This window comes from Taudactylus pleione, unplaced genomic scaffold (assembly GCF_031769625.1).
Source record: "Taudactylus pleione unplaced genomic scaffold, aTauple2 ptg000054l, whole genome shotgun sequence".
NCBI classification, from domain to species: Eukaryota; Metazoa; Chordata; class Amphibia; order Anura; family Myobatrachidae; genus Taudactylus; species Taudactylus pleione.
In genome coordinates this window covers 2,062,117-2,134,205 of record NW_028284456.1, presented here as the reverse complement: position 1 = coordinate 2,134,205, position 72,089 = coordinate 2,062,117, and positions in this window count along the sequence as shown.

The window sequence follows — 72,089 nt, the reverse complement described above, 5'->3', positions numbered from 1 at the left end:
CCTGCTTAGGATAACGTTTGGCTAATACTAATAGTTAAACTGTGTGGAAACAAATAAACAACAAGAATACGTGAATGACATTACTAAGCAATATAAAAAGATCCAGCAGGTTGTTTGTAGGTTTTTACTGTGGGTCAAGTCCTCCTTCTCCCCCCTTTCCCTCCCCCACCAACATCACCTCCCTCTGCAATATGTCCTAGTCACCGTACTCATGTATATTTCATGTGTTGCACGTGGTTTCCAGGATTATATCTCATTCTGTTTATCGGACGCTCGTTTATATGTTGGGCGGGTCAATCTCGCTTTGCTAGTATAGGAGGCATTAGTGCCCTGTATACGGATGTCAGCGGAGGACTTTGGTTCTCTTTTGGTCTTAGTAATTCACCTGGGAGGAAATGATTTGTGCCGGCAGATGTCGCTTGACTTGCGGCACACTATAGTTCATGATTTTGGGTGGGTTGCTTGGCTTTGGCCGGATCTTGTGATCAATTTGTCCGATATTGTGCTAGTCTTTCCTGGTGATGTAGGTGCATTCATTCTGTTTATCGGACGCTCGTTTATATGTTGGGCGGGTCAATCTCGCTTTGGGGGGGTAGTTTTGTGGTGCATCACCCTTTAATGGGGGTACAAGATGCCTAGCTGGGACAAATTTCATTTATAGAGTGTGTTTTGTTCAGTTTGGGGAGGTTTGGTAATTAGGTTGTATGGTGGCGGGAACGTTCCATCATTGGGAACATGCGTGGTGGGAAAGAACGGCAGTATCTATAAAGCGTCCACATTGCTGCAGTATGAGCGGTGCGCCCCCTTCAATGCACTGGTTAGGCTGATTTTACCCTATTAGGGTCAGAGGCACCTCTCGTCGGAGAGGGCTAAAATAGTGCATTGGGATGGGGCTGGATACCCTCTCACTTCCCAGAGAGGGATATCGGCCCCTGCAAGTTTTATATCACTATTACGCGATATGTTTAAGATGCAGGTGGTCGCAATCCCGACCGCCGTCATCTAGAATCCTTAATCCTGGCTAGAGTTAAATGACAGGCATCTATAATCCAGACGCATGTCATTTTCCTGACGCCGGCACATAGGCACCCGGCATCCCGATCGAAGGGATGCCGGGTGCTGCAAGCGGATAGCCGTGGGGGGGGAGGGTTAGGATTAGGCCACCCAGGGGGCACTTAGGGTTAGGCACCCCCCCGGGAGGGTTAGGCTACAGGGAGGGAGGGCTAGGGTTAGGCACCCCCCCTGGGTCTTAGGGTTAGGCACCCCCCTGGGATTTAGGTTAAGGCAGTGGGGGAAGGGGAGTTAGGGTTAGGCACTTGGGGGGGAGGTTAGGGTTAGGCACCCCTAAGGAGGGTTAGGGTTAGGGGGTTAGAATAGAATAGTTTATACTTACCTTTAGACGATCGGGATTTCCAGTGCTGTTGGTCTTCCGCTGCCGGACTCTGCTGTTTTGTCGGGCTGCCGCAGCCGGGATTCGAACTGCCGGTCATGCGGCAGCCGGCATTCCATACCAAGTACCACTATTACTCTTGAATTGGGATAGTGGCCCGTTCAGTGAGTGTTTTACATCCTTGCATAAGTCAAGTGTGGGGCGTCAGATTACTGGCCGTTCTTTCTTATGCCACCATACTCTGATTGTAAAAAATAAAGCTGACAATAAATTTTTGATCACATATATACTTGGTCTGTCTCTTTATTTTAGTTAAGTCAGTTAAATAACTTTATGGTTGCACGCATTTTCTGCAGATGGGGAGTTTATAAACAAAGTCAGAAATCCACAGCACTTGCCACTCCCAGATTTGGGGTGCAAACCTGCACTCGCCATTCCCAGGACTGCGGTGCAAGTGGCTTGTGACCACATTGCCTAAATAAATAAATAAAAACAGAAAACTCAGCACACCCCATTGTTTATGTATTATTGTGAGTGATTTAACATGGTGAGTGAGTTTTCTGTTTCTATTTTATATATATATATATATATATATATATATATATATTTGGGGTGACCGGGTTCGAATTTCTGAAATCCGAACCCCCCCCGAGCCCCCCCGATCCGAGGCAGATCCGAGTCAGGCTCGACTTTTCCCGCCTGACTCGGATCTGAAATCGAGGCAAAACGTCATCATCCCGCCTTCCGGGTCTCGCGTGTTTTGGATTCTATATAAGGTACCCGCGTCGGCACCATTTTCTCACTCGGCTGTGGACAGTGAAGAGGGAGGGTGGGAGTTAGGGCTGGCTGGGCTGTGTAGTGTAGTGTAGAGTAGTGTTGTGCTGTGCTGTGCTGCGCTGTGCTGCTGTTGTCCATAGGGGCTGTGTCCACTACTTCAAAGTCCATAGGGGCTGGCTGTGTTGTGCTGTGCTGCTGTTGTTAATAGGGGCTGTGTCGACTACTTCAAAGTCCATAGGGGCTGGCTGGACTGTGTTGTGCAGTCAGTTCTCCATAGGGGCTGTGTCCACTCCAAAGTCCTGTGCAGTGTCCCAGTCCTAAAGGGGTGCTGTAGTGTTGTCCAGGGGGTGCTCTGTCCATCAGGGGTGCTCCCCCCAAGTGCTAAAAAAATAATATTTTTTCTGTGTTTGTGAATTGTGTGCGCAGTAGCCGCACATGCATCAACAAAGTAGTGCCAAGCGTGCGCCTGTGTCATAAGTAAAGGGCCAGCTGGCTTGACCGTTAAAGGGTGCTGTAACCCCCAAAGTACACTCCAAACCAAATAACAAAATATTTTCTGTTTGTGAATTGTGTGTGCAGTAGCCGCACATGCATCAACAAAGTAGTGCCAAGCGTGCGCCTGTGTCATAAGTAAAGGGCCGGCTGGCTTGACCGTTAAAGGGTGCTGTAACCCCCAAAGTACACTCCAGTCCAAACCAAATAACAAAATATTTTCTGTGTTTGTGAATTGTGTGCACTGTGGCTGCACGTGCATCAACAAAGGAGCAGCGCCAAGCATGCGCCTGTGTCCCATAAGTAAAGAGCCGGCTGGCTCATTTCTTAAAGGGTGGTGTAACCCACAAAGTGCACTACTCTCCAGCAAAAATAAAAAAATATTTTCTGTGTTTGTGTGCGCTTTAGCCGCACGTATATATCAATATAACATAAATGGAGGACCAAACTTTCTCCGATAAAAATAAAATAGGGAAAGATCAAGAACCACTTCCTCCTAGTGCTGTTGCTGCTGCTGTGAGTTGTTCATCATCCCAGAGAGGAAGTAGGAACACCACTACTTTTACTAAACAATTGACCCTCCAACAGTCCCTAGCGATGAGGATGAAGTACGACAGCAGTCATCCTGAAGCAAAACGTATAACTGAGGCCTTGACTGCTATGTTGGTGTTAGACGTGGGTCTGGTATCCGCCATTAGTGCAGTGGGATTTAGACAATTGATGGAGGTAGTGTGTCCCCGGTTCCAAATCCCATCTAGATTCCACCTGCATCCTTAAAGCAGCAGCGACAAGCGTGCGTCTGTCTGTTAAAGGGTGGTGTAACCCTCAAAGTGCGCTACACAAACAATAAAAAAATTCGTATTTTTTTTTCTGTCTTTGTGAAATGTGTGGGCTGTAGCTACACCTGCATCCTTAAAGCAGCAGCAACAAGCGTGCGTCTGTCTGTTAAAGGGTGGTGTAACCCTCAAAGTGCGCTCCACAAACAATAAAAAAATTCTTATTTTTTTTTCTGTCTTTGTGAAATGTGTGGGCTGTAGCCGCACCTGCATCCTTAAAGCAGCAGCGACAAGCGTGCGTCTGTCTGTTAAAGGGTGGTGTAACCCTCAAAGTGCGCTCCACAAACAATAAAAATATTCTTCTTTTTTTCTGTCTTTGTGAATTGTGTGGGCTGTAGCCGCACCTGCATCCTCAAAGCAGCAGCGACAAGCGTGCATCTGTCTGTTAAAGGGTGGTGTAACCCTCAAAGTGCGCTCCACAAGCAAAAAAAATATTATTTTTTTTTCTGTCTTTGTGAATTGTGTGGGCTGTAGCCGCACTTGCATCCTCAAAGCAGCAGCGACAAGCGTGCGTCTGTCTGTTAAAGGGTGGTGTAACCCTCAAAATGCACTCCACAAACAATAAAAATATTCTTCTTTTTTTTTCTGTCTTTGTGAATTGTGTGGGCTGTAGCCGCACTTGCATCCTCAAAGCAGCAGCGACAAGCGTGCGTCTGTCTGTTAAAGGGTGGTGTAACCCTCAAAATGCACTCCACAAACAATAAAAATATTCTTCTTTTTTTTTCTGTCTTTGTGAATTGTGTGGGCTGTAGCTGCACTTGAATCCTCAAACAGCAGCGACAAGCATGCGTCTGTCTGTTAAAGGGTGGTGTAACCCTCAAAGTGCTCCAAAAAATAAAAAACTATTTTTTTATGTGTTTGTGACTTGTGTGCGATGTAGCAGCACGTGCATCAACACAGTAGCAGCGCCAAGCGTGCGCCTGTGTCATAAGTCAAGGGCCGGTTTGGACATCTGGTCCGGGCTGAAGGACGTGCCAACAATTTCTGACAAGTCTACTGTCACTGCATATGATACTGTCCTCAAAGCAGCAGCGACAAGCGTGCGTCTGTCTGTTAAAGGGTGGTGTAACCCTCAAAGTGCGCTCCACAAACAATAAAAATCTTCTTCTTTTTTTTCTGTCTTTGTGAAATGTGTGGGCTGTAGCCGCACCTGCATCCTTAAAGCAGCAGCGACAAGCGTGCGTCTGTCTGTTAAAGGATTACATCGGTGACAACATCCAAGTTGGCATGTCAGACAGTCCGTACCTGTACTGGCAGGAAAAAGAAGCAATTTGGAGGTCCCTGTACAAACTGGCTCTATTTTACCTGAGTTGCCCCCCCTCCAGTGTGTACTCCGAAAGAGTGTTTAGTGCAGCCGGGAACCTTGTCAGCGAAAGGCGTAGGAGGTTGCTTCCATAAAATGTGGAGAAGATGATGTTCATAAAATGAATTATCAACTCTTCCAGGGAGACCAGCCTCCTGAACGTACAGAGGGACCTGTGGTTGTGGATTACAGCGGGGTCGAATTAATACTCTGTGAGGATGAGGATGTACACAACACTGAAGGGGGTGAGGAATCGGTGGATGAGGAGGATGAGGATGACATCTTGTCTCCGTAGAGCCAGTTTGTGCAGGGACAGATTAATTGCCAGCTTGTTTTGTGGGGGCCCAAACGAACCAATCATTTCAGCCACAGTCATGTGGCAGACCCTGGCGCTGAAATGATTGGTTTGTTAAAGTGTGCATTTCCTATTTATACAACATAAGGGTGGGTGGGAGGGCCCAAGGACAATTCCATCTTGCACCTCTTTTTTTTCTTTGCAGTATGTACTGTTTGGGGCCTAGTTTTTCAAACTGCCATCCTGTCTGCCACTGCAGTGTCAGTCCTAGATGGGCCACGTGTTTGTGCCGCCCACTCATGTCGCTTACCATAGTCATCCAGCTACCACGGTGCAACCTTTTGGACATAAAAACACTATTGTGAGGTGTGAGGTGTTCAGAATAGACTGGAAATGAGTGGAAATTAAGGTTATTGAGGTTAATAATAGCATAGGAGCAGAAAAACCTACACATTCTGTGATTTTAGCTGTTTTTAAGCTTTTTTTAAAAAAAATACAGATCCAAAACACAAAACCCAGAACCCAAAACACGGAAGGGTGGTTTTGGCAAAACCAATCCGGATCCAAAACACAAAGAAAGATCCAGATCCAAAACCAAAACACAAAACACGAAAAGTGGCCGGTGCACACCCCTAATATATATATATATGTATATATATATATATATATATATATATATACAGGGCTCACATGCCCTCTTTATATTCCATACCTACACATAATACCACAGGTGGGGTAAATCTTCCCTGTGTTCCTTAACCAATCATACTATCTCACAAAATATAAATCAATATATGTTACATTTCAAAGTAGTGAACCAATTGCTTCCATTCTAATATCTCCCACCCAAAACCAGTTGCTTCTGATATAGTATACAGTATAACTGTCTCTTAAAATGTAAATATGACATTTCACAGGAAATGGTAATTTACATTCATCCTTCCAAACACGTGTATCTATGCATCTATCAGTTTGGATTTCACAGCCTTAACAGCTTCAGTTCTTAAGAAGTTCTACAATAAGGAAATTCTTATAAACAAATAAATTGTTTTTCCCCAAAGCTGCTGAATAGTTTACACAGAGATACACAGGAGCCTCCTGAGCCTGCATGTCAAAGAAAAGGTTTGTCTCAGTCAACACCAACCCTCCACTGCCCGGCTAGGGCAATTACCATATCAATCCCTATGTGAGGATGTCTAAAGAGCAGTTTGTCTCCAAATGTTAATACCTTTTACATTTCTAGAAGTGCATAGCCTGTACATTCAAACATGTCTCCTAAATTTCAACCCTGCACACATCGCTTTAAATACAAGATGATAAAATATCACCCATAAATCTACAGTACAGGGCGCCCTGCACCTACATTGTCCCTTTAAAAATGATGCCGTGGCAAGAGTGTTAATCCCTTCAGTGCCACAGAGGCCATTTTACACACGTGTGGCTGGTCCCCGGCCGCAGTAACAATGTTATATTAAATGTTGTTAATTTATTTACTGATATATTTTGTGGATAAAAGTGCTACTCCCAATTCATGTCAAATTTATCTTTAATTGTAAAAATCTCAGTTTCTAAACGTTTATGTAACATAACACCTTCATCCCCTCGCTTCTTCAGTTATATTTCTATGGTTCTCTTATAATTCGTCTTGCACATTATAAACCACGGCCTGCTCTAAAAAGTATTTGAAGACGTGGGATTGAAGGATGGAACTATAAGCAGTGTACCTGCACTAACGCTTATTGTAATTGAACTATGCACCTATTGCACCTGAATAAGTAGAGCTTTGTCATTGAAATTCACTAAATGTTTTTTTACTATAAAGGTATACATACTGCATAGAATATTTTATCCCCGGCTGTAAATTCTAAGGATGTTACCACTGTTGTGTTCCTTGATTTATATATAAAAGAAAAAACTTACAGTATTAGCAAAAATATATATGTTAAAATTTCTTTATTGCACAATTTAGTTATGAGTGGCGGTGTGTTTGTCTTCTGGGCGGCCTAGGCACCTTCCCCATCCCACCATTCTCATCTAGAACGGGATTCATGACGCAAAATGTGATGCATCCTGCCACTCATCGCAAGCCTAACGGCGTTTACCAACAACATATGCTTTAGGAAAATCAGAAAGGACAGCTCCCCCGGTAAAAGCTGTCCTTTGCAATCGAATAACTTCTGGGTTTAGGACCTGGCAGTCCTTCTGCTCATGCGACAAGTGATGCACACACCACAGGGGGTGCTGGGAGGATTCAATTGGATGAAATAGAATATATCAGGAACGTACTGCAGATTAAACTTCCAACCGGAAAATCACGGCATCTTCTTAATAAGGTGGTAATGTAGTATGGGGGAGAAGAAGAAAACTCTCTTGTTGGGGACACTCGAATGTAAAGGTTATAATAAGAATAATATATAAAAAATAACTTTTATTAGATATATTTTAAAATACCAAAAACAAGTCTGAGCCTGTTACTTATTGGCATTACTGTTGGAATAACAGCTATAAATTATCACAAGCAGAACACGAACATACATAGAACATAAGACAACATATAATACAATACTTATCACAATTATGTGAAGCTAAGTGAAATATTACAAATAGGTCTATAATTCTCTGTCTCATACAATATTGAGACCTATATAAAACATATACTAGTTCAATGACCTCATAATGTCGTCATAGCACAATGGCTAATCAGAATTACGGCAGAAGCATACAAGGAAATCTTCTAGAAAAGAATGTGATAATAACCATACAATATTCAATATAGGTTACGTGAGATATCACAGGACAATAACACTGAACAGTAATCAGAGAAATACAATGATAAGGGGGTCAGATGAAATAATAGCTGACCCTGCAAATATCAAAATGAATATAAGTAAATCACAGGTTGTAATGAGAGGCAGATCACACGTAGGTCGCCTGTGATGCCACCCAGGTACTTGTAGACAGTAAGGTTATAGGAAAAAGTAAAGCTACTCCTTTATGTGGAGTTTACAAAATAGCAGCTGCTGCATGCCATTGTATAACCATTGAATGGCATGTGAGCGTACTATAAAGGTACTCCCAGGGTAGGGAATAAGTACAATGAGTATCTGCTGTTGGACTGCGTTAAAAAGAAGGTCCTGGTGTAAACATTGCAGGAACCTCTAATAGGCGCACCCCAATGAGAGTACTCATAGAGACAATAGTTATCGTAATGAAATAACACAGCATAGGTTTGCGATCTGTGCTGCTGCCAGTCATATACCAAAGGTAGTGGTGAGTGGTGGGAAACCCAGATCGCATATGCAGTGATAGGAAGAAAGAGTATGAGTGTAGCTGCACTATGGCTAGTACAGGACAAGTGGAGCTCTGTTGCCCTAAAGGTATTGCAGGGTCACAAACTTGTCTCTGTTAAATAAAGCCACTCAGTGCGCTAAAGAAAGTGTAGTATGAAAAGTACCTGAGCGCTCACCTCCAGGGAGCCGGTGTGTAGTATAGAAAATCTGCCACTAGAAGAGCCTGTCAGTATGCTGCCATGACGAATCCCGCCTGTACACAGCCGGATTCGCGGGTCTGAGACGCGCGTTTCACTGTCGCTTCCTCAGTCAGATGCATGTGGACTGTGATACACAGGTGATCTTTAACCTGCGTTATGACCAATGGGAGAGCAGCTGCTGTGTGTTGCAGATGCAATACCCTTGTCAATAGGTCCAAGTGTTAACTCCCTCTATTGGTCCACAGCAACAGGAGGGAGTGAGTCATAGGAGGGGGGAGTGTTTGGGTTAGATGAAGCTCATAATGATCAGGCTAACAGGCTAAGGTGGAAAACCTGACTAGTAGCTGAAGTGTCTGTCTTGCAGCAAAAATAGTTATGCAAAAATGCTAATACCAAACATACAGATATATAAATAGTAGATATAAATAAGTGTGTATAAAGTGATTAGAATAAAGAAAATGTCACTTCCTCAGTCAGATGCATGTGGACTGTGATACACAGGTGATCTTTAACCTGCGTTATAACCAATGGGAGAGCAGCTGCTGTGTGTTGTAGATGCAATACCCTTGTCAATAGGTCCAAGTGTTAACTCCCTCTATTCGTCCACAGCAACAGGAGGGAGTGAGTCATAGGAGGGGGGAGTGTTTGGGTTAGATGAAGCTCATAACGATCAGGCTAACAGGCTAAGGTGGAAAACCTGACTAGTAGCTGAAGTGTCTGTCTTGCAGCAAAAATAGTTATGCAAAAATGCTAATACCAAACATACAGATATATAAATAGTAGATTTAAATAAGTGTGTATAAAGTGATTAGAATAAAGAGAATGATACCAAAATAAAAATAAAAATAAATAAAAATTAAAAATATTAAAGATAAAAATAAATATAAATAAAAATAAAAATAAATATAAAGATAATAAAAAATAAAAATAAAAATAATAATAATAATAACAACAATAATAATAATAATAATAATAATAATAATGAGTAGATAATAAATAATTAATAAATATATGAATATGAATGGTGATGTGATGACAGTGATATATTCTAGAAAAGTGTATACAAATGTGATTACAGATTGTGTGCAGAAATACCTTGACATAAGTTGACATGAAGTATAAGGTAAATACCAAAAGGATATGTTGGATGTATAGAGTGATCAGGAATTAAGGTTATAAAATTGATGAAACATCAAAGTGATGAGAACATGGCTAAGATAAACAAATGAGAAGACAAATGAAAACAGTGTGGGGTAATGAGTATTCAATAATAATGCTGAGATATGTATTTATACATAGAGAATAAGTGTATGTGGAGATGGTGGGAGAGAAAAAAAAAAAGTGTAAAAAAATTTAAAAAAATATATATTAAGAAATATGTGAAATATCAAGTTTTAAGAATTGGTCACTAAAATACTAAAATGATGTCTGTGTTGGAGTTAAGCTTCCAATGATCGTCCATTGCTGCTTGCATATAAAAATTAGTCAGACATGACATAAGTTTTAATGAAAAAAGACCTCTCAGAGAAAGATACTGTAGTTGATCATTTCATTGAGTCCATTAGGGCTCACAGTATTGAGTCTAAAGGTCCAGTTGCTTTCCCTCTGTAGTAATATTTTTGTCAGGTTGCCACCTCTTATGCCCAATCTAATATGTTCTAGCCCAAAGGCTTTCAGATCTTGTGTTGTTCCATTGTGTGTTGTTCCAGTTTCTTCATTTTAGTGAGGTCGCTTCTTGCTTGAATGGTGATGTGATGACAGTGATATATTCTATTATTATTATTGTTGTTATTATTATTATTATTATTATTTTTTTTTATTATTATTATTATTATTATTATTATTATCTTTATATTTATTTTTATTTATATTTATTTTTATCTTTAATATTTTTAATTTTTATTTTTATTTATTTTTATTTTTATTTTGATTTTGGTATCATTCTCTTTATTCTAATCACTTTATACACACTTATTTATATCTACTATTTATATATCTGTATGTTTGGTATTAGCATTTTTGCATAACTATTGTTGCTGCAAGACAGACACTTCAGCTACTAGTCAGGTTTTCCACCTTAGCCTGTTAGCCTGATCATTATGAGCTTCATCTAACCCAAACACTCCCCCCTCCTATGACTCACTCCCTCCTGTTGCTGTGGACCAATAGAGGGAGTTAACACTTGGACCTATTGACCAGGGTATTGCATCTGCAACACACAGCAGCTGCTCTCCCATTGGTTATAACGCAGGTTAAAGATCACCTGTGTATCACAGTCCACATGCATCTGACTGAGGAAGTGACATTTTCTTTATTCTAATCACTTTATACACACTTATTTATATCTACTATTTATATATCTGTATGTTTGGTATTAGCATTTTTGCATAACTATTTTTGCTGCAAGACAGACACTTCAGCTACTAGTCAGGTTTTCCACCTTAGCCTGTTAGCCTGATCGTTATGAGCTTCATCTAACCCAAACACTCCCCCCTCCTATGACTCACTCCCTCCTGTTGCTGTGGACCAATAGAGGGAGTTAACACTTGGACCTATTGACCAGGGTATTGCATCTGCAACACACAGCAGCTGCTCTCCCATTGGTCATAACGCAGGTTAAAGATCACCTGTGTATCACAGTCCACATGCATCTGACTGAGGAAGTGACATTTTCTTTATTGTAATCACTTTATACACACTTATTTATATCTACTATTTATATATCTGTATGTTTGGTATTAGCATTTTTGCATAACTATTTTTGCTGCAAGACAGACACTTTAGCTACTAGTCAGGTTTTCCACCTTAGCCTGTTAGCCTGATCGTTATGAGCTTCATCTAACCCAAACACTCCCCCCTCCTATGACTCATTCCCTCCTGTTGCTGTGGACCAATAGAGGGAGCTACACTCATACTCTTTCTTCCTATCACTGCATATGCGATCTGGGTTTCCCACCACTCACCACTACCTTTGGTATATGACTGGCAGCAGCACAGATCGCAAACCTATGCTGTGTTATTTCATTACGATAACTATTGTCTCTATGAGTACTCTCATTGGGGTGCGCCTATTAGAGGTTCCTGCAATGTTTACACCAGGACCTTCTTTTTAACGCAGTCCAACAGCAGATACTCATTGTACTTATTCCCTACCCTGGGAGTACCTTTATAGTACGCTCACATGCCATTCAATGGTTATACAATGGCATGCAGCAGCTGCTATTTTGTAAACTCCACATAAAGGAGTAGCTTTACTTTTTCCTATAACCTTACTGTCTACAAGTACCTGGGTGGCATCACAGGCGACCTACGTGTGATCTGCCTCTCATTACAACCTGTGATTTACTTATATTCATTTTGATATTTGCAGGGTCAGCTATTATTTCATCTGACCCCCTTATCATTGTATTTCTCTGATTACTGTTCAGTGTTATTGTGCTGTGATATCTCACGTAACCTATATTGAATATTGTATGGTTATTATCACATTCTTTTCTAGAAGATTTCCTTGTATGCTTCTGCCGTAATTCTGATTAGCCATTGTGCTATGACGACATTATGAGGTCATTGAACTAGTATATGTTTTATATAGGTCTCAATATTGTATGAGACAGAGAATTATAGACCTATTTGTAATATTTCACTTAGCTTCACATAATTGTGATAAGTATTGTATTATATGTTGTCTTATGTTCTATGTATGTTCGTGTTCTGCTTGTGATAATTTATAGCTGTTATTCCAACAGTAATGCCAATAAGTAACAGGCTCAGACTTGTTTTTGGTATTTTAAAATATATCTAATAAAAGTTATTTTTTATATATTATTCTTATTATAACCTTTACGTTCGAGTGCCCCCAACAAGAGAGTTTTCTTCTTCTCCCCCATACTACATTTATCTATACTCTCATGGGGAGCACCTCCACACTTTACAATATTTTTGCTTGACACCTATACTAGGGTTTGATATTTATAATTGTGGATTTTCATTATTCTTTTGACTAATTATATCCAATATATTATATCCTGTGCTCAAACTATATCCCCCTATTCCCCCCTTCCCTGGTCATTTATGTTTAAGGTGGTAATGTACCAGATGATACCAGATCTGACTGCATCAACACTCTGTACAATGGACAAGTGAAGATGTCATCTCCTGGGTCACATTTTGGCTAATGCTTTTATGGAACATTTTTATAAAGACATAAGCCAAAACGCGTTAATGGTGGACCGAGGGACTGTTCTCTTGCATATGAAACATCAGCCTTCAAGTGGTCCTGAGAGATAACATCTTCTCTTGTATAAAGCTGCCTTTGCTCACTATCCTGTTAATGGAGGATACAGTACATTGTCTCTATGATGAAAGCTTGTCTCAGCAGGAGCTAAGATTGTATCTCTAGGCAGCGGCTGACGTCAGAAACTCTCTTCCATCCTGCCAACAAAATCTTTTCTCACCACTGATTTGAGCTGTAAATTGAAGTAACGCAGATCCAGTCTCACAAAAGAGGTCTTCAATTGGAGTTGAGTAAAAAGCTAGTAATTTACTTGTCTATTGTAACCCTCGCCTATTGCATGCAAAGTTTAATATTAAAATAAACATTTTAAAGGTATGAAAAAATTATATTTGGCTTACTGTTAGCTGTAATTCCAGGTACTTTTCCAGTAATCTGTGTCATTTACTGAAGGCAATGACATCTGGCATTGCCTTATGTTAACATTAGAATATGGTTATATCTTGGGGCAAAATAATAACGAGAACATACTGGAATTTAAAAACAGATGCTGCCTTTAAGTAAGCCTTCCAAATATCCTATGAAACGACACATACAACCAATATAGTCTGAAGTTAAAATATATAAATTTGACACCCCAAAATTCTGCTTTATCATTATAATGTAATTTATGTTTCATTTTGTTCAAGGACTTAACGCATAAGAAGGAGACCATAACCTGCACACCTTGGGGGTGATTCAGCAGAGGATAGAATTGCAAAGCTGCACAGAAGTAGCTCTGCAATTCTGTCCTTGCTAAAATGCAAATGCAGTGCTGCGACCAAGGTTGCAGCCTGGGATCAACGGCACATGTTGGACAGCATCAGTCAGCTGAGTTAACCTCAGCTTACGTAGGCTGGCCGGCATGCAAGGCCAGGAATTGGTGTCCGTGGACGCTGGGCTGCACAGGAATTTGTTTTACACATGTACAAAGTTGCAGACCAGCGACTCTAGTACACTGTTAGCGTATTTTCACTGCGGCTGTGAATAAAACATAAAATTTAAAGAAAAATACGGTATGCTACACCTCCCAGAGTGGCTTTGTCTTGTGCCATATGGCGTATCGACGCCCAGTAATTGGGAACACATCTATACCATGGGTGAAAATGCTCAGAGATCATACAGTATCTGTGTTCTGTGCATAATGTAATTAATGAACAACAGCATATACTGTAGAGTCAAAAAAGCTATTTTTATATATTTGTTTTTAATTTTACAGACATTTACTCTACATAAATATAGGATTGTTGTAGGAGTTAATAATAAATATAATTTTGTGGAGATAAAAAAAATAAAAACAAATTTTCAAGGCATGGCATACTGAAATAAGGAATTAGTGGATTTTGAATATACTCTAAATTATACTACCAATATTTTGCCAACTCTTAAATTAGCCTCCCTTCAGGAGACTCACTTGAGAGTTTTGAATAGAACTTTTATCTCCCCTGCGCGTAGTTCATACTTTGTGGACTCGGAGTCCCGGGATTGCCTCAAATGTCAGCGCCCCCATGCTATGATATCTCACAACTTTTGGCATTGTCAAAAGATCAGCAGGTTCTGGGATAAACTTCTTGATTATCTGAGGGCCACTGTCAGACTCAGACTTCCTAAAATTGTGGAACACCTTCTATTTGCCAACTTTTTTACTTGGGAAACAGATACATCATTAGGTTCACATATACCCCTCCTAACAGTTATGGCTACAGCCAAGCAAATTATTTTACGACACTGAATATCACGATCTTCTCTGACTATAGGGTAATGGAAAACTGTTCTTTTGGAGATACTCCATTATGAACGAAAGTTGGCCACCATCGAAATAGAAAAGGGATCATAACATGTGTTCCTAGCAAGTTGTCACTCATTCAGACAGGGGCGTATCTATAATGGGTGCAGGGTGTGCAGGGCAGGGGGGCCCGACACCGCACACCCTGCACCCATAGCATACTTACCTCTCCAGAGTCACATGTCGGAGCGGGGGTTCCGGCGCTCTAAAAATGACTGGAAAATGGCTGCCGTGGCCATTTTCCAGGTGACCTGTGCATACTCTATAGACCCAGGGTGCACTCTAGTGCCCAGAGTCTATAAACCCGGCACTGGCCGCGCACAGCTCAGTGTGCTGACGGCCGCTGGACAGAGAGGTGGGGGCCCATGTCGAAGACTGCACATGCTCCCCCTTCTCTCTAGAAAGCCTTCTCATTTGGTTATCTGATTTCATTTTTCATATGCATTAGTAATTTTCAAGCATCACAACAGTAGGTGGCAGTATTACCTACATTATTACTGAGCAAAATCTCCAGAAAGCTTAAACTACTAAATTAACAAGGAATCGGTATTAAATACCGCTGGATGTGAGCCTGGTGGACCTAATACCGATGCCGGAAATTAGAAGATGAAGATCTTGACAAGGTAAGTTTTTTTCATATCGCTAACCCTTTACACCCCTAACCCTAACCGTCCCTTAGGGGTGCCTAACCCTACCCTCCCCCCTAGTACCTATCCCTAACCTCCCCCCCTAGTGCCTAACCGTAACCTCCCCCCTAGTACCTAACCCTAACCCCTTCATAAGTGCCTAAACCTAACCGTCCCATCCCTGCAGCCTAAACCTAAGTCTCCCGAGAGGGTGCCTAACCCTAACCTCCCCCCGGGGGTGCCTAACCCTAACCCCCCCTTTCCCTAGCCTAACCCTAACCCTCCCAGGGGGGTGCCTATCCCTAACTCTCTCCCAGGAGCCCCTAACCAAATTCTCCCCCCGATGGCTGTCCACACCCGGCGCCTGGCTTACCTTCGTTCGGTATGCCGGGCGTTGGACTCCCGGCGTAGGTATAATGACAGACATCGGGATTTCGACACCTGTCATTAGTCTCCTGCCGGGATTTGAGAGTGGGGAAGTCGGAGGTCGGCATTTCGAATGCCAGCTTATTGACTGCACCCCATTAACAAGAAGTCATTATTTATTGTCTACAAAGATATTCATTTGGCCTTGGGCAAGATAAGTTGTAACAATGTACAGCTGTGGAATATAATTGGTTTACGTACTTTTACATATTTCTTATCTAGTGTGAGAAGTTATGCTGAATATAATTGTCTACGCACTTCTACATACAGTACTTCTTATCCTAGTGTAAGTACCTCATGCTGAATATAATTGGTCTACACATTTCTAACTGAAATCTAACCTTTTTTGTAACAGAACTGCTCGTATGCCTTTGTCTCCTTCGAGCAATTGAACAACACAAAATGGAGTCATGTAGTTAACATGGCTCCCAACTCTATCAGTCCCTTCTTTTTGTTCAATTCTTCATCCTGTTTTCTTCCTTTATCTTGCCACTGATTCCCAAAGAAGACATGACATGCACTATAAGAGTCACAATACATGGAATTTTGTGGATCCATTCATAACTCTATACAGGAACCAATGTTCCCTTTCTCTGTTCCTACACTTAGGGGTATATTTACTAAAGTGAGAGTTTTTAGAAGTGAGTATTAGAAGAGATGTTCCCCATAGCAACCAATCAGATTCTAGCTATTATCTTCTAGAATGTGCTAGTTAAATGTTAAGTAGAATCTGATTGGTTGCTATGGACAACATCTCCACTTCTAAAAACTCTCACTTTAGTGAATATACCCCTAAGAGTGCATGTAGTACACATGCTAACTCAATACTCTAAATGTGACTATGATCATCTCACATTACCTCTATCTGAACAACCAAGCTTTCTTATCCCACTAAGGCCAGTATTCAATTTGAGGCGAAAAGTCCAGACTTTTCACCTAATGGACTTTTCGCCTCCTTCGCCTGTTTTCCAGGTGGAAAAGTATTGCGCGTGTACCCGATATTCCCCGTATTCAATATTAAAGGATGCGAAAATGGGAACCGGCGAAACTTGGATCGGCAAAAAAAAATGGGAATTTTCGGAAATCATCCTAGGACCTCTGTAAAGATGTCCAGACATGGGGAATCACTATGGGTACTCCCGTTTTTGCCTGCAGAAGAAAGTCAGGTTTTTAAATAGCCGTGGCAGGTGCATAAATGCGGCTTTGAAGAAGGTGATGCAGAAGAGCATTTAGAAGGTTTTTTTGGGGAAAACTAACTATGCCCATCAAATTTGGATTACTTCAAAATGGGTGCACACATGTTTCTAAGTCCCTGAAATTATTTTTTAAAATTCTGCAAAAATGCACCTGCCACTAGTCCCGCAATGAAGAAAACACCTGCCGCATATAAGGGAACCCCTCTGGACACAATTCCGCTAATTTAGAAGTGTGTTCCCTATTTTTTTTTCCCCCAATATTGAAATTAATTTTTTGGGGTGTAACTATTTTTTTTTTTTTACTTTTTTTAAGGGGGCATTCCCAAGGGTGCAGGCTATTGTTTTTAAGCCTGCACCCCTAAACCCCAATTATGCACTTTTTTTTGCCAGCAAAGGCTGGCGAAAAATTATCCCCATTTTTTAACATTGACCTTTCGCACCGGCGCAAATGTCAATGTAATTGAATACGGGATATTGGAAATAGGCAAAAATGACGATAAAAGACATTTCGCCCCATGTTGAATATGGCCCTTAACCCATATGGTTATGTATGCAAAGGAGATAGTTCATTCTTCCAGGTGGTTGTCTTGTATGGCATTTCTTACTATAGTATGTCATTGTTTCACAAACTGATCCAGCGGATAAAGCTGCAAGTCCTGTAATGATTGGTTCAGGTGACTTGCCAGTACTTCTGAAAAAACAACATTTAAGTGTGAGTACCTTTTGTATCAGCCAAATCACAATTTTTACCAATACATAAACTGCTAATAGCAGTGGTAATCATTTCCCAATCATCTGTAGTATTCCCATAAATTAGCCACCTATGCCCTTAAATCAGTGTGCTGGGTTTAACCAGGAAAACCATCCTTCATTAGATCCTTCTCAAGGATCAATATTATGGGTTTTCCTAAACCCATCTTTAAGCTCTAGAACCTTTCTCATATGATAATGGATAGGGTCACTGAAGTTATCAAGGATATAGTTACAGCATGCTGGTCCTACAATTTGACAATTTCCTACCAATTAGTCCTACAATTTGACACATACATCCCTGTGCTTTTGTCAGATAGTCCAAAACCAGCTGATGCTGCCTAAGAACCTTAACACGAAATTGCAAATTTTCTGTGGTAGTTTTAATGAGAAAAGAGGGAGAAGGTCTACATCTGGCGAACAGCAGTGGTCGAAGTGGGAATTTTGAAGTGGGTTATGGAATATTTATGGTCGTACTTATGCGTCAGAAAAGGGGGTGTGGTCACAAAAAATGGTGTGTTCTTAAGACGTGTCCCTTTTCATCAGTGTAGTGTACCACAATGTACTACCCCTTATGCACAATATAAACAATAGTAGTGCCACTTATAACACATTATGCCATGCTGTAGTAGTGCCCCTTACACATTATACCACACAGTAATGCCTTTTACAATTGATGCCACACAGTAATGCCCTCTACAAATTATGCAGAATTGCCCCACCCCTTTCCCCGCAGCCTCTTACTTCCCCCTGTGTCCCTCCAGCATCATCTGAACTCCGCATCATAGGGAAACCAGCAGCAGCCTCAGACCTCCCCCTCACGTGCCAGCAGCAGCAGGTGTGGATTTGGTGATGGGTCCGGCAGGCATCCATGGAGAGACAGCGGCAGAGTGCTGCAGTCATTTTGAATCTGGCAATGGGCGAGATGCACCAAGTGTAAAAATGTGGCCAGGCCCTGAAAATGCAGGTTTGACCACATTTTTCATATGCAATAAGCCCCGGAGTGTAATGCACTCTGGGACTTAGTTGCGGTGGGTAACGCCATCTTCCTGATGGCATTACCCTATAGAAGCCTATGGGCTTCTCTCCACAGAGTGTTTTGAGAGGGATCCCTCCCAGCACATCCTGCGGCGCGTTCATCGGATGCCGGAGGGGCTTCTGGGTCATAGACCCGGAAGTCCCTCCACTGCAAAGGGCCACTCTTAGCGTCAGAGCGGTGCTTTACGGGGATCGTCATGAATACCGGCATGCATGAGATGACTGGCGGAATGCATTGCATTGCGAGTGCGATGCATCATGCATCCCGCCCACTGTCTGTTAACCAATTGGAGCTCACGGACCGACAGCCAATCAGGAGCCACCTGTATATGTACATTACATGTACAGCAATGCCGTCACTCTTAAGGTAGGTAGTTGGAAGTTGGGCAATAGGAAAGTAGACAATTGGTAGTTAGGTTAATAGCAGGTTGGTAGTATGTCGGCAGGGATAGGTAAGTAGAGAGTAGACAGGTAAGCAATAAGGTATGTAATTGGAAAGTGGGCAGTAGGTATGAAGACAATCTCTAGGTTTAAAGCAGGTAGATGCAGTGGCGTAAATTCATCCCAGATGCAAGTTATAATCTGGTGCCCCCCCATTGTCTCCCATAGTTCTGCCCCTGATCAGCGCTGGGATTGCACGCCCAACCTGTTCTATATTGTTAACTGTAGGACTCAGACTTTACATTTCGGAAAAGTATTTTCGGTTTACACCTTGAACAGCATGTGACGCCACTGTAAGGTGATGTTTTGAAGGCTTAAACAAGTTAGATCTACAAGGCTACTTTTTTTTAAGTCACATCGGAATCCTCCTCTGTGTGACATTATATAATGTAAATAGTAACAGCTGTAACTAGCCACCCTGGCTGATGTTTACCATCTAGCACAATGGCTGCACTCTGACACTTTATATATAACTAGATGTAACGAGACTGACAATAGGAGAAATAATTAGGCCAAACGTTTGGGTGTGGCTTTCCTTTCCATTTAGTTAAGGGGAATATAAATAATGCTATTTGCAATGGGGTTTTTTTTTACTATCACTCAATAAAATATGAAAATGTTTTATTGTGCAGAGAGCAATATAATATTTTACTTATTTAAATCTGTTAGGTCAGGACTTGACAAATTTTTGTAAAATCTAGGAGCCAGCTAAAAAGTTTAGGAGCCAGACAATGCCAGAGACCAAAATATATGAAAACTTGTAGAGACCATACAGTATGAGCCCAAATTCATATAATACAACACAGTAGGGCCTAAATTCATATTATGCCACATGTGGGATAACGAGTAATACTTACATAGGATGAAACATGTAACTTTTTAGGAGGGGAAAGGAAAGAGACACACTTGCTGTCTCTGGGCCTGATTCAGACCCGGTCGTTATCAGCCGTCCTCTCGCTATTGCTGATGTTTGATAATCTGCGCATGCATCGCAGTGTGCGAACTACACAGTGCGATCGCAGAGCGCTTGCTCGCCCAGCAAAGCCAGCCCAGCAGAGTGAGTAACAGGAGAGGCCGTTTGGGGGTGGTAACAGGGGCAGGACACTAATAACGGGGGAGTGGAGGTGCGAACGCAGGCATGCCTGAGTGTTTCAACGCCATTTTAGAGGTGTGCATAATTAAGAGGCAGCGTCATCGTACACGTCAATTGCCTTTTTTTTCTCTGATTTCCTCGCAGAGCTTGTGGTAGGGTCCAGGCTCCCGCTAGCACTGCATTCGCAGCCGATGGTGCTCAATGTACCAATGTTTTAAGACATTTCCTGGAGATGACATGTTGCTGGTGGGCGGCTCTGCCTTTGCGATTGGGCGTGCGCTCAGAGAAGTTGCCCGCTCGCTAGGACATGGTGGAAGTGCATACGCCCCAGCGAGCGAGGACTTCCCGTGGCTTCACTCTGTTGAATCCGCATACGCTCAGTGCGAGCGTATGCATCGTGCGAGTGGCTCTGAATCAGGCCCCCTGACTCTCCAGCCAGACCCTCACGGCACAGTACACACATGGCAGCAGGGAGTACGTACACTACATACACACATGGAAGCAGGGAGCACACACACTACATACAGCACATACACACATGGCAGCAGAGAGCACACACACTACATACAGCACAGTACACACATGGCAGCAGGGAACACACACACTACATGCAGCACAGTACACACATGGCAGCAGGGAGCACACACACTACATACAGCACAGTACACACATGGCAGCAGGGAGCACACACACTGCATACAGCACAGCACACATGGCAGCAGGGAGCACATACACTACATACAGCACAGTACACACATGGCAGCAGGGAGCACACACACTGCATACAGCACAGCATACATGGCAGCAGGGAGCACATACACTACATACAGCACAGTACACACATGGCAGCAGGGAGCACACACACTGCATACAGCACAGCATACATGGCAGCAGGGAGCACATACACTACATACAGCACAGTACACACATGGAAGCAGGGAGCACACACACTGCATACAGCACATACACACATGGTAGCAGGGAGCACATACACACATGGCAGCAGGGAGCACATACACTACATACAGCACAGTACACACATGGCAGTAGGGAGCACACACACTGCATACAGCACATACACACATGGCAGCAGGGAGCACACACACTACATACAGCACAGTACACACATGGCAGAAGAGAGCACACACACTACATACAGCACAGTACACACATGGCAGCAGGGAGCACACACACAACATACAGCACATACACAAATGGCAGCAGAGTAGGACTGGAGTGACATACAGACACAGAGAGGCCAGGGGTGGCAAGCACAAACAGCATGTAGAGAGAGGCAGCTCACCTGCATGGTGCTATACAGAAAGCAGCTGCTCCTGCCAGGCTCACTGAAGAAGCCTTTGGCCAGGGCAGAGAGAGGATCTTCCCCAGGTCCCGCCCCTGCCTATCGTCGGTACAGCTTCATCCAGGCCATGAGATCCCCGGCAGCGTGTGGGATGTGCAAACATTGCAGCACCAGACAGGGGCATGGCAGCAGCAGGGAGAGAGGCACTTGTCCCAATCAGGGTGACAGCAGCGGGGGAGGTAACTTTTGGTGCAGAGTGACTCCCTACAACTAGAAATCCATGTGACTGAGCCTCTCTGAGGTATGCTGCGGCACTTTTTCTCCTCCTGTGGTCCGCAAACTCCAAGTGACACACGGACCTGTCAGCCTGGCTGGGAGCCCTGGTAGAACACAGGAGGAGAAGTGCAGAGCAGCAGGACCTGTCCAGAGCGCGGGAGTAGAAATGCAGTACGGCAGCAACTTACCTCAGGGGAGACGGGGCTCAGTGTCCATTTCCCACAGTAGGTACTCAGTCCCCCGGATTTCTAGTTGTGGGGATTCTCTGCGCCAAAAGTTACCTTCCCCCCACACCTCTCCCACTGGTTTCTCCTTCCCCCGCTGCTGCTACCGCCAGATCAGGCCCAGCGTCTCCATGATTGCCACGTGTGTGTGTGGTAGTTCCCTCCTGTTAAGGCAGCGGACGTCAAAGCAGGACTCAGTGCTTGAAGTGCCGGTATTCTATACCATTGTATACTGACACACTTCGAGCACTGGCGCACAGAGTAAATAACTAATATTTAACCTTTATTCAATAAAGAAATATACAAAAGAGATAGATAAATATAAATAGTGAAAAATGTATATAAAATTACACTGTATGCCAAAAATGACACTGTATGCCACCTATGGAATCTTCCCATAGTTCACTGCATTACCTAGATGTCCATCACTTTTTTTGTTATAGCGTAAACCAGCAAATTTCAGGATGCTAAGCAGTGTTAGGAGACAGAGGGCCTGATTCAGAGCCGCTCGTAAGCGGCCGCTCGTTCGCTCCGAGCGATGTTCGCACATCTGCGCATGCGTATGGGTCATAATTCGCATGCACCAACCAGTCATTGCGGTCGGAAATCAAGCGCTCGCAAAATAGCGAGTGCCTGCTAATTTGAGCGACAGGATGAGGCGTTTGTGGGTGGTAACAGGGGAAGGTGCTTGAAAACGGGGAGTGGAGATCCAAACGCAGGCGTGCCAAAAGGTCAAAACGGGCATTTTAAGGGTGTGCATAATTAACAAAGCAGCGTCATCGACCACGTCACTTGGTTGTTTCTTAACCTGAACTGTTCCCATGATTGCGGTAGGAAAATCCTGCCACAAGCACTGCGAGCAGTTCAGATGCCTTTCAATGTACTCGATTAATCAAATAAATAGCGGAGATGACATAGGATGCGAGCGGCCGGGGGGCGTCTTTACAAAATAGTGAGCGCATGTTTCATTCGCTCGCTCAGACATAGAGGCGTCAACAGACCGCAAAGAGCGAGCGCTCAATTTAAATAGCCGGCCCCTTTTTCTGAACGAGCGAGCGCAAATTGCGTCCGGCTCTGAATCAGGCGCAGAGTGAAAAGTGATAAGGTGCCAGCCAATCAGCTCCCAACTGCCATCTCACAGGCTGTGTTTGAAAAATGACAGTTGGGAGCTGATTGGCTGGCACCTTATCACTTTGTTAGGAGCACTCTGTCTCCTAACACTGTTTCATAAATAGACCCCTAAGTGTATTATAGGGGTACAATCATAATCTCCTTTAAAATTATGCTTATATTGTCCCCTGACACATGGAAAGAACCCCTTTATCATATTATCATATTAAAGCTTATTATGTTTAGCTTCGACATATTTGATATCTCTGATTCTTCGTATTGTGCTTCCTATTATATATAGCTTCTTACAAATCGTGATTTTTAATGACAATTTTCTCCACTAACATCAAAGGCTTTTCACCATTACCAATGTGTTACTCACTGCAATTTTACATACTGTTACAATATACCAAACAAATAAGCATAAAATAAATTATAGGCCACTAGTTATTTGGCATCAATAAATTGTTTTGAGGGTATCATAACCTCATAAGATCCCTGTATGGCCTTCAATCATGTCAATCTGATCCGCACACAAAGGCACTTTGCATATTGTAGGGAGGTTCTTATTATGATACTTCACACATCTATTACAGCTCCTCGCTAGTCGGGTCGAGCGCAGGCAGCCAGCCATCCGTGAATGTGGCTAATTACATCGCCACACCTGGAACCATATTCAGTGCTATACGGGTTAATTCCCTCGACTAGCAGGTACAAACATCTATGCTGCTATACAGTGAACCCTTTACTAGGTCTTTCTACCAAACATATAAAGACTTTTACTACTGCTCACTAATTGACTATATTAGACACTTCCATAAGGTTTTATTATTTGCGGTATGTAGTCAGGAAGCTGGCAGTCAAAATGCGGACTTCTTTAGGTGGGTACAACTTTCTTCTTTAGGTGGGGACAACTTTCGGTACTTGTGTATGTAAAGTACACAAGCAGGGGCGCAGAGAGGTGGGGGGAGCGGGTACAAATTACCCGGGCCAGGGCTTGCTGGAGGGGCGCGGCAGGGGCCTGTGTCTGGTACCGCCCCCGCTTTTACATCAAACAGCCCAGCACATGCTGCTGTGTGCTGGGCTGATCTGGGAGAATGTTCGCGGCTGCTAAGAAGCAGTCACAGCAGTCTCTTATGATTGTGGGGGGAGCGATCAAGCTGATTGCGCCCCCCACTGGTTATGTGCTGGGCTGAGGGGGCTCACTGTGCCCCCCTCGCCAGCGTGCAGCACCGCAAAACTTTTTTGGGGGGAAACCAAACCTGCGATTAGGCCACACCCCCTTTTTACCTGGACTCGCCTCTGCTCTTGACGGGCTTGTACACAAGTACCATTTAAAACATTCATTGGGTTCTCTCTGTAAGGAGTCCGTAAAATACACAAGTACCAATTTATATATTTAATCTATATTTTATTTTGGATCTATTCCTCCAAAAATTAAATATAATGCATCATCTACAGTATATTGTAATTAGTAAAAAAATAATCCATATTTGAATAACCTTTATTAACTGACCAAGAGATATCAAGTACAGTATGGGCATTAATTTTGTGATCTTGGATCTAAAGATACAATAATTAAAGCACGCGAATGCTAGCATAAGCATGAGAGGAGATAAGCACCCTGTTTTTTATTGTAGCAGTACTGGTTAGAACTGGGTTTTTGGTCGCAGTCATGTTATTGGTATTTGTATTGAGTCAATCAGAGTTTGACAGCCTATCAGGGACCTGTTTAGACGGGCTCTGTTTAGAGTTATCAGTGCACTGGGAGGAGTCAGCTTCCTCTTTTCCAGTTGTGATCTCCTCTGGATAAGTACCTCAGTAACTCAGTGTCATAATATTTATTAATTATTCTTGGCACTGCTTCTTTTTACCTTCATTTACTATCCCATATATATTCTCTCTCCTATCTTGTATCTCCTCTACTATTTTCATCCCACCCGTGTATCCCCCCCACATGCTCCTCACCTCCCTCTGCCTGCTCTTTCCCCTCTGCATTTACTTGATAACCCCCCCTCCTGTGCCCCATCCATTTTGCCGCGTCCGTGCCGCAATGCTCCCCCCCCCAGCGGCTAGTCGATGCAGCCAGGCCACGCCTGTCGCCTCTCCTTGCCCGCGCATATGTGTGTGATCCAGGGCGCCGGCGGCGGCCGCTTACAGTGCGGGCCCCGGCGTCCTTGCGCCTTCACCGTCGGGCCTCCAGGTTTGGCTGGCCCGCATGGGGGCCCGCATGGGGGCCCGTCTCCAAGAGCCTCTCAGTCTCCAGGGTTTGTCGCGGTCACCGCGGCTCCCGCCGTTGGCCCTGCCCAGCAAACAGCGGCGGCCATTTTAAATGTGCAGGGCCTTCAGGGCCTCTAGCCTTGGCAGCCGCCTCTCCTCACACACGCGGGGCACGTGCACTGCACCCGCGCGTGTGTCCTCCGGGCCGGTGGCACCCGCCGCGCCCGGAGCATTTGCTAGTGCACCCGCTCCTTCCCCATCCAGCCGGCAGGCATGGCTTGTGTGAGCGGGTGCTGCATCGGGGCCCCCCCGCTCACCAGCCGCTTCCATGAGGCCGGGCAGCGCGGTGTCCTCAGACACTGCGCTAAGCCCCGCCCCCACAAGTAGCGGGCGCCATTTAGCCCCTATAGCACTCAAATGTCACCCACCACTGCTCCAGGAGCTGGAGGGTTTTTGCTGCTGACCCCTGCCAATGGGCACCCCCTTTCCAGGGGTCAGCTACTTGCCACCATAGCTGGGTTGAGCTATTCACCAATGAGCCACATTGCCGTGGACAGCCATCATAGTGATTCAAACCGCAATACCCCGTTAATTCAGCAGTTCTCATACCCAGGTTTAGCCCCTTTACCACCTGTCACCAGCGTTCCCATCAGCGGTTTGGCCCACCATAAATTTACAATAGGTATTGCGCCGCCCGCTGCACATTGGTCCCCATATTTTGGTCAGGGTTTTAGCCAGAGGACACTACCGCCTGCCCTTCCTGTCTTTTCCCAGCAATTTATTAACCCTCAATTGCCCCATGCTCTGAGCCATTATGTACCGCAGGTGCTACACCCTTCGTGTGATCAGCAGTTTCTTTCCACTTCGGCCGTACATAACCCTTACCCGTAATTTATCTAGCAGGTGCCCAGGGACATTTTTACAGCCAAATCCCACCCTACAACGCCCTTGCCTCTGGTCCCGCCACCTGTCAGGCCTCCCACCCCTCCGCACCCCACCCAAATTCATCCACATCCCCCTCTGTCTGCCCGAGCCGGAACTCCCATCCCTGTTGCTTTTTCAGCTTCAACTTTGTCCATTACTAATGTTGATGTCCCCAGTTCACAACAGCGTCTTTGGCTCCTGCTGCCAATGTCACGGAGGACGTTTCGGCTTTATCGATTCAAGTCGTGGTGGGTACATCTCACAGCGCGGGACAGAAATCGGTTTCAACGGTCGGGGCCGCTACCCCATCGACGTCTGGAGCAGGTGAGATCACTTCGCCACATAACACTGCCACGTCATCACACTCTGAAGTCTCATACAATTCATCTGGCTCAAGCGAAAAACCGCACAGGCTCACGCGTTATTTTGTTCAGAAGAAAAAAGGGAAGCGTAAGAGCACAAATAGATTCCGTAGTTATGCAGGCAGCTCGGTTCCGGATGCATCAGGCGATGCAGTTCATTGCTCTAATACTGCGTTTTTTGCGGGGGTTAGATAGGTTTGTTAAGAGGTTTTTATTGAGGGTTTCGTTTGCCCGTTGTTCGTCCAATTTTTTTTTTCAGGCCAAAGGAACCTTAAGTCAGCTAGGGATTACCCAGTTGTTGTGAGAAAAAATAGCGGCGAAAGTGGATGCAGGCCTGTTCCCATCTCCTCCCTTAGTCGATATTGGCGTTTCCCCTTTGGGTGTTGTTCCTAAAAAGGAGGCCGGTAAATTCCGGTTGATCCAACACCTGTTCTATCCGGAGGGAGAGTCCGTTCACAACGCTCTAGATCCAGGCGAGTGCAGCGTCATTTATCAATCTTTTGAGGATGCCTCTACGGTGGGTGCACAAATTCGTTGAGGGAGCCCTATTGGCGAAGAGTGACAGAGTCCGTTTTTTCAGGGTGATTCTTTCAGATACATGGGTTTCAAAATTGATGCGTCATATTGTGTGGATAAGTGTTTGCCAATGGCATTCTCCATTTCCTGCTCCTTTTTCGAGTGTTTCAGCTCTTTCCTACAGTGGTGCATTCAGCCAGGTTCAGGGCAGTCAAGTATAGCCCATTATTTAGATGAATTCTTATCGGTAGAGAGGCCCACAGCAGGCATAAACAATAAAAAAAAAAAAATAAAATAGTGAACTAGTTTGAATAGTGAACTCAAGGTCCACATGCGCTTATGGTGCACATTTTGCAGGATTTTAACGGGGTTCGGTTTTTGGTTGCCCAAGCCAGTGGGCTTTGGATTTTGGGGCCTTTTTTGAGGGTCAGTATTGCACTGAAGCTTGGCCACAGGATTGGCGAGCTGCCGGTTTTACAAGCAATATGATCCTCCTCGAGTTGTTCCCAATTGTAGTGGCCATAGAGATCTAGATGGCGCAGCTTAGTAATCGTAGCATAATTTTCTGGTGCAACAACCTGGGGGTGGTTCAGGCCATTAACGCATTACGGAAGTTGAAAACGAGTTAGTGGCAGCTTTATCTCGTGTCCAATGGTCAAGGTTTAGAGCATTGGCGCCCACAGCTAGCGATCATGGTTTACCCTGCCATGCTCATGTCTGGCAGAGCATCAGGTCGGCATCGGCAGACTCGCTCTGAAAGCGTTGGCGCCGGGTACCCTAAGGTCCTATACGGAAGCGTGGAACTCTTTGCTGGCTTTCATTAACAAAATAGATCAGGGTAAGAGTGTTGAAGGTAACATGTTGCAGTTCATTTGGTTTTGGCATGAACAAGGACGGTCAAAAGCAGCAATGTCCGGTGCTTTGGCAGGCACTTCATATTTTTCACAATTGCGTGTCTTGGTAGACCCAACTAAGTAATTTATTCTTTCCAAAGCTCTGAAGGGTTGGGCGTAAGAAGAACAGGCGCATTCAGACGATTCTCGTAGGCCAGTAGGTACCAGTTTGCTAAGGAATAGCGGCCTGGCAGCGGCAGGTGTGGCCCTTAGAGATTATGAGGCGATGTTGTCAGTTTGGCGTTTGTTTTGGCATTTTTCAGGGCACTGCGTGTAGGTGAACTGGCAACTGCTAGTAAGAAGTCAGTGCGCACAGGAACTTTGTTAGAGAATGTGATTATGATATCGGAATCGATTTTGCTGAAAATTCTGAGATCAAAGACCGACCAATTAGGTGGGGGACATTGGTAGTCAATTACTGAGCATCCGGACCCGAGCATATGCCCCGTGGCCATAGCTAAGCTTTACAACCAGCGGCGTCCGCGAAGGGGGTTGCAATGGCTAGTGCATGGGGACCTTTCACCGCTCTTGCATTTTTCAGTTCACAGCGATTTTTAAGCGTTATTTGATAGCCCTTGATTTGCCGGTGGGCATTATGGCGCACACTCATTCAGATTTGGTGCGGCCACTTGTGCAGCAGCGGGTTCTTCCAGCGAGGCAATCAAGCGATTGGGTCGGTGGAAGTCTTCCGCTTATAAAGGTTATGCTAGAGGTGACAAGCTGCCTAATTAGACAGTGCTTCAATGTGAGTTTGTTTTTTGGGAAACCCAGTGCCTTAAGCTACCCACCGCTAGGGGGGATTGGAGCTCTTTTCACCTTTTGCCCTCAATGAGAGTTTGGTGTTGTTCAAACAACACAGTTTTCCCTCCCTGGTTGGTGGTGAAAATGCTATGGTGTATGAGCAATACTGTTCCTTTAAAAACTTTTTCCTTACAGGTCATGGTAGGGTACTTGATAGGGTGTGGATTGTGGGTCATTCATATGTGTATTGGGCTGGCAGGCACCCCCTTGCTCGAGAGACTCCCTGTAATGTCCGCTGGATTGGGGTGCGTGGTGTCAGATGGAATGGCTTTTTGACTCTTCTCTGGGATTCAGAGAAAAAATGGGGTGCCCCAGACTGCTTGGTCATCCATCTGGGAGGCAATGATTTGGGCACGTGTAAAGGTGTAGAGTTCATCATTGCTATAAGAGAGACTTGCAAATAATTGCTCAGCATTGGTCACAGGTTCAGTTGGTTTGGTCTGAAGTCATTCCCCGTAGATTTTGGAGAGGAGAGCAAGGAGGTGCAACTTGAGAGTGAGGAGACAACTGAATGCTGCGGTGTCTTGTTCCGTGGAGAGTCTCAGGGCGTACTATCAAACACCCCCATCTCTGCTATGAAGAGGTTGACTTCTATAGATCAAATGGAGTGCATTTGGTTGGGAAAGGTTTGATCTGGTTTGTATCAGTTCTTTTGTCTGGTATTGGAAGCAGTTAGCGGTCCTAGTTAGCTGGTGGCGGTACGTCGTCAGTGGACCCCGTATTTGGCGGAAAGCAGTGCTCCTCGGCGGCTCAATTTAGTGCAGCTGAACTTGGCTAGCATCCCCCCTTTGAGGAGGCGAGTCGGTCGCTGCCTTAGGGGAGGACCAGGTCTCCATTTTATGGAGGGATCAACACTTTGCTAGATTAAGGAGAGATGGTACTACTCGAGATAGCTCGCACTTGGGGGTGGAATCTCCACCCCCATCTTAGTAATACATTCCGCTTATGGGCTGTAGCCGAGTTAGCACTGCTTTTTCGCCACCATGCTCAATGCTATTACAGAACAATTACAATCCAATTAAATAAATTTGGCTGCGACCTCTTTATTGCAAATCTATTCAGTTGTCAGTGTCGTTATTTTAGATGTTAAGTTTAAGTTAAGTATGGTGAAAATAATAAAACTATGGGTGACTTAAAGCACGCGAATGCTAGCATAAGCATGAGAGGAGATAAGCACCCTGTTTTTTATTGTAGCAGTACTGGTTAGAACTGGGTTTTTGGTCGCAGTCATGTTATTGGTATTTGTATTGAGTCAATCAGAGTTTGACAGCCTATCAGGGACCTGTTTAGGCGGGCTCTGTTTAGAGTTATCAGTGCACTGAGAGGAGTCAGCTTCCTCTTTTCCAGTTGTGATAGCAATTTGAATCGGCTTGGGCCGATGTTATTCGTTGGAGTGTTATTCTTTGTTTTCTTCCAACAGGTGAGGCGCAGCTGGCGGAAAGCAGTGCTCCTCGGCGGCTCAATTTAGTGGAGCTGAACTTGGCTAGCATCTCCCATTTGAGGAGGCGAGTCGGTCGCTGCCTTAGGGGAGGACCAGGTCTCCATCTTATGGAGGGATCAGCACTTTGCTAGATTAAGGGGAGATGGTACTACTCGAGATAGCTCCACCCCCATCTTAGTAATACATTCCACTTATGGGCTGTAGCCGAGTTAGCACTGCTTTTTCGCCACCATGCTCGATGCTATTACAGATCAATTACAATCCAATGAAATAAATTTGGCTGCGACCTCTTTATTGCAAATCTATTCAGTTGTCAGTGTCGTTATTTTAGATGTTAAGTTTAAGTTAAGTATGGTGAAAATAATAAAACTATGGGTGACTTATTAGTATTATAATACATAGATCATTTATAAATTATCACATTATAACAATAACCTTTTGTGTGTATCTTAATGTAGATGACTTCTATGTATCATAATGTAAATGATCTCCTCATATTAGAAATGTATGTAGCTTTTTAAGGTTTATGTTGACCATACCTAGGATCTATGGACCTCATTCAGAGTCGGTCGTAGCGGCCGCATGGTCGTACGGGCTACGGCCACAAAATCCGATCGTACGGCTGTTTGATCGTAAACAAAGTGACGCCCATTCGATAGCACTGCACCTCCTCTAGCTACCGACTGATCTGATCGAACGAATGAGACAGTCATAGTCAGGCGCTGTCAGGCGCTGTATGCTAATTATGTTGTGATGGTTGAGCCGTATGTGTTGTATTGATGGTCACATGTCATGTTTACATGGACTATCGATCAGCTTGTTATTAGCTTGTTGTCAATTATCTAATTAAGATTGTTTAACTCATGCTGTTCTTTTTATTAATTTTTTTTTCATGTGTCAATAAACTTTATTGTTTTTTTGTTTGTGTTTTCCCCGTTCTCGTTTTTTTAAACAATTGCCAAAACAAAGTAATGTTTATTATATGTGACTGCACTGTTGCTAATTGTGTTTACTTTAATAATGCATGTGCATTTTGCGTTAGGATCATTTGCACTCTTATGTTTGCAATTGCACACTGCGTGTTTTATCCAATCAAATCTGACCTTATTTTTCAGGTCACATGAATAAAGGATTGGCCAATAGTGTTTTTTTTAAGGAAACTGAGTAAATATTTTAGCCAATCATCATAATTTTACCCCATGTATATTGCATGTTTTCTGTAAAATCGACCATTGCCATCATGAGAGCCGCGGCCTTTACCTGTCGGGAATTGATGATTTTGGTCAATATTATGGACAGGCGGCTTACGAACGCCCAGCCTCCAATTTCCAACCGCATAAAGTGTGCGGCCTATGCGGAGGTGAGGAGAGCCCTTCGCCGTGCGGGATTTAGGCACAATATAGCGCAACTCGAGAGGCGGTGGTCGGATTTGTGCCGCTGGTCACCAGTCCTTTTGGGAAATTTGCGGGCGCGATTACGCAGACGTAAGTATGCATTTGTATAAATGTTATAATTAGTGGACTTTTAAAAATGTCTGTTCCTTTTCCAATTCTTTTATTAAATGTAAACAAACCCTCCTGTATGTTGTCCCTATTGTCCTGAATGTGTAAAGTGTACTTGTATTGTGTAGCCGAAAGTGAAAACTAAACTTAGATTTTTTTAATATCTTTAAATTTTAGAAACACAGCGGACACAGAAAAGGGCCCGCAGATTTGGACGCAATGCAGGTCCCAACCTGCAGCCCTCCCCCTCACCTTCCCCAACCGCTCAACCCAGCCCTCCCTCCCCACCACCATACTTCCCCAGTAACCCTCCCTCCCTCTTCCAAAACTCCCATAGTATTCCTCCCTCCCCTACCCACTCATCCCAAATCTCCACTCCTGTGCCCGAGTCCTTAACCCAAGTTTCCCCTCCCTTTGATTTTTGACACTCTATTTCCCCTCCCACCATTCCCCCAACTCCAACTTACTCCCCATCTGTATCTCCAGCACCATCTCCCGCACCATCTCCATTGGGTGCTTTGTTGCAATGCTCTGATGGTATGTGTTTTATAATCTTATTTTTTGTTTTTGTTTTTTTGGAGTGTTGTTGTTATCCATGTTTTTTTTAAAATTTTTGGGCTGTGTGTTTGTTTTCTTTTTTACAGTATGGGTGTCATAATCATTGCGCACTAATGCTGTTATTCAATATTTTGTGCTTATGTTTTGTGCCTTGGCCCTTTTTGGGGGGGGGAGCCCAAAAATGTATGCCTTTTGGGGTTTCCAAAATGCTTTTTATTTGGTGTAAAAATTGATTTCATTTGGATTAGTATTTTAGATTTAAATAAAACATGTCACGGAACTTGGGAAGGTGATAGGAACCAGACTACCCTTGTTAATGTTGTGTACACTGTGTTTAAAATGTACTAAGATGTAACTTCATTAGGAAAAGTTATGTTTGCCATAGCAAACAAACACATTGTATTTTTGGATTATCAAGAACATTCTAGAAGTGAATACGTGCATTGTGTTTTAAGGATATGGCCATCATGACTTAAGAATACACCTCCCATTTTTTTTAACAACATCATAGGTGTTTTTTGCTTATGCCACATAGTTAGAGTTTCCAATTGTTTTTACACCATAAAAGTATCAAGATATTAATAATGTTGTGTGGATGAAACTTTCAAACACACCCTAACATCATTGTGTTTTCCCACTTTTTGGGACATTGAATAATGTTTAATGTTCAAATGTTGGACATTTTTTAGATGTTTTTAACCTACAAATACATTCTTTTGTCCACAGATCTAACCAACATCATGGTGGAAAATCATGAGGAGCTCACTCGAACAAGTGGACATTTGTTGGAGGCCTACAGTGGATTGTGGGGAGGCTTGAGCGATTTTAGTTTTTATTTTCCTCTTTGTACATTTTAAAATTGTGCTTATTCCAGTAAAGTTTTTGTTTGAAAAACATTTGTCCTCTTTTTAAAAAAAATTAAATTGTGTAATTCAGCATTTCAAATAGTTTGTGAACAAAGCTGGGTGCCTTTCCATAGCGTAAGTAATTCAAAAATGTTTATGTAAACCTTAAGAACATTTGCAGTAATGTTTTTTTTTTTTGGTTTGGGGTTGACCTACATTATCCACCTCAAAATGGTTTTCCAAAAACATTTACACCAAACCTTTTTTTTTGGAAAAATATTTATTAAATAACAAATATGTTGCCAACATGCTTTTAATCATAAAAAGCATTTCATCACAGAATCACACATAAAAAATGTCCTCAGGGTTTTCAAAATTAAAATATCTTGCTTAGTCAGACATAAACAACAATAGGCAAAAACAAACATAATATTTCTTTTTTAACAGACAAATTAATAAAATAAAAGGCAAATTAATTAAACATGTTGTGGTATATCCAGGCAAATTTTGTTAGTTGTCCAAAAACAGTACAGGGTATTGCCAATGGGTTCCATTAGTTTTGCAGGTTTGGAAAGTGTTGTGATGTTTGTGGAAGAAAAAATAAATCAAAAATTAGGTACATCTTAAAATACATTTGCTCTAACTGTAAAATTCAAAATAAATATAAAAATTATTACCTAAAAAATCTGGAAACAACAGAATCGCATCTGGCCCCCACCAACAGCATCACAACACCTTCCTCCGGGGGGACATCCTCTGGCAAGGCATCCTCTGGCTGCATGGATACTCGACTCCTTATTGCAATGTTGTGTAAAATCCCACACAGGACCACAATGCGAGAAACCATATCCGGCGAGTACCTGAGGGGACCACCTTTAAAAGGCTGATACAGCACTCCACCACCTGCCTGGTGGCAGTAAACATGGCATTATATTGAGTTTGTGGCCCTGGTGTGGGAGTCAAATAAGGAGTCAGCAGCCAGGGCGTGCAAGGATATCCACTGTCACCTGATGGAAATGGGACACCAAAAGATACATAAATTGACCATGAAAACATGTTTACACTATTACTATAGCTACATCCTGGATTTATACTAACCAAGAAGTCACACGTCACCAGCTTGCAGTGTGCTTAATTTTGGCCAAATCCCTGAATGCTGGATCACGTACGCATCATGGCTACAGCCTGGAAATTTGGCATTCAGGGAGAGGATCTGGAGGGAGGCATCACATAGTACCATTACATTTAGTGAATGGAAATGTTTATGGTTCCTATATATTTGTTCCCTGCATGCAGGGGGCTGAAGTGCTATGTGAGTGCCATCCACTACCCCTATGACGTGTGGAAAGCGTGCAATCTCAAAAAGCTTCTGCTTTACCACATCAAGGGCTTCCATATCCAAAGGCATACTAATAAAATGTGCTATATGATTGAAGAATGCATCTAGCACACGCCTCAGGATCCATGAAAATGAGGGCTGGGAGAGGCCACCCACCAGCCCCACAGTGGTTTGGAAGGACCCTGAGGCACAGAAATGTATCACCGCCAACAACTGTGTAAGTGGTGTGATTGCTGTAGGAATGTGAATCTGACTTTCTAGATCATTCTTTATTATTGAAAGAGTGTCTAGGATAATATTTGGAGGCAGGCGATAAGTGATTACAACCACATCATCAGGCATTCCAAAAAGGGTGACACGTGTTCTATATATCTTGGCCCTTGCACGCCTCCTATGCCTACGCCCAGGAGGAGGCTGAGGAAGGTTGTTGGAGGGCAACATGGCCATTATTAGCTGGCTCACATCGCTCTGTAAAGTTCAATAAAAAAAAGTGTTTTTGAGAATGAATTTTCAATATTTTACAAAAAATACTTAGCTTAGTAATAATGGTGCATATTCTTACAGGGTCAGGCAGTGCCATCTTCAGGAACCCCTACAGGTGTATTTTGTGTACGGGTTTTTTTTTAGGGAAGAAAAAGAAAATGATATTATATTTTAAAAACACCACTATTACTACTATTATTGTTAAAACAATCCTTAACTTTCAAATTGGCCAATATTAAAATTTGAAAACTTAATTGTTTTATCAATAAAAACCATAAATGCATTTTTAAATGTAAAAAAATCAGCAAAAAACACTTCATTATTAAATAAAACAAACTTTTAGGTTTGTACAAATAGACACTTACCTGAATCAAGTACAAACTGGACTGTTAAACAACTTAAAAAAAAAAAAGAACATGACAAAAATTGTTTGAATAATGTCCTTTTTTTGTTTTATATACCAAAAAAAAAAAACTTTGCAGTAGGCTGGCACACTTACTGGAGTCTTCAAATAACGTTGTAATTTTGATCCTCCAAAAACACGGCCACCCAAGCACACAAAAAAAACAGGTTTGGGAAATGTATGGACAAAACAAAATTAAAATTATAACCACCACCCAAAAAAACAAAAAAAAAACCACCACCCAAAAAAAAAAAAAAACACCATCCCCCCCCCAAAAAAAACAAGCACCAACTCAAACAACACACACAAGCACCACTCAAACAACACAAACAAGCACCACTCAAACAACACACACAAGCACCACTCAAACAATGCACACAAGCACCACTCAAACAACACACACAAGCACCACTCAAACAACACACACAAGCACCACTCAAACAACTCCAAACAATGTAAACACTAGCAATCCCTTCCTGCACCACAACTCACTCCAACTACAACCCACAAGTAAGGGAACATTTGGCTTTGCCTTAAATAAGGAAAAAAAACACAATGATTGAATCATGCAGGCAAGGTGTGCATTGTACTTAGACAAATAGGGATGCACGGGTAACCAATCCAGTGATGCGCTCACATCTAGCCCAACCCACGCAGTGATTACAGAATGCAGGCAAGGTGTGCATTGTACTTAGGTAAAGAGGGATGCACGGGTAACCAATCCAGGGATGCGCTCACATCTATAAAAAAGTCTTCACAAGCACTATTCTTCATGCTCTCTCACATGTTTGGAAAATGTCAAGCGAGGAGCATGGTGGGCAGAGGCCAACTGAGGCAGGTAAGTGTGAAACACATTTTGATAAAAACACAAGAACAGTTCATATTTCCAAAAAAAAAAATTTTTATTTTATCTAATTTTAAAAATATTGTAGGTGCTGGGAATCCAATACCACCACTAGAGGAGGAGGAGGAGGCGGGGCCAAGCAGGCCAAGGCCAAGAAACCCTCCATTTTCAAGGATAGAGCTTGAGATATTGGTGGCCATGACAATGGATAACCTTGTCCATGCCCCAATAAATATGGGGGCTGGAGCCAAAGACAGGATTTGGGAGGAGATATCCAGGGCTGTTAATGCTGTGGGGACAACCCACAAAACCATGAAAGTCGTGAAATACGGTAAGAAAATGATATTGTGAGTGTACTGAAGTCAAAAGCGAGATCTTATTTTAAAAAACTAACCCTTAAAAAATGCAAAATCACATTGTATGATGGACCGATTTCAAGTACCAGTTGAAGAGGAAGCTACGGAGTAGGGTGGACCATACTGCGGGGACAGGTGGTGGTCCCATCCCTGAGAAGCTGACCTTGACGAGGTTGGAGATGTTGGCTCAGGGATGTGTGATGGAAGAGGAGATAGTTGGCGTGTCCACTATGGACACTGACATGGCCGACTTCAATGCTCCACATGTGCAAGAATGTAAATATTTTTAGGACTCAAAAAAGTATAAAGCTAAAACGTGTATGCGTTTTTTTGTTTCAAAGAATACAAATGATTTTTTTCTTTTTTTTCCAGACTCAGAGGAGGTACTGCCTGCTCCTGAGGTCAGGTCTGGGTCCAGCACAGATGGAGACTCTGCAGCGGAGGATCCAAGTACTCCATCTGGGGACCCTGTGGAGTCTACTCCAGGGCAACCATCGGACCGAGCAGGCCTCTTCTCACCAGGTTGGTCTCCCAAACTCTGGAGAACAGATGTGTTCATCTGAGGATGGAGACCACTCTGGTGAGGGTGGCGGTGGCCCTGGAGACCATTGCTGGGGCCATAGATTGTTGGGCCAATACCCAGGAGCAGGCAAATCCACCTGCCATGATGGAGCGAGACTCCCTTCCTCCCAGGACCACCACCTCTGGCAGCCCAACAGCCACCCACGCAAGTATGGAGAGCCCTATGCCTAGGCCAGAGGAAATCCCATCTACCTCTGGCCAGGCCAGTCGGCGTGTTACACGCCAGTCGGCTGTCCGTAGCTTACCTGTTCCTCTGAGCCAGCCCAAACGACAAAAGTAGCCCTGGATATCAACTCCCTTACCTCTTGTCCAGTCCCCATATTTCTTGTCACCAATGTCTCAAGCTCTTTTTTTGTTTTTATTAATTTATTTTTAGAATTGTGTTTTATTTTTTTTTTATTTATATGCAAATGTTGCCATAACAATTGTAAGTTAAATTGTGATGAAAGGCTAATTTCCTAAAAATAAAAAAATGTAAAAATAAAATGTCTATGTTTAACTATATCAATGTATACATGGTTTAAAAAGTATGGTATCTGAAAAGGCCGCTACGCAAAACACAATGCTAGATGTTTTAAAAAATGTCCGAACAAAATAAGTTTAAAAAGCACAAATAAACATTTGTGTTACGAATTCCCTAATGCACACGCAAGTGAAATCAGTTACAAGGTAATTAGCAGTGTTATTAGTTACAATGCACAAATCTTAGCTGCTTGGTTTGTGTGGTTCCAATTAGAAACATCACAAGTAACATCGGATTAACGATTGTACTGTTGTGGCTTACGGACGCTTCTTGCCTATCTTAGCCTGGACGATCATCCTGTTCGTAGAGTGACGTTGTCATGCATCCGCAATTCATGGTTGTACGAAGCAGATAATTTATGCACTCCCCTAAAATGCCTGGAAACGCTGAAGAACGCCTCCGTTTGCAGACCACCACCCCCGTATACACCCACAAATGGACTTTCCTGTCAATCAACTTTAGCAATCCACTTCCGTTTCGGAAGCCCTACGACCGACAGTATTTTTCATCGGTAGAGCTCTTATACACATGCGCACAGCTAGCCGTGCGCAGGCGCAGAAAGAAAAACATTGTATGCGTATGACCGTGCAGCCGCTACGACCGACTCTGAATGAGGTCCTATATCTGGACATACTTCAATAGATTATGAATATCTATCTATTATAATATATCTCAAATATACATAAAATTAAAATATGTGAACATTTAATTCACTAATTCCAAGAGGTTAGGTATAGTTAATCCCCAATCTAGGGGCATAACTATGGGAGATAATGGAGGTACCTGCTGCCAGTGCCAGCACTGAAGGGACACCTGCTCCATTGCCCACACTATATTTACCCCACTTGGGGCTATAACCATGTACCTATAGTGTACCGCCATTTCTGCCCAATACACGACATCTCTTCCCAGCACCTGAGAAGCCACCATACACTAGTGGAGAGCTCCGTGTCAGACCATCAGCTACTGCCTCCATCTATCTATAGCCTGTCCCCACTCATTGGTGTCACTGCTCCTCAGCAGCTTCTTATATCAGTGTGACACACCCAGTGCCCCCTTTAACCACAAATCTCTGTTTCACTCCTCCTTGGTGGCAGCCCTAGCCTCTGACCCCTGCAGCAGTCCCGGAGCACCCCATCACCAACAGCTCTATGCCCCACTCCTCCCTAGCAACAACCCTAATCGCAGACCCATACAACGGTCCCAATGTGCATCCTTACCCACAACTTTCCATCCCACTCCTTCTTGGCAGCAGCTCTAGCCATGGAGCCATGCAGCAGTGTCCTGAGTGGCTTCCCGAGCATAAGTGCTGCTGCAGGTCCTCTTCCAGGAGCTGGATGTCAACAAGGATGCACCGGACAGAGCTGCGGGTAAGAGGGCATGGTAGGTGGTGGCCTTGGGCACCAGTAACTGAGTCTAAGGGCAGATCTTTGGCGGAGCAACTTCCCGGCATGTGATGCAGTCGGCAGTAGACTGAGCATTTTGTGATTTGTAGTCCCACCACAGAGGCAGTCTTACAGTATATTGACAAAAACTCAGTCCTCAAAGCCACCACACCAGGTGGTTTTCCCCTCCATCAGGGGTATCAGGAGGGCTCCCCACCCCACATCAGGTGGTTTTCACCGGGAGGACTCAGAGTTTTATGCTAATTGCACCATACAGGTCACTATCTTATCTGTGACTAATGCATACAGATGTGTCCACATACATCTATTCTCCATGCGCTACAAGTCGCGTTACAGCAAACATGTGAGTGCAGCGTGAGTTGGTAGCGCTGAGCATCTTTTCATGCAAATTTTTCACTTCTAATGCGTATTATTCGTGCAAATAGGATGCACAAGCAGCTTCAACTGATTAAAATGATATTCGGCATTCCTATATTCTTAGTGCGTCTGTGGGTGTGTCTGCATGTGAAATAATATGTTACAGTGTCATCAGCAGTGATGGAGGGGCACTAAATTATAACTTGCCTCCGGGCATCTGGGATGAATTTTCACCACTGCCCCAATCCTTATACCTTTCATATATAATGTCAGGAAGGGACTCTTAATACCATCAAGTAGAGAGAGTACCTGCTGATCGTGAGACTTTAAAGTTGTTTCTCAGTATTCACAAGAATAAGGCAATTTCACTATCTTATCCTATAGGAAGGGTGAGTAGCTGTTATTTTCATTGAGTTTTGTTGAGTTAGTTTAATGTCAAGAACCTGATCAGTAACATTGCCAAACAATTTAGCAATATCTTCTAGATGAAAGGTTATTTCTGTTGCAGTAATAGTGAATTTATTAAACCATCCCCATCAGCTGAATTAAGTTGGTAGCTAACTGTCCCTTAATTAATGCTCTCCTTCATCTTCCTTCCCAAGAAGATATCATCCTGTGAGTAGGAAATGCAGTAGTGTGCAGAGTTTTAGGAACCCATGTGGCAGTGCTCAATCATGCAAGGGAACACACACCAGTTCCTCCTATCAGGAGGAACTTATATGCCTTATATGAGAGAAAAGAGAAGAGTATGAGTATAGCGGGAATGTTCTGGGAAGTATAATCTGAGACCTGAGAGGGGAACATTATGGTGGGTTTTACCAGAGGTTCAAGACAGCTTGGAATGTCTGTATAGTATTATTCTGTAAACTAGTAATATATTCCATTTTTGAAATAAACCATATCCTGTTAAGGAGCTCCTGGTGGCTGGGAGTATTCGGCACTTTCTAATTATGGACAATCTGGTACTTAGCTGCACAGGATATGTGTAAGACCAGTTTGTTGGAGGTGTTGGAGATATGATCGATCTGGGCACAGAGTAATACATTGGCGGGAAAGAGGGAAATCGGGGAATTAATGATTTGGGAGAGCAAAGTGCGGACAGTATTCCAAAAAGGAAAGATAAGTGGGCATGGCCACCAAATGTGAAAAAAGGTACCGACATAGACATAGCATCTCCAGCATAAATTAGAGGTATTTGGATAAATCTGATGGAGGTGCTCTGGATTTTCTTGGTTTCCTTTCTGCTACCCAAAATGGGGGTTTTGCCCATCCTACCACATATAAAGATATTTTTATATCATTAAACTTTGGATATTTTAAATTAGTTGGTGGGATTCATTCACCACTTTCTCTGGTCATCTGGACTAATTCCTCCCAGGACACTGGAATCGCTACATATGGCAGCATCTTGGATGAGATAGGGGAGTGTGTACATACCCAGCAGTCTTTTAGATTCCCTGGCTGTGCAGAATGCATCTGTACTCACTTATTTTCCCATTCTTCAGTCAGGTGATCATGCAATTCTCACTTGTGGCAAGTGCGGTTAGTAGTGGAGTTATTATGGGAGTTTAATAGGGGTTGAGGGTCAAGTATCAGTGACCAAACAAGGGCTACAGTGACTACTACCAGTAATACATTATGCATCCTCAAAGGTCTTTTTCAGGCTTTGGGCCCATTAAACTGTATTTGTGCATGGTACAGTATGATGACTGGATAATACTTCCTTTATGACTTTCTTGCAGTGAGAAGCGTGTATCCACGTGTCCTTGCCAGTCAATTTCACCGAGGTCACTGTGGTCAACAGGAATTCATTAAGATCTTCTAATCTGGGGTCAAGGGTCTTTATGACATGCTATTTTACCGCTACCAAGTCCCCAGGTTGCAGTTCATAAGATCCTTCAGTGCTGTTTGGGGGTCTGGAACAGAAGTAATATTTGGTGGTGTATTTTGGTTAGTTCTTGTTGTATATGCATCACATACTGTATTGAGTCAAATCACCATGCTCATGTTGTAACTGTGGTGGGAAGTAACATCCTGTTCTAGCAGCTGCGCCAAATAATATCTCATATGGAGTAAATTTGTGTTTATCACTTGGAGTGCTCCTGTCTGAAATCAGAGCTGTGGGAAGAAATTCTAACCATGGATTGCTTGTTTCTGCCATTAATTTCTGTAACTTTAATTTCAATGTGGCATTAAGTCTCACGACACGTCCACTGCTTTGCGGATGATATGGAGTATGAAAGGTTTGCATAATTTCTAGGTCTGATACAGAATCTCTCCTGTAAAATGTGTTCTTCTATCACTTTATATTACTTCTGGCACTATATATCTATATACTACTGCTTGTAGCAGTTTCTTTTCAACTGTGTTTGTGTTTGCTGCCCTGCAAGGCCATGCTTCTGGCCAATTTGAAAACAGGCCTCTACAACAGAACACTTAGGTAACTACATAAAATCAATCTGTAATCTCAGGAAAGGAATAACATGTCTGTGGGGTAGTTTTTATGGTACCTTAACCACTTTGTGAAAAGCACAGATTACACACCCTGCAACATAGGCCTGTGTTGCCTGTATAAAGCCTGGTGCTACCCTATGCTGGTTTAGCACCCTCTCCATAGCATCTCTTGACTGGTGAGTGTTTCCATGAAGTATCTGGGCTAAGACTGGGAACAGTGCATATGGAAGACAGAGACAGTGCTCAACCATCCATCCATCCCCCTGAATTGATGCACCTAGTATTTTCCTGTGGAGCCTAGGCCTGCAACTTTTTAAGGAAGTCCAGGTCCAATGTCTCTGGTATTATGGCCACCAGTATCAGATTATCAGGTAGGGGATTTACTGCAACCTGCTTGGCAGCCTGGTCTGCTAAGGCATTCCCTTTTACCTCTGGAGTAATTTCTTTGGTGTGTGCTTTAACCTTAATTACAGCTAAATTTGTAGGCAATTAAAAAGCAGTAAACAATGCTCTCATACAATCTGCATGCTTGAGGGGCTTTTCTGCAGATCCTATGAAGTCTCTACTTTTCTCTATGGGCCCATAGTCATGTGCAATTCCAAATCCATATCTAGAGTCTGTGTAAATATTCACTGTCTGTCCTTCAGCATATATACATGTTGCTGCTAGTGCTCTAAGCTCTGCTTCCTAAGCTGAGCTGGCTGGTGGCAAAGGTTCCTGTATCAAAATGTCTGTTTCAGTAGTTATTGCATATCCTATGTGTGGCTCACCATCTACATAGTACTGGGAACCATCCACAAACAGATGTAAGTCTGCATTGGGGATAGGTGTTTCAGAGATTGGGGCTTCAAGGTTCATTAACTCTATACAATCATGCTCAAAATGAGAAAAAGATGCAGTATTTTGTACATCCCCTTCAATGCCTTTCCTTCCATTGCATACATCATCACAAGAGGTATTTTCTGTATTTTCCCTCCTCTCTATTGAAGCCAGCGGCAACAGTGTAGCTGGGTTCAACACTGTGCTTCTCTTAATAGTGACATTTGAAGGTGTTAGTAAGGCAACTTCATACTTTGTTAGTCTAGCTGCAAAGAGATGTTTAGTCTGCACTTGGTTTAATATTTCTGTTACTGCATGTGGTACTTGAATTGTTAAATTATGTCCTAAAACTAAGTCTGCAGTTTTTCTCTAGTAAAAATGCTGCTGTTGAAATAGATTTAACACATGTGGGAGCTATTCTGGTAACAGGATCTAATTGCATGGAGGAATATCCTAGAGGCCTTTGTTTGCCTCCATGCTCCTGAGTTAAAACTCCCTGTGCATGTCCTGACACTTCATGACAAAACATATTGAATGCCTTCTTATAATCTGGTAGTTCCCAAAGTGAGGGTTGACAAAATGTCTGCTTTTTACTGGCAGAAGGCATCCAACTGCTCTTGAATCATGTTTAAGGGTCCTTGAGCTTTTTGACCCTTGAGGTCATTATATAACACTTATGGTTTCTGTAATGCTGAAGGAACCCATTCCCTACAGTAGGTAATTAGTCCCAAAAATGTCCTGAGTTGTTTGAGTATATTAGCAAGTTTTACATCAGGAATTAGTCTCCTCCTTTCAGTTGTAATGTGCTTGGAGTTTGCAGAAATGCAGTGATCAAGGAACAGAACCTTATGTTGTGCAAATTGCAATTTCCCTTTAGACACTTTGCACCTCTTGTCATGCAGGAAATGCAATAAGGACTCTGTATCCTGTATACATTTCCTGTTGTCATCTGTGCATAACAGCAGATCATTCACATATTGTATAAGTACAGAGGACTGGTTAATGGGTGTCCATTCCTTCAACACTAACAAAATTGCTTCACTAAATGCTGAGGGTGAGGAGGCTCCTCCTTGTGGCAATCTAGGCCAACAATACTGTTTGTCAGCAAAGGTGAATGCTAGAATTAGCTACTTTCTTCTGTAAGTGGTATAGAAAAGAAGACATTAGCTAGGTCTATGACTGTAAATCTCTATCTATGATCATTATTTTATTAACCTCCCACAGGTCATTAACCATTCTATTACTGGGGGGGGTCACCAGGTTTTGTTTTTTCTTTACTGGAAACAAAGGTGTGTTCCATGGGCACCTGTAAGGTTTCAAAACTCCAGCCTTTACATAATCTGAAATTTGTTTGCCAATTGCTTGTACCTGTATTTGTTCTGAATTTAAGGGATCTTGGGGTAGATGTATTATAGCGGCACCTAACGTGCCGCTAAAATGCTTCCCGCTTCGCCTCTTTACCGAGGCAAAGCAGGAAGCACTACCGATGAGATGTGTGAACATCTCATCGGCCGGAGAGGGGGAGCGTTAACTCCCCCCTCCGGCGCTACCCGCTAGAGACAGCTGCGCATCAGCCTAGTGCTGATGCGCTGTGTCTCTTCCTGGCCGGCTCCACTGAGCATGCGTGGGATCTCGCAAGTATCGCAAGATCCCCGCGTGGAGCCCTGGAGCCGGCAGCAGGGACAGCGCTGTCCCTGCTGTGGGGATAGGCTAATGCCAGGCTGTAGCTGTCGATAACAACAGCTACAGCTGGCCGAACGGTCAGACGTTATGACCGTTCGTACATGGCCCAGGCTATCGGCGATGCTATCTTGTAGATAGCAGCGCCGATAATGACAGGGGTGCATAGCGCCCCTGTCATTTACTGGCCAGACCCCTGATAATACATCGGGGAGAAGCGGTATCAGCGCACATAATGTGCGCTGATACCGTTTCTGGGCTTCATACATCTACCCCATTGTTTCATTTTTATGGGATGTACATTCGGCGTTAGTTTGATAGCCACTGGAGTTACTGGGAGAATTCCCACATATTCCTTTGTGGTGGCCCATAGATCTACTGGTAATTTCTAAGATAGCTTATGTTCAATACTTAGAGGCTGGTCAGAGTCAATGTCTTGTATAGTTACAAACATAAAGGTATCAAAGGCTACCTCCTGTTTATTACTGGCGCCTGTTGTGAGTGTCACCTGATCAGTTTTAAACAGTATACATGCTTCCAGGGCAGACAGAAGATTTGCTCTTAGCAAACTGACTGGACAATTATAAGATATCAAAAACTGCATAATAACAGGTTTATCATTGGGTCCAGCATTTTTTACTGGTTCAGATTATTGGAGAAATTGAGTCTGACCATCCAATCCTGTTGCTGGAATTGTAGTTTCTGATATTACACTAAGTGGGATCTGATCCCTTTTTTAAACAGTTCTGGTACCCCCAGTGTCCACCAGACAACTGATGGTAGGACCCCCTTCTAGGGTCAATGGTAAAGTGCATGGGGATCCTGCCTCAGAAGATTTAACTGGGAAGGTGGACAATTGGATGCCATTATCCTATTCTGATTTTGGTTTTGCTTAAGCCCCATAATCATGAGGAGTTTTGGACCAGGGGGGCTTGTTGACTACTGTGGTAGTCTGTGCAATTTATTTTAATGTATCCCCTCTTTCTACAGTAGAAACACAATCCTTTCCTCATAGCTTCATATGAGTATATTCTATTCTTTTTATCATATCCAGACCTTTGATTCTTTTTGTAATGTATCTGACCAGGATGCACCACATAAATTGTCTGTATATTTGTCTTTTTCCTGTCTAATTTTTCCGGTTGATTGTGTTCTATGGCCCACACTATGGTCAAGAGGATATCTGGAGCTAGAGATCCTGCTTCTGGCCTACTGTTTTGTCCACCTTAAGGGTGGACAAAACAATGTTAAAGAGGGCAGTTTTAAAGATTCTGAAGTCTCTACCTGCTTCCATGTCAAATCCTTGATCCATATGATGTCTTAAAACTACATCATGATATCGTTGAATACTTTCTCCTCTTATTTATTTATGTTCATGAGCGGCAGGTGCTCTTTCAACTAGGTCTTTACAGTATCTTTCACATTGTTATATCCATAACTAACCTGACTGTTCTGTCTTTTTGTCATCAGGTATAGGTACTACTGACCCTGGATTTGCCTGAGTGTTGGTTATCTGGACAGCTGTAGTGTCCCCTGATGATGCTTTTGCCAACTCATCTAGGTCTAACCATGAGGCATTATATATGTTGCTTATTTTCGTAACCTGCCTCAAAAATCCCATAAGTTGTTGTTTAATGTCTGGCATATCCTTGGTCATTAACATCAATTCTGCATTAGTCCAAGGTTTATACCATGTAGCAGTTCTACGCTTGCCAGTGGACAAGTTTGCCGTTACATCTGCATCTCCAGGTACATGTTGTGGGTTTATTTGCCTTTAATACATGAATTCAATCATTAATTCTAGGTCTCTGTGATCCATGGGCATTTGGATTGGTGCATGTTTTATATTTTGTACCCTTTTTGGTTCTGTTAATTTAATGTAATTCAATTTATTTACTTTATTTTACTTACTTGCTTTCTTTTCTATTTCTTTTTCTTTCTCCTTTTCCCTTTCCCCATTTAATTGCACCTTTTATTGTGTTTTATTTTTTTGCTAAATTGCATAGTGTATATATAACCACAGCAATGTTATTACAAATTGCAAACAAATAAAGTACATATTTGTTGAATAGTAATATTGTTTTATTTTGAATTTCATACTGTATTGTTGCTGTGAAATAAACAGACTATATAAAAAAATAAACACAATGGAGGAAGGTGAGATAAAATCTATCAGTCTACATATATGCTTGTGCATGTCATCTGCCCCATGTCAGCAGTGATCAAAGAGAGGATAGTTATTATTGGCCAAATTTAAAGTTGGATGTAAGACCAACTGCAGACCATAAAAATCCACTTTACCAAACTGTGTTCGTGCAGAAACATGCAGATATAGGGCATATTTTTCATTGGTGACAGTGGGACCACATAAACTCTTAATTTCTTATCACCGACTGTTGCAGCAATAACAAATGATTCCTATTGCCATTTTATCAAAATTGTCTGCTTGGTCAGTGGCTGCAATAAGAGCATATCCTGGTAAAAAAAAAAAGAAAAGTAAAGGGTTAGCTTATGCCTATACTATCATTTTTTCTGCCCTGTTCGGACCTGGCTTAGATTCCGCACCAAAGAAATGATTTTACTGTAGCTACCAAAGTGCTGGCTCTGAAAATGTAAGCTTTTCATAGTTTGGTAAATAGGCCATTTTCGCAGTCCTCTTAGAAAGCTATGAGGACTGCTTATGCAAATGAAAATAAAGAGGCCGCCACAGAAATCTCATCATGCCCAAGTAGGTAATGACTGACAAACCTTGCTGGAGTTTGTAGTTGCAAGTATTTAATCTAATGTTCACTTTGCGCTATTACTGTGGCACCCACCACTCTAGGACATTGTTGACAAAAGGGGGTGCGGACTCTACCACTATACGAGGAGAGATACCAAAATAGCAAAGCTGCTCTACTATTTTTGTGTCAGTCCCTCGGATGGTGTCACTGAACAGCGGTTATGGATAAAGTGTGCATTCGCGCTTCATCCACACAGTGTTTGGAGTTGGGAGAGCACTGGGCAAAACATCAAACACGCGGGGGTATGGCATCATGGACATAAGGGGAACATCCTCTTTCGCATGAGTTAAAGGTGAGCGAAGTGTCCACAGTATACCACTATCACACTAGGTGACACTAACCCTAGTGGTGCTACAGCTCTAGGGTTAAAAGGATTAGCCCTAGTGCCAGTGGCATAATGACATGTGGGGCACCTTGCCCTGGGCGCCATCTACAGGCCTTGCAGAGGGGGGCACCACCGGCCTGAGCAATGTCCAGTGCTGGGATCATGTGTTGATCCCAGTGCAGGAAGTCCTGTAGTCCAGTGAGATGTGTCCCCAGTGGGAAACATCACACCGGACTGTCCCCAGCGGCAGATGACATTTGGCACAGGTCGCAAGCTGAGTACAGCTCGCGGACCGGCGGTCATTGTAGAGTGGCGGCCATTTGAATTTGGCGCAGGTCATGAGCCAATCATGGCTCGCAGACCGGCAGCCAAAAGAGCAGCTGCGGTGAGCCAATCACAGTTCTCCACATCATGGCTGGCTCCACCCAGGGCGTCTGATGTCAGACACCGCTGGGCGGAAAAGTCAGTTAGGCTGCAGAGGTTGAAGGAAGAAGATGTCGCACAAAGAGCTCCGGCGGCCGTGGAAGAGGCCAGAAGATACCAGGCTCAAGATAGAAGAGCTCTAGGGACGGTGCCACTAGCCAGGACAGGCCAGCGGTAGAAGAATGCAGCTGAGGACCGGAGAGTGCTTAAGTGGTGGGAAAGTAAGAGAGCTAACGAAGCTCTCTAATGTAGCTTCTCCCTCTAGACAGATAGACCCTCTATGAGTCCTTCCCATCATGAATCCCTCCCTAGACCACCAAAATGTCAGGCATTAGGCCCATGGGGGTAATCAGGCCTTAGGCCTGTGGCACTGATAGGCGGGCATTAGGCCCATGCTCCTGAGGTCCAGGTCACAGAAATGGGGAGATGGATGCAGTGTTTTCCAACTTGCAATGGACTCCATACCAGAGCCGTAACTAGGGTAGTGCGACCTGTGCCATGGCACAGGGCACCGCAGGGCAGGGGGTGTTTGCTGTTTATTATCATTCTTTTCTTACTTGTAGATTCCTCTTCTTTTATCCCAAGCATCTCCTGGCCTCCCCTATCTCTTCCCTGGCCCTTCCCCAGCCATGGCCCTTTTTCAGGTGCACTATGTTATGTCCCTTTTTAAAAAATGGAGGGGGGGGCAATCCACTCTCTGGCACAGGGCACCAAAAAGTCTAGTTACGGCTTTGTGCCATACCCCCTAGTCATGCTCCTGCCCTGTACTTTCTGCATGGTGCTGTTTCCCACTAGGGAGAACACACTTCTTTGTGTGTCCAATTGTCCTTGGGATTTACACTCATTGCGGGAAACAGAAATCCAACATTTTTAATAAAATAAACACATATTTATTTGTCTGTCTCAAGCTCTTTTCTATGTGTGTTAGAGAACACTATAGGACAACACTGGTATGCCAACCTATTTTATATAGGTAAATCATGTTTTTTTTGTACCTTTCTATATCTATTTATCTAAGACAAAAAGTTCTAAATCATGCAAAAAAAGTATTTATGGACCTAATTTTTATATTTACGTAAAAGCCTGAAAAGTTACATTGCTTGGCTCCTTACTCTTTGTACCACATATCATTGACAAATACATATAAACCTTTGGTTTCTAGGCCATTCTAATTAGGGGTGTGCACCGGCCACTTTTCGTGTTTTGTGTTTTGGTTTTGGATCTGGATCTTTCTTCGTGTTTTGGATCTGGATTGGTTTTGCCAAAACCACCCTTCCGTGTTTTGGGTTCTGGGTTTTGTATCTGTATTTTTTTTTTAAAAAGCATAAAAACAGCTAAAATAACAGAATTTGTGGGTTTTTCTGCTCCTATGCTATTATTAACCTCAATAACCTTAATTTCCACTCATCTCCAGTCTATTCTGAACACCTCACAATAGTGTTTTTATGTCAAAAAGGTTGCACCGAGGTAGCTGGATGACTATGCTAAGAGATACGAGTGGGCGGCACAAACACGTGGTCCATCTAGGAGTGGCACTGCAGTGGCAGACAGGATGGCAGTTTGAAAAACTAGGCCCCAAACTATACATAATGCAAAGAAAAAAAAGAGGTGCAAGATGGAATTGTCCTTGGGCCCTCCCACCCACCCTTATGTTGTATAAACAGGACATGCACACTTTAACAAACCAAACATTTCAGCGCCAGGGTCTGCCACACGACTGTGGCTGAAATGATTGGTTCGTTTGGGCCCCCACAAAACAAGCTGGCAATTAATCTGTCCCTGCACAAACTGGCTCTACGGAGGCAAGATGTCGTCCTCATCCTCCTCATCCACCGATTCCTCACCCTCTTCAGTGTTGTGTACATCCTCATCCTCACAGAGTATTAATTCGTCCCCGCTGGAATCCACAACCACAGGTCCCTCTGTACGTTCTGGAGGCTGGTCTCCCTGGAAGAGTTGATAATTCATTTTATGAACATCATCTTCTCCACATTTTGTGGAAGCAACCTCCTACGCCTTTCGCTGACAAGGTTCCCGGCTGCACTAAAAACTCTTTCGGAGTACACACTGGAGGGGGGGCAACTCAGGTAAAATAGAGCCAGTTTGTACAGGGACCTCCAAATTGCTTCTTTTTCCTGCCAGTACAGGTACGGACTGTCTGACATGCCTACTTTGATGCTGTCACCGATGTAATCCTTTAACAGACAGACGCACGCTTGTCGCTGCTGCTTTGAGGATGCAAGTGCGGCTACAGCCCACACATTTCACAAAGACAGAAAAAAAAAGAATATTTTTATTGTTTGTGGAGCGCACTTTGAGGGTTATACCACCCTTTAACAGACAGACGCACGCTTGTCGCTGCTGCTTTGAGGATGCAAGTGCAGCTACAGACCACACAATTCACAAAGACAGAAAAAAGAAGAAGAATATTTTTACTGTTTGTGTAGCACACTTTGAGGGTGTCACCACCCTTTAACAGACAGACGCACGCTTGTCGCTGCTGCTTTGAGGATGCAAGTGCAGCTACAGCCCACACAATTCACAAAGACAGAAAAAAAAAGAATATTTTTATTGTTTGTGTAGCACACTTTGAGGGTGTCACCACCCTTTAACAGACAGACTCACACTTGTCGCTGTTGCTTTGAGGATGCAAGTGCGGCTACAGCCCACACAATTCACAAAGACAGAAAAAAGAAGAAGAATATTTTTATTGTTTGTGTAGCACACTTTGAGGGTGTCACCACCCTTTAACAGACAGACGCATGCTTGTCGCTGCTGCTTTGAGGATGCAAGTGCGGCTACATCGCACACAAGTCACAAACACATTAAAAAAATAGTTTTTTTATTTTTTGGAGCACTTTGAGAGTTACACCACCCTTTAACAGACAGACGCACGCTTGTCGCTGCTGCTTTGAGGATGCAAGTGCGGCTACAGCCCACACAATTCACAAAGACAGAAAAAAAAAGAACAATATTTTTATTGTTTGTGTAGCACACTTTGAGGGTGTCACCACCCTTTAACAGACAGACGCACGCTTGTCGCTGCTGCTTTGAGGACAGTATCATATGCAGTGACAGTAGACTTGTCAGAAATTGTTGGCACGTCCTTCAGTCCGAATCAGATGTCCAAACCAGCCCTTGACTTATGACACAGGCGCACGCTTGGCGCTGCTACTATGTTGATGCACGTGCGGCTACATCGCACACAAGTCACAAACACATAAAAAAATAGTTTTTATTTTTTGGAGCACTTTGAGGGTTACACCACCCTTTAACAGACAGACGCACGCTTGTCGCTGCTGCTTTGAGGATGCAAGTGCGGCTACAGCCCAGACAATTCACAAAGACAGAAAAAAGAAGAATATTTTTATTGTTTGTGTAGCACACTTTGAGGGTGTCACCACCCTTTAACAGAAAGACGCACGCTTGTCGCTGCTGCTTTGAGGACGCAAGCGCGGCTACAGCCCACACAATTCACAAAGACAGAAAAAAGAAGAATATTTTTATTGTTTGTGTAGCACACTTTGAGGGTGTCACCACCTTTTAACAGACAGACGCACGCTTGTCGCTGCTGCTTTGAGGATGCAAGTGCGGCTACAGCCCACACAATTCACAAAGACAGAAAAAATAAGAATATTTTTATTGTTTGTGTAGCACACTTTGAGGGTGTCACCACCCTTTAACAGACAGACGCACGCTTGTCGCTGCTGCTTTGAGGATGCAAGTGCGGCTACAGCCCACACAATTCACAAAGACACAAAAAAAAAGAACAATATTTTTATTGTTTGTGTAGCACACTTTGAGGGTGTCACCACCCTTTAACAGACAGACGCACGCTTGTCGCTGCTGCTTTAAGGATGCAGGTGCGGCTACAGCCCACACATTTCACAAAGACAGAAAAAAAAAGAACAATATTTTTATTGTTTGTGTAGCACACTTTGAGGGTGTCACCACCCTTTAACAGACAGACGCACGCTTGTCGCTGCTGCTTTAAGGATGCATGTGCGGCTACAGCCCACACATTTCACAAAGACAGAAAAAAAAAGAACAATATTTTATTGTTTGTGTAGCACACTTTGAGGGTGTCACCACCCTTTAACAGACAGACGCACGCTTGTCGCTGCTGCTTTAAGGATGCAGGTGCGGCTACAGCCCACACATTTCACAAAGACAGAAAAAAAAGAACAATATTTTTATTGTTTGTGTAGCACACTTTGAGGGTGTCACCACCCTTTAACAGACAGATGCATGCTTGTCGCTGCTGCTTTAAGGATGCATGTGCGGCTACAGCCCACACATTTCACAAAGACAGAAAAAAAAAGAACAATATTTTTATTGTTTGTGTAGCACACTTTGAGGGTGTCACCACCCTTTAACAGACAGACGCACACTTGTCGCTGCTGCTTTAAGGATGCAGGTGCGGCTACAGCCCACACATTTCACAAAGACAGAAAAAAAAGAATATTTTTATTGTTTGTGGAGCGCACTTTGAGGGTTACACCACCCTTTAACAGACAGACGCTGCTATCAGTCTACATATATGCTTGTGCATGTCATCTGCCCCATGTCAGCAGTGATCAAAGAGAGGATAGTTATTATTGGCCAAATTTAAAGTTGGATGTAAGACCAACTGCAGACCATAAAAATCCACTTTACCAAACTGTGTTCGTGCAGAAACATGCAGATATAGGGCATATTTTTCATTGGTGACAGTGGGACCACATAAACTCTTAATTTCTTATCACCGACTGTTGCAGCAATAACAAATGATTCCTATTGCCATTTTATCAAAATTGTCTGCTTGGTCAGTGGCTGCAATAAGAGCATATCCTGGTAAAAAAAAAAAGAAAAGTAAAGGGTTAGCTTATGCCTATACTATCATTTTTTCTGCCCTGTTCGGACCTGGCTTAGATTCCGCACCAAAGAAATGATTTTACTGTAGCTACCAAAGTGCTGGCTCTGAAAATGTAAGCTTTTCATAGTTTGGTAAATAGGCCATTTTCGCAGTCCTCTTAGAAAGCTATGAGGACTGCTTATGCAAATGAAAATAAAGAGGCCGCCACAGAAATCTCATCATGCCCAAGTAGGTAATGACTGACAAACCTTGCTGGAGTTTGTAGTTGCAAGTATTTAATCTAATGTTCACTTTGCGCTATTACTGTGGCACCCACCACTCTAGGACATTGTTGACAAAAGGGGGTGCGGACTCTACCACTATACGAGGAGAGATACCAAAATAGCAAAGCTGCTCTACTATTTTTGTGTCAGTCCCTCGGATGGTGTCACTGAACAGCGGTTATGGATAAAGTGTGCATTCGCGCTTCATCCACACAGTGTTTGGAGTTGGGAGAGCACTGGGCAAAACATCAAACACGCGGGGGTATGGCATCATGGACATAAGGGGAACATCCTCTTTCGCATGAGTTAAAGGTGAGCGAAGTGTCCACAGTATACCACTATCACACTAGGTGACACTAACCCTAGTGGTGCTACAGCTCTAGGGTTAAAAGGATTAGCCCTAGTGCCAGTGGCATAATGACATGTGGGGCACCTTGCCCTGGGCGCCATCTACAGGCCTTGCAGAGGGGGGCACCACCGGCCTGAGCAATGTCCAGTGCTGGGATCATGTGTTGATCCCAGTGCAGGAAGTCCTGTAGTCCAGTGAGATGTGTCCCCAGTGGGAAACATCACACCGGACTGTCCCCAGCGGCAGATGACATTTGGCACAGGTCGCAAGCTGAGTACAGCTCGCGGACCGGCGGTCATTGTAGAGTGGCGGCCATTTGAATTTGGCGCAGGTCATGAGCCAATCATGGCTCGCAGACCGGCAGCCAAAAGAGCAGCTGCGGTGAGCCAATCACAGTTCTCCACATCATGGCTGGCTCCACCCAGGGCGTCTGATGTCAGACACCGCTGGGCGGAAAAGTCAGTTAGGCTGCAGAGGTTGAAGGAAGAAGATGTCGCACAAAGAGCTCCGGCGGCCGTGGAAGAGGCCAGAAGATACCAGGCTCAAGATAGAAGAGCTCTAGGGACGGTGCCACTAGCCAGGACAGGCCAGCGGTAGAAGAATGCAGCTGAGGACCGGAGAGTGCTTAAGTGGTGGGAAAGTAAGAGAGCTAACGAAGCTCTCTAATGTAGCTTCTCCCTCTAGACAGATAGACCCTCTATGAGTCCTTCCCATCATGAATCCCTCCCTAGACCACCAAAATGTCAGGCATTAGGCCCATGGGGGTAATCAGGCCTTAGGCCTGTGGCACTGATAGGCGGGCATTAGGCCCATGCTCCTGAGGTCCAGGTCACAGAAATGGGGAGATGGATGCAGTGTTTTCCAACTTGCAATGGACTCCATACCAGAGCCGTAACTAGGGTAGTGCGACCTGTGCCATGGCACAGGGCACCGCAGGGCAGGGGGTGTTTGCTGTTTATTATCATTCTTTTCTTACTTGTAGATTCCTCTTCTTTTATCCCAAGCATCTCCTGGCCTCCCCTATCTCTTCCCTGGCCCTTCCCCAGCCATGGCCCTTTTTCAGGTGCACTATGTTATGTCCCTTTTTAAAAAATGGAGGGGGGGGCAATCCACTCTCTGGCACAGGGCACCAAAAAGTCTAGTTACGGCTTTGTGCCATACCCCCTAGTCATGCTCCTGCCCTGTACTTTCTGCATGGTGCTGTTTCCCACTAGGGAGAACACACTTCTTTGTGTGTCCAATTGTCCTTGGGATTTACACTCATTGCGGGAAACAGAAATCCAACATTTTTAATAAAATAAACACATATTTATTTGTCTGTCTCAAGCTCTTTTCTATGTGTGTTAGAGAACACTATAGGACAACACTGGTATGCCAACCTATTTTATATAGGTAAATCATGTTTTTTTTGTACCTTTCTATATCTATTTATCTAAGACAAAAAGTTCTAAATCATGCAAAAAAAGTATTTATGGACCTAATTTTTATATTTACGTAAAAGCCTGAAAAGTTACATTGCTTGGCTCCTTACTCTTTGTACCACATATCATTGACAAATACATATAAACCTTTGGTTTCTAGGCCATTCTAATTAGGGGTGTGCACCGGCCACTTTTCGTGTTTTGTGTTTTGGTTTTGGATCTGGATCTTTCTTCGTGTTTTGGATCTGGATTGGTTTTGCCAAAACCACCCTTCCGTGTTTTGGGTTCTGGGTTTTGTATCTGTATTTTTTTTTAAAAAAGCATAAAAACAGCTAAAATAACAGAATTTGTGGGTTTTTCTGCTCCTATGCTATTATTAACCTCAATAACCTTAATTTCCACTCATCTCCAGTCTATTCTGAACACCTCACAATAGTGTTTTTATGTCAAAAAGGTTGCACCGAGGTAGCTGGATGACTATGCTAAGAGATACGAGTGGGCGGCACAAACACGTGGTCCATCTAGGAGTGGCACTGCAGTGGCAGACAGGATGGCAGTTTGAAAAACTAGGCCCCAAACTATACATAATGCAAAGAAAAAAAAGAGGTGCAAGATGGAATTGTCCTTGGGCCCTCCCACCCACCCTTATGTTGTATAAACAGGACATGCACACTTTAACAAACCAAACATTTCAGCGCCAGGGTCTGCCACACGACTGTGGCTGAAATGATTGGTTCGTTTGGGCCCCCACAAAACAAGCTGGCAATTAATCTGTCCCTGCACAAACTGGCTCTACGGAGGCAAGATGTCGTCCTCATCCTCCTCATCCACCGATTCCTCACCCTCTTCAGTGTTGTGTACATTCTCATCCTCACAGAGTATTAATTCGTCCCCGCTGGAATCCACAACCACAGGTCCCTCTGTACGTTCTGGAGGCTGGTCTCCCTGGAAGAGTTGATAATTCATTTTATGAACATCATCTTCTCCACATTTTGTGGAAGCAACCTCCTACGCCTTTCGCTGACAAGGTTCCCGGCTGCACTAAAAACTCTTTCGGAGTACACACTGGAGGGGGGGCAACTCAGGTAAAATAGAGCCAGTTTGTACAGGGACCTCCAAATTGCTTCTTTTTCCTGCCAGTACAGGTACGGACTGTCTGACATGCCTACTTTGATGCTGTCACCGATGTAATCCTTTAACAGACAGACGCACGCTTGTCGCTGCTGCTTTGAGGATGCAAGTGCGGCTACAGCCCACACATTTCACAAAGACAGAAAAAAAAAGAATATTTTTATTGTTTGTGGAGCGCACTTTGAGGGTTATACCACCCTTTAACAGACAGACGCACGCTTGTCGCTGCTGCTTTGAGGATGCAAGTGCAGCTACAGACCACACAATTCACAAAGACAGAAAAAAGAAGAAGAATATTTTTACTGTTTGTGTAGCACACTTTGAGGGTGTCACCACCCTTTAACAGACAGACGCACGCTTGTCGCTGCTGCTTTGAGGATGCAAGTGCAGCTACAGCCCACACAATTCACAAAGACAGAAAAAAAAAGAATATTTTTATTGTTTGTGTAGCACACTTTGAGGGTGTCACCACCCTTTAACAGACAGACTCACACTTGTCGCTGTTGCTTTGAGGATGCAAGTGCGGCTACAGCCCACACAATTCACAAAGACAGAAAAAAGAAGAAGAATATTTTTATTGTTTGTGTAGCACACTTTGAGGGTGTCACCACCCTTTAACAGACAGACGCACGCTTGTCGCTGCTGCTTTGAGGATGCAAGTGCGGCTACATCGCACACAAGTCACAAACACATTAAAAAAATAGTTTTTTTATTTTTTGGAGCACTTTGAGAGTTACACCACCCTTTAACAGACAGACGCACGCTTGTCGCTGCTGCTTTGAGGATGCAAGTGCGGCTACAGCCCACACAATTCACAAAGACAGAAAAAAAAAGAACAATATTTTTATTGTTTGTGTAGCACACTTTGAGGGTGTCACCACCCTTTAACAGACAGACGCACGCTTGTCGCTGCTGCTTTGAGGACAGTATCATATGCAGTGACAGTAGACTTGTCAGAAATTGTTGGCACGTCCTTCAGTCCGAATCAGATGTCCAAACCAGCCCTTGACTTATGACACAGGTGCACGCTTGGCGCTGCTACTATGTTGATGCACGTGCGGCTACATCGCACACAAGTCACAAACACATAAAAAAATAGTTTTTATTTTTTGGAGCACTTTGAGGGTTACACCACCCTTTAACAGACAGACGCACGCTTGTCGCTGCTGCTTTGAGGATGCAAGTGCGGCTACAGCCCAGACAATTCACAAAGACAGAAAAAAGAAGAATATTTTTATTGTTTGTGTAGCACACTTTGAGGGTGTCACCACCCTTTAACAGACAGACGCACGCTTGTCGCTGCTGCTTTGAGGACGCAAGCGCGGCTACAGCCCACACAATTCACAAAGACAGAAAAAAGAAGAATATTTTTATTGTTTGTGTAGCACACTTTGAGGGTGTCACCACCTTTTAACAGACAGACGCACGCTTGTCGCTGCTGCTTTGAGGATGCAAGTGCGGCTACAGCCCACACAATTCACAAAGACAGAAAAAATAAGAATATTTTTATTGTTTGTGTAGCACACTTTGAGGGTGTCACCACCCTTTAACAGACAGACGCACGCTTGTCGCTGCTGCTTTGAGGATGCAAGTGCGGCTACAGCCCACACAATTCACAAAGACACAAAAAAAAAGAACAATATTTTTATTGTTTGTGTAGCACACTTTGAGGGTGTCACCACCCTTTAACAGACAGACGCACGCTTGTCGCTGCTGCTTTAAGGATGCAGGTGCAGCTACAGCCCACACATTTCACAAAGACAGAAAAAAAAAGAACAATATTTTTATTGTTTGTGTAGCACACTTTGAGGGTGTCACCACCCTTTAACAGACAGACGCACGCTTGTCGCTGCTGCTTTAAGGATGCATGTGCGGCTACAGCCCACACATTTCACAAAGACAGAAAAAAAAAGAACAATATTTTATTGTTTGTGTAGCACACTTTGAGGGTGTCACCACCCTTTAACAGACAGACGCACGCTTGTCGCTGCTGCTTTAAGGATGCAGGTGCAGCTACAGCCCACACATTTCACAAAGACAGAAAAAAAAAGAACAATATTTTTATTGTTTGTGTAGCACACTTTGAGGGTGTCACCACCCTTTAACAGACAGACGCACGCTTGTCGCTGCTGCTTTAAGGATGCATGTGCGGCTACAGCCCACACATTTCACAAAGACAGAAAAAAAAAGAACAATATTTTATTGTTTGTGTAGCACACTTTGAGGGTGTCACCACCCTTTAACAGACAGACGCACGCTTGTCGCTGCTGCTTTAAGGATGCAGGTGCGGCTACAGCCCACACATTTCACAAAGACAGAAAAAAAAGAACAATATTTTTATTGTTTGTGTAGCACACTTTGAGGGTGTCACCACCCTTTAACAGACAGATGCATGCTTGTCGCTGCTGCTTTAAGGATGCATGTGCGGCTACAGCCCACACATTTCACAAAGACAGAAAAAAAAAGAACAATATTTTTATTGTTTGTGTAGCACACTTTGAGGGTGTCACCACCCTTTAACAGACAGACGCACACTTGTCGCTGCTGCTTTAAGGATGCAGGTGCGGCTACAGCCCACACATTTCACAAAGACAGAAAAGAAAGAATATTTTTATTGTTTGTGGAGCGCACTTTGAGGGTTACACCACCCTTTAACAGACAGACGCACGCTTGTCGCTGCTGCTTTGAGGATGCAAGTGCGGCTACAGCCCACACAATTCACAAAGACAGAAAAAAGAAGAATATTTTTATTATTTTTGGAGCACACTTTGAGGGTTACACCATCCTTTAACAGATGCACGCTTGTCGCTGCTGCTTTGAGGATGCAGGTGGAATCTAGACGGGATTTGGAACCGGGGACACACTACCTCCATCAATTGTCTAAATCCCACTGCACTAATGGCGGATACCGGACGCACGTCTAACACCAACATAGCAGTCAAGGCCTCAGTTATACGTTTTGCTTCAGGATGACTGCTGTCGTACTTCATCCTCATCGCTAGGGACTGTTGGAGGGTCAATTGTTTAGTAAAAGTAGTGATGTTCCTACTTCCTCTCTGGGATGATGAACAACTCCCAGCAGCAGCAATAGCACTAGGAGGAAGTGGTTCTTGATCTTTCCCTATTTTATTTTTATCTGAGAAAGTTTGGTCCTCCATTTATGTTATATTGATATATACGTGCGGCTAAAGCGCACACAAACACAGAAAATATTTTTTAATTTTTGCTGGAGAGTAGGGCACTTTGTGGGTTACACCACCCTTTAAGAAATGAGCCAGCCGGCTCTTTACTTATGGGACACAGGCGCACGCTTGGCGCTGCTCCTTTGTTGATGCACGTGCAGCCACAGTGCACACAAGTCACAAACACAGAAAATATATATTTTTTTGGTTTGGAGTGTACTTTGGGGGTTACAGCACCCTTTAACGGTCAAGCCAGCCGGCCCTTTATTTATGACACAGGTGTACGCTTGGCACTACTTTGTTGATGCATGTGCGGCTACTGCGCACACAATTCACAAACACAGAAAATAATTTTTTTTTTTGGTTTGGACTGGAGTGTACTTTGGGGGTTACAGCACCCTTTAACGGTCAAGCCAGCCGGCCCTTTACTTATGACACAGGCGCACGCTTGGCACTACTTTGTTGATGCACGTGCGGCTACTGTACACAATTCACACAGAAAATTATTTTTTTTTTGGTTTGGACTGGAGTGTACTTTGGGGGTTACAGCACCCTTTAATGGTCAAGCCAGCCGGCCCTTTACTTATGACACAGGCGCACGCTTGCCACTACTTTGTTGATGCACGTGCGGCTACTGCACACACAATTCACAAACACAGAAAATATATATTTTTTTGGTTTGGACTGGAGTGTACTTTGGGGGTTACAGCACCCTTTAACGGTCAAGCCAGCCGGCCCTTTACTTATGACACAGGCGCACGCTTGGCACTACTTTGTTGATGCACGTGCGGCTACTGCGCACACAATTCACAAACACAGAAAATAATTTTTTTTTTGGTTTGGACTGGAGTGTACTTTGGGGGTTACAGCACCCTTTAACGGTCAAGCCAGCCGGCCCTTTACTTATGACACAGGCGCACGCTTGGCACTACTTTGTTGATGCACGTGCGGCTACTGCGCACACAATTCACAAACACACAAAAAATATTATTTTTTTAGCACTTGGAGGGAGCACCCCTGATGGACAGAGCACCCCCTGGACAACACTACAGTACCCCTTTAGGACTGGGACACTGCACAGGACTTTGGAGTGGACACAGCCCCTATGGAGAACTGACTGCACAACACAGTCTAGCCGGCCCCTATGGACTTTGAAGTAGTGGACACAGCCCCTATTAACAACAGCAGCACAGCACAACACAGCCAGCCCCTATGGACTTTGAAGTAGTGGACAACAGCAGCACAGCGCAGGACAGCACAGCACAACACTACTCTGCACTACGCTACACTACACTACACTACACAGCCCAGCCAGCCCTAACTCCCACCCTCCCTCTTCACTGTCCACAGCCGTTTGAGAAAATGGCGCCGACGCGGGTACCTTATATAGGTTCCAAAACCCGCGAGACTCGGAAGGCGGGATGATGACGTTTTGCCTCGATTTCAGATCCGAGTCAGGCGGGAAAAGTCGAACCTGACTCGGATCTGCCTCGGATCGGGGGGGCTCGGGGGGGTTCGGATTTCAGAAATCCGAACCCGCTCACCCCTAATTCTAATGCAAATGATAGCCAACTCTACTGATACAGGGCTTTGTCCATCTGTCATGCCTCACGTCTCCATCTGCCTCCCTATTATTTGAAGTTTCAATTTAATATCTCAATTTAATATATATATTCAGCTCATTGCTCCCACTCCTCAAAAACAAGTATCCAAAATCGTCATCACAGTCATTTGTTTACATTAACATTTACCCTACACTTGCAATGTGTATTACTGGATATATAAATGTGGCACACTCAGTCTGACAGAAACAGACTCTTACACCTTAGAACTAGAGTGGGACTCAACAGTCATTGTGGTGCTTAAGATGGACACGGTATCCTATCCCCGGCGGGATGCAGGCGTCAGGATTCTGACCGCTGGGATCCCGAGTGCCGGCATCCCGTACCCAACCCACTTAACATGCTCTGGATAGAGGTGCTAGGCTGAAAGTCCAGTTGACTGGCACTTAGCTATTGGGTGTTAGGCAATTTGCTATCTTTAATAATGTGTCTAGTCTATTTAATTAAAATATTGTTTATTGAAAAGTAATAGATATACATGTTAAATAACAATGATTAACATAAAGAAACATTAACATTGTAAACTGATTTACTATTTGTCTAGTTTTACATATTTTTATTTGCATAATAAAATTGAAAGTGTAAAAAGTACAAACACTAATAAGTGAAAATTCAAGAATGGTAAATTATGAATGTGTAGCAGACGTCTTAAGGGAGCAATGGTTGGACCCTGTTTATTAACACAAAAGATATATGTCTGCACTAGGCATGCACACAAACAGTGTGGACAGACGAAGATATGCAGATTTGGTCACATCTTATGCTGGCATACATTATCTGACAAGCTGACACCCATGAGATACAGTGGCCATGAGATATTACACAGTGTATGGCCACGATATCTGCATTCTCCAAGGTGAAAGAGCAGAGAAATGTCAGATGGTCAGCTGCAGAGGTGCATACTGTACACTAGCAGATGTAGCCCCCAATAATCGGATCAGTCAGGCATGTTGTAAGATTATTCATGCCAGACCATCCAATAATTGCTGATCGGTTGCGGCCATACACTATGCAATTATCGGCCCTACCTGCCGATAATCAGCAGAACAGGTATAATCATGTATGCCCAGCTTTACACTAAGGGCCTGATTCAGAGCCGGACGCAAGTGGATGATCGCTCGTTCGACGAACGAGCGAGAAAATGTAAATTCAGGCGCTCACTCGTAAGTTCGCTCGTAGGTAATCTTCCGCCCCAAAGTCTCCCAAACCCCTCCTCTAGCTAACGAACGAGCAAAATTGCGACCGTCCATCTCCAAATTTGGTTGCAGGGAACGCTCGCACAAGTCCATAACGGAAGTGGGCCTGTCAGATTTCGATTACCTGCTCGTTCATTCTGCATACATACTTTAATTGTTTCATGCCAATCAATATATTAATTATCTTAATTGCTCTTCACATGTTTGCAATCCTTTTTTTTTTCCATTTTCAATAAACTTTATTCTTGTCCGTGTGTCATTATGCCCGCAGAATACGTACGTACGTATGGTTTCACCAATGTTTTACTTTAAAAATACATGTTGTAACCAATGATCCTATTGTTTTCATGTGTTTGTGTTAGGCATATTTTAGTTTATTAATTTCTTTATTTAAATTAGCTTTCGCATGTCACTCACATTATGGCCCTGATTCAGAGCCGGACGCTCTGACCAGAGCGCTCGCTCTGAATCAGGGCCCTCCTCCATTAATATGGAGCGTCCTCCTGGACGCTCGTATAGCTGTGGGTCACCACCCACAGCATATACGAGCATGCAACAAGATGGTCGCGATGGTCGAGACCATCGGACTTGCGAGTGAAACCCTGTGGTCGGGTTTCTCAACCACAAGCCCAGGAGTGATTTTGGCTCTATCAGAGCGAAAATCACTCCCACTGACATCACTAGTGATGTCAGTGGGGCCGGCTTCAGACGGTAGGCGTTCCCATGGGAACGCCTCCGTCTGGCAGGCACGCCCCCGGCAAGCCCACCAAAGGGGGCGTGCTGTCAATCAACATCGACAGCACGCCCCCTTTGGTGTGAGACCCGGAGCGATGGAAAGTCCTTCGCTCGCCGGGTCTCACGCATGCGCACGACGGAGCTCCCTCCATCGTGCGCATGCGCAGTGGGGACCATCGACCCACTTGCGAGCGTACTGCCGCTCGCGACTGGGTCTGAATGACCCCCTATATTTTTTAGGCTGGAGGACACATGACTCATACAATAACCAATAGAATGGTTCCTGTTAATTTACCAAGTACATTAGCCAATCAAATTTTTTCTCTGGCCTTTATTAAAACTGTTTAGTGTAAAAAAAATCATTGCCATCATGAGAGCCTCCGCGTTTACCAGGCGGGAGCTTTTGGTGCTAACGGAGGTGATGGACCGGCGGATCACCAGCCAGCCTCCCCCCATCAGCAACCGCCAGAAGCGATCCGCCTATGCGGAGGTTCGCCACCGCCAGCGCTCCTTCGGCTCACGCCAAAATATCGGGCAGCTAGAGCGCAGGTGGTCGGATCTGCGCTGCCGCACGCCACGCTTGCTGGCCTGTTTTCGGCTGCGTATAGCTGAAAGTAAGTATTTGTTTGGTTATTTTCTTGGCTTTTTTTGTGGCCCTATCTGCGTGTGCATGTTTTCAGTATAGCCCTGTTTGTTTATTGTGGTCCTATCTGCGTGTGCATGTTTTCAGTATAGCCCTGTTGGTAGTTTTTGGACAGGCCTGCGTGTGCATGTTTTCCATTTTTAAAATGTTGTAACATTTGTGGAGTTGTTAATTTGTGGCCAAACCCCCTCCCCAAAAAAAAAACTAAACAATTTTCAAACCTCATTTAGGGGCTGAACTCAGAAGCCGGCCTCGCCGCAGTAGAAGACGCTGGGCTCGTCCCCTGAGTCTGACTCCCAGCACAGCAACAACTCCCCAACCTTCCCCCAATTCCCCCTCCACCCCTGACCGGCCACTACCTGAGGCCCCTCCCTCTGGAAATTTGCCCCACCACCCAAATTCACCCTCCACTCCACCCCCCCTCTCTTTTCTTCACCCTCCACTCCACCCCCCCTCTCTTTTCTTCACCCTCCACTCCACCCCCCCTTCTTTTTTCTTCACCCTCCCCTCCCCCCCCTGGCGCTTTTCATCACCATCCAGCAGCTCGGAGATCTCCCCTCCGTGTAGCCCCCAGCACTGGCCCACCTTCGAGGAGGAGGAGGATGGAGGACCTCAAAACAACCAAATCCCAATGACCGGTATGTTTCCCTTTATTTATTTTTTTATAGTGGAGACATTTTTAATTTGATAGACAATGTCTTGGATTTTTACCACTGATACATATCACACATGTCCAAACACTCATACTTGGGTAGTTATTGTTTACCCTAACAAGGGTACTTCGTCCTTTTTGTGGTCGCCTTTTTGTGTGTTCATTTGTAATTTAGTATTTATATCATCTTTGCATTTGCCAGTACTTTGTTTTTTTCATCACAACTGGATCTTTGTTTAACCTAGATTTATTTGTTTACTTTGTTTTGTAAACTTATAATGTAAGGTGTCATATTATTAAGTTTCTTTTTTGTTGTTTCCAACAGAGGACCAGAGGCGGATGCATTCTCTGCAGGATGTATTGGCCGCCTTGCGTGGCCACGTTATTCAAATGTTAGTTTTATTTTGCTTGTTTGTTTTTTTCAAAAAGTTTGTTTCTAATTCAAATTTAAAGTTAAATCCCCGACTTTCACTTAAAGGCTAAAACGGGGGGACCCACAGTGTGCCCCCATGTTTTCCCAACTTTAGGGGGGTCTTACAATTATTTTACGGAAAAAATCATAACTTTACGCCAATCCAACTTCGGAGTTTCCCATTTTCGGTAATTTGCTATTGAATACGGGGCTAAGCGGCAGCGCGCACCCTACCTTTCCGCAGAAAAAAACTCCGATATGAAACGTTAACTTCCACAGTGAAGTTAACGTTTCATATTGAATCCCCCTTAACTAGCGGCAGCTGGTGTTTTTTTACCGACATTGAGCAAGTGATGCAGAAGAGCACTTAGGATTTTTCAGAAAAGATTTTAAGTGGTCCCATCAAATTTGGGGGACATTAGAATTGGTCCTAGCATATTTTGGTGTTCCTAAAGTAAGTTTTTGGAAATTCTGCATTTGTGCACCTGCCGCTATAATTCTATTCTTCAAAACACCTGCCGCATACATGCAGAATAGACCTGAACCTATTTGCCTATTGTTTAACAATTATATTTTCTTCTAAAATTTGGAAACCCCAAATTTACACTAACTTTTTTGTGGTATCCCTATTTTTAAAGAAAACTTTCTTTAACACAGTTCTTTTTTAAATGACATTCTCAAGGGTGCAGGCTTTTGTTGTTAAAGCCTGCACCCCTAAACCCCAAATCGGCACTTTTTAAAGACACCTATTCAATGGTGAAAACTTATCCCCGTTTTGTAACTTCGACTATTCTAAAATGTGCAAAGTCTTTGATATTGAATACGGTGTAAAAGTAAAAACAGTGATATTAACGGAAAAACGTACAAAAGTGCTATATTAACGAAAAAAAAACTTAGCGCACCCATATCGAATACCCCTGCTAGTGGTAAAACATGACTTGACATTTGTTCCAGGCAAAAAACATTAGTGCGCTAAATAGTTCGCATTTTTGACTGGTTAAGAAGGAAACATTAGTGCGCTAAATAGTTTGCATTTTTGATTGGTTAAGAAGGAAACATTAGTGCGCTAAATAGTTCGCATTTTTGACTGGTTAAGAAGGAAACATTAGTGCGCTAAATAGTTCGCATTTTTGACTGGTTAAGAAGGAAACATTAGTGCGCTAAATAGTTCGCATTTTTGACTGCTTAAGAAGGAAACATTAGTGCGCTAAATAGATCGCATTTTTGACTGGTTAAGAAGGAAACATTAGTGCGCTAAATAGATCGCATTTTAAATTTTAAAAAAAGGAACTCTATTTCGCAAAAGAGTACGCTAGATTTATTGTTAATACATGATTGTTTAAATTAAAAAAGTAAAAAAACTTGGCAAAACATATGCGAAGACCAACACATCAAAATTGTAAAATCATGAAACCATAAAAACTTACCGAAATGCGACAAATACGTCACAGTCCAAAAACTTCAATGGGGCAGTGCCTAAATAACTTTAAAAAAAAAAAATATATATATATAAGTAATAACATTTGGTTAGTAGGTCCATTATTTTTTCAAGGAGTTTGTAAAAAGACTTACTCAAAAAATAACCAAAAAAGAAAATAACCACAAAAAAAAAGCGAACGTAAAATCCAAAAATCAAAAAAACAACAATAACCAACTCCAACAAACCGACTCAAACCACAAATCACGCCAACAATCCACTCCTCCAAGCTAAACCTCCAACATTCATCACCCGCCACCTTGACTCGAGTCGCAACAAGCCATAAATAGTCTTTATTTTCCCGCTCAAATTAAGGACGGATCATAGGAGCGCACAATCAATGATGCGGACGAATAATGAGGACGCATGTATAAATACATCACGGAAATTCACAAACGGTCTGCTGTAGTTCAAGTTGAGGTGCTCAGAATGGCTACAGAACAGCAAAACAATGGCCAAGAGGCGCCCGATAAGTATTTGTCTCTTTTGTATTAAAGGATTATTTAGAAGCCTAATTTAGAGAAAGTTTGACATCAAAATTTAAACAATGTTTTACAAAAAAGGTGTTGAGGATGCCATGGAAGAGGCTGCTGGGCCGAGTAGGCCAACAAAACCAACCAAAAAAAAAAGGCAGCCACAATTCACAAGAAAGGAGATGGAGGTTTTGGTCCAAATGTGTGTTGACACCCTGCCACAGGCAGAAAGGAATATGGGTGCAAGCCAGAAGTGGAAAATGTGGGATGAGATAGCCAGTGCTGTCAATAGGGTGGGTGAGTTTGAACGTCTAACCCGGGATGTCAAACGCCGGTACGTAAAAACTACATTTTAATAAAAAGTGGTTACAGGGCCAAATACTGCAAGAATAATGCAAACTTTTTCACCCACAGATGGACCGATTTTAAATATCGGCTGAAACAAAAACTGGCGGATAGGGCTAGGCATGCAAGGGGGACAGGTGGGGGTCCCACCCCTGGGTCATTGGAGCTTAATGACTTGGAAGAGCTGGCCCAGGGGTGTGTGCAGGATGAGGAGGTGTTTGGCGTGTCCAACATGGATACGGACATGCCCGTCTTTGCGGCTCCTCATGTTGTCCCAGGTAAATGTTGTTATGTTACCAACTCTGAAATGTGTTTGTGACAATATGTAGATTCTAATGTTACTCTTTTCTCTTTTTTCTCACAGAGACACAGGCGGATGAGTCTGCTCCAGAGGGGAGCCTTGGCCGCAGAATTTCTGCTGGCTCTGCAGGGGAGGAAGCAGTAGATCCGGCTGGGGACCCTGCAGAAGCCAGTCCAGGGCAATCCCCCTCGCAGGCAGTGGCCCTCCTCACGGATCTCAATTTTAAATCGGATCACCACATGGAGATTCTGCTGAGGATGGACGCCAGTCTGCTACAGGTGGCGGAGGCCATGGAGCAAAATGCTGTGGCCAACGTGACCATTGCTCAGGCCTTGGCCGAAAATACCAGGGCCAACATCAGAATTGCCAATGCCCTGGAGCAGCTCGTTCGCCAGCACATGGTGGAGCCGGCCTCCCTTCCTGCCGGAACATCAGGATCCTCCACCTCTGGCACAACAACAGCCATCCCTCCAAATGTGCCTAGCCCTCTGCCTAGTCCAGAGGCCACAACATCTGCCTCTGGACAGGCCAGCCAAAGGACATCCCGGACCCGGTCAGGCTCCCACCCTACCCCGGCCAAACGGGCCAAAAAGCGATGACAGCACTGGCTAATTTTCGCACAATCCTTCTGTGCTTGCCCCATATTCCTTAAGGGCCAAAACTTCACTCTCCTTTCTTGTGAATTTTTTTTTATGTGTTTTATTTTATTTTTGGCAAATGCCACTATTGTTGTGTTTTTAATTTTTATTTACAATTTTGTTACGTTAGCCAGAGCTGAAATCTGGCAAATGCACATTAGATAAAAAAAATGTGTCTAAAAAATAAAAACATTTGAAAATCTGCTCCATTGTATTGTGACATTATTCTAAAAATGGTTTATAGGTAATCCCAGCCAAAAAAAAAAAAAAAAAAGAATAATTTGAATTCAGATTCCAAAGGGTTAAAAACCATTTAGGAGTTTTAAGGAACACTTTGCAAAAACAAAATTGATGGCCCATTAAAAATGTTGCAAAAACACAAACATGATGACAATATTGTTGCAATAACACAAAACTAAAACTAAAATGCAAATAAAAAAAAAAATAAAAAAAAAATTGGTACGCTAATTGATTGTCTAATCCAGAAATTAGCAGCTGAGTATTTCACCTGCGTACGGGTTTGGGCTACTTAAAAAAAACTATTGGCGAAACACATTACAAGCTGGTTTTCAATTCTAAGTTGATTGTTTTTCTGGCAAGAAATGATTAATCGATTAAACATCGAAGAGGCACGGGAAGAAGGACGAGACCATCGTCATTGTGGTAGAGTATACCAGACCACAAGCTGTGCGAGCAGTTTGAACGGAAAGTGGATCAGACAGTGACGTATCACTTGTTCCGTTCACATTGGCCGTTCGCATGAGATAATTTATGTACGCCCAAAAAACGCCTCGACACGCCTGCGTTTTCCCATCTCCACCCCCGTCAACGCCCAAAAACGGCCTGTTCTGTCAATCACATTTGACATGTCACTTCCTGTTCGCTATTCGACGAACAACTAAAAAAAAGATCGCAATCAGCCGTACGCACATGCGCAGTTTGAACCCGGCGCATGCGTGGTTTCACAAGATCGGAACGCTACGAGCGTACTGCCGCTTACGAGCGGCACTGAATGAGGGCCTAAGTCATTAAGTACAGTGAGGGTGTATTAATGACTTCTCGATTTAATAAAAGGTGAATGCAGATAAATAGAAAAGTGCTTGCAATTGTGCACACTCTCCGGGGTGTCAAGACTCCAAGGTAAAGTCCACACTCTTCTTTCTTTAGAAAATAAACTTCCGATGCATTCCTGGTGTGTTCTCTGAAATATAATCCACCTTTTCTCCTCTGTGTGAATCAGGGCGTTTTTTTTTTTTTGGAGCGGCCTCCCCACAGCTATAGCGAGCGGCCATGATGATGGTTGCGATGGTCAAGACCATCGCGACCATCGGGCTTGCGACAATACCCTTGTGGTAGGGTCTCGTTCATCGCAAGCCCCAGAGAGCTTTCGGCTCTAACAGAGCTGGAAGCTCTCCACTGACATCACTCGTGATGTCAGTGGGGCCGCCCCCAAACGGCAAGCGTTCCCTCCGTTTGGGCAGCCACCCCCTCGGCCCGCCCACCAATCGGGGCGAGCTGTCACTCAATATCGACAGCTCGCCCCTTTTGGTGTGAGACCCGGAGCGACTGATTGCCTGTCGCTAGCCGGGTCTCGCGCATTCGCACGATGGAGCCGGCTCCGTCGAGCGCATGCGCTGTGGCCCACCATCGACCTGGTTGCGAGTGCTCAGCGATTGCGACTGGGTCTGAATCAGGCCCATAGTAAAGTACTATTTATTCATACAAATGATAACATCCATAAAATTGCCACCATACTAACAAGCAGAGCACCGTACCAGAAAAATTATAAAAAGAACAGTGTTGCACAAGCACACCTATCAGAGGCTACTCATTTATTTTATTTGGGGGAAGTGGGATGATTTTGATGCAATTTTGGTGCAGTATTGTGAGTTTAGAAAATGTACACTTGGTAAATCTGGTAGTTTACAGTATGTACTTGTAATGTGGAAAAATCAAGATGGGGTTCTTGGTTCTATAGTATAGTTTAGCAGTGGTTTGTGGTGGTTTTCACCTTATTAGATGCAAAACTGCCAGGAAAATGCAGGTATCTTTGAGATTTTATCAAAGCTTAGAGAGATAAAGGCCCTCATTCAGACCCATTCGCAAGTGCCTATGCGCTCGCAAGCGGGTCGATGGTGGGGCACTGCGCACAGCGCGTGCGCAAGCCCCAGAGCGAGAGAGAAATTCACGTTTTGCAGGTCACCCAACAGGTGAACAGGTGTAGTCATTACTCACTGACACATTGTAAAAGATCCACAGGTGGAGATAATTATTTCACATGCGATTTTGTCAGGAGACCTGGAAAACATGCACTGTGTGGGGTCCTGAGGACCGGGTTTGAGAACCTGTGGTCTAAATGATTCTAGACTTTATGCAGTTTTTGGAGATTAAGGGCCCCAATTAACGAGACATAACCCTTTTAGCACTCGCTAAAGTGGTTAGGTCCTCCTTTTAGTAATTAATAAACAGCAATGGGGGGACACATCAAAAGACTTTTCGGCTTCAGCTAATGGAGCGTACACACGGTCAGATTTGTCAGACTTGTCAGATTTGTCAGATGAACGACTGAACGATTAAACGATTTGAACGATTTTACCAAAGTTTTGAACGATTTGAACGATTGAACGATTTTTGACTGCATTAAAATGAATGGAATCGTCCAAGTCTGACTGCAAACCCATCAGATGTCAGATATCGTTATCTGACAAACGGGAACGCACATCGTTGATCGTCCATCGTTCAGGCATGTCAGATATGAACGATTTTCCTTCAGATATGAACGACTGAACGATTTTTAAATCGTTATCGTCCATATCTGATGAAAAAATCTGATCGTGTGTATGCACCATAAAGCTGGGCATCCACTATACAATTTTCTGTCAGATATCTGTCCAATCTGTCTGGTTGGAATGAAAACCTGGTAATGTATGGGAGCAAATGACAATCATCCATTTGCTCACAAACACTGGAAAATAGGCAAAAATGGTTGTTCAGACAAATCGGTTAAAACACACAAATATAACCAATTTGAACAATATTTTTTGTCCATTTTTTCAGTGTTTAAAACCATATGATTGACTGTCATTTGCTCCCTTACATTACCAGGTTTTCATTCCAACCAGCCAGATTGGACTGATATCTGACAGAAAATTGTATAGTGGATGCCCAGCTTTAGCCTTCCAGGAATTGCCAAAACCACCCGGTGAAAGTGTAATGCACATGCCAGACTGGTTGTCACGCATGTGCATAACACAACAGCCCGTCGCTGGTAGCAATAGGCTTCAACAACTTAGTGGAGGATGCCGCCGAGAAAGGGGATGTCGCTGGACCTCGTCAGAGTTGTAAGTAATGTTAAATATCAATGGCATATTCGTTACTATCACTGCAGTACTAAATGAAATATGCCGCAGGTAATAAGCATCGTTGCTAAATGTGGCCCTAACTGCTGCTATACTTGCAAGCATTGATTTGTAAAGTAGCCTTATGAGGTTTTTTTTGTGTTGTCACTTTCATGACTTGTTGTGAGATGGCGACAGTGTTTTTATATTTTCTTATTGTTAATATGTATGTTGATAACATTTATACTGGATATAATCCTGTTTTAAAGTGATTCATTGATTTTGGGGCATATTTATTAACATTATTTTTACTAAAATTATGTGAAAATGGGTATTTTCACACCCATTTCACATTATTTTAGTATCACATACATTTATTAAAGGGCAATTTGAGTGAAAAAGTACCCCAATCCCATCAATTCACATATTTTCATTAAGTAGATCGCACTTCGCATACTTGTAACGAGAAATGTGATCTGCTCAGATTTACTAAAAATATATTGTGAAAACATACCGGGGGAAGCCCTGGGATAATAACGCCACCTTCAGATTGCGTTATTTATTAGGGCTTTCCCCCAGTTCCCCGACTCCAGCTCTGCTCTCACAGACAGAACAAAGTCGGGAGCCGGCCCCTGTTATAAGCTGTGTGCTCTAAATAGACTACAAGCTGATCACTTAAAAAAAAATTAGTTAAATAAAAACTTACCTGCATCCAAGGGCCGGTAATCGATGCTCCGGTGAGGTCCTCAGGGGCATGGCCGAAACTAGGATTTTTGTCACCAGGGGCAAGACAGTAATTTGGCACCCCCCATGTAATTCCCCCTGCAGTAGTGCCCATATTGTAATGCCCCCATAGTAATGCCCATATGTTAATACCCCCATAGTAATGCCCCTGTAGTGCCCACCATACAGTAATGCTCCTGTAGTGCCCATGCTCCCATATTAATGCCCCTGTAGTGCCTATGCTTTCATAGTAATGCCCCTGTAGTGCCCATGCTCTCATAGTAATGCCCCTGTATTGCCCATGCCCCCATAGAAATATCCCTGTAGTGCCCTTACAGTAATGCCCCTGTAGTGCTCATGCCCCCACAGTGA